Below are 67,772 nucleotides of genomic sequence, written 5' to 3' on the forward strand. Positions count from 1 at the left end.
ATGAGGATCCAGTTTCATTCTCCTACATGTGGCTAACCAATTATCCTAGCACCATTTGTTGAAAAGTGTGTCCTTTCCCCTCTTTATGTTTTTGTTTGCTTTGCTGAAGATCAGTTGGCTGTAAGTATTTGGGTTTATTTCTGGGTTCTCTATTCTGTTCCATTGGTCTATGTGCCTTTTTTTATACCAGTACCATGCTGTTTTGGTGACTATGGGCTTATAGTATAGTTTGAAATCAGGTAATGTGATGCCTCCAGATTTGTTCTTTTTGCTCAGTCTTGCTTTGGCTATGCAGGCTCTTTTTCAGTTCCATATGAATTTTAGAATTGTTTTTTCTAATTCTTTGAAGAATGATAGTAGTATTTTGATGAGAATTGCATTGAATTTGCAGATTGCTTTTGACACTATGGTTATTTTTCACAATGTCGATTCTACCTATCCATGAGCATGGGATATGTTTCCATTTGTTTGTGTTGTCTATGATTTCTTTCAGCAGTATTTTGTAGTTTTCCTTGCAGAGGTCTTTCACCTCCTTTATTAGGTATATTCCTAAGTATTTTATTTTATTTTTTGCAGCTCTTGTAGAAGGGGTTGAGTTCTTGATTTGATTCTCAGCTTGATCACTGTTGGTGTATAGAAGAGCTACTGATTTGTGTACATTAATTTTGCATCTGGAAAGTTTGCTGAATTCTTTTATCAGTTCTAGGAGCTTTCTGCAGTAGTCTTTAGGGTTTTCTTGGGAAATGATCATATCATCAGCAAACAGTGACAGTTTGACTTGCTCTTTACCAATTTGGATGCCCTTTATTTCTTTCTCTTGTCTGATTGCTCTGGCTAGGACTTCCAGTACTATGTTGAAGAGGAGTGGTGAGAGTGGAAATCCTTGTCTTTTTCCAGTTGTCAGAGGAAATCCTTTCAATTTTTCCCCATTCAGTATTACGTTGGCTGTGAGTTTGTCATAGATGGCTTTTATTATTTTGAGGTATGTCCCTTGTATGCCGATTTTGTTGAGAGTTTTAATCATAATGGGATGGGGATTTTGTTGAATGCTTTTTCTGCGTCTGTTGAGATCATCATGTGATTTTTGTTTTTAATTCTGTTTATGTGGTATATCACATTTATTGATTTGTGTATGTTAAACCGTCCTTCCATCCCTGGTATGAAACCCACTTAATCATGTTGTAATGTCTTTTTGATATGTTGTTGGATTCAGTTAGCTAGTATTTTGTGAAGGATTTTAGCATCTATGTTCACCAGGGTTATTGGTCTGTAGTTTTCTTTTTTGGTTATGTCCTTCTCTGGTTTTAATATTAGCATGATACTGGCTTCACATAATGATTTAGGCAGGGTTCACTCTTTCTCTATCTTTTGGAATAGTGTCAGTAGGATTGGTACCAATTCTTATTTGAATGTCTAGTAGAATTCTGTTGTGAATCCATCTGGCCCTGGACTTTTTTTGTTGATAATTTTTAATTTACCATTTCAATCTTGCTGCTTGTTATTGGCCTGTTCATGGTATCTAATTCTTCCTGATCTAATCTAGGAGGGCTGTATATTTCCAGCAATGTATCCCTCTCTTCTAGGTTTTCTAGTTTATGTACGTAAAGATGTTCATAGTTGCCTTGAATGATCTTTTGTATTTCTGTGGTGTCAGTTGTATATCTCCTATTTCGTTTCTTATTGAGCTTATTTGGATTTTCTCTCTTCTTTTCTTGGTTAATCTTGCTCATGGTCTATCAATTTTATTTATCTTTTCTAAGAACCAGATTTTTGTTTCATTTATCTTTTGTATTTTTTGTTTTAATTTCATTTAGTTCTGCTTCATCTTTGTTGTTTCCTTTATTCTGCTGGGTTTGGGTTTGGTTTGTTCTTGTTTCTCTAGTTCCTTGAGGTGTGACCTTAGATTGTCTGTTTGTGCTCTTTTAGACTTTTTGATGTAGGTGTTTCAGGTTATGAACTTTCCTTTTAGCACTACCTTTGCTGTATCCCAGAGGTTTAGATAGGTTGTGTCACTATTATTGTTCAATTCAAAAAAATTCTTAATTTTCATTTTGATTTCATTTTTTACCCAATTATTCAGCAGCAGGTTATTTAATTTCCAAGCATTTGCATGGTTTTGAAGGTTCTTTTTGGAGTTGATTTCTAGTTATATTCCACTGTGGTCTGACAGAGTGCTTGATCTAATTTCAATTTTCTTAAATTTATCAAGGTTTGTTTTGTGGCCTATCATATGTTCTTTCTTAGAGAAATCTCCATGTGCTGTTGAATAGAATGTATATTCTGCAGTTGTTGGATGGAATGTTCTGTATATATCTGTTAAGTCCATTTGTTCCAGGGTATAGTTTAAATCCATTGTTTCTTTGTTGACTTTCTCTCTTGATGACCTGTCTAGTGCTGTCAGTGGAGTATTGAAATCCCCCACTATTATTGTGTTGCTGTCTGTCTCATTTTTTAGGTCTATTAGTAATTGTTTTATAAATTTGGGAGCTCTAGTGTTAGGTGCATATATATTTAGAATTATGATATTTTCCTACTGGACTAGTCCTTTTATCATTATATAATGTCCCTCTTTGTTTTTTGTTTTAACTGCTGTTGCTTTAAAGTTTGTTTTGTCTGATATAAGAACAGCTACTTCTGCTTGCTTTTGGTATCTATTTGCCTGAAATGTCTTTTTCCACCCCTGTACCTTAAGTTTGTGTGAGTCCTTATGTGTTAGGTGTGTCTCTTGAAGGAAGCAGATAGTTGGTTGGTGAATTCTTATCCATTCTGCAATTCTGTATCCTTTTTCTTTTGAGATGGAGTCTCGCTCTGTCGCCCAGGCTGAAGTGCAGTGGCACGATCTTGGCTCACTGCAACCTCTTCCTCCCGGGTTCAAGCAATTCTCCTGCCTCCACCTCCCAAGTAGATGGGACTACAGGTGCATACCACCATGCCCAGCTAATTTTTGTATTTTTAGTAGAGACGGGATTTCACCACATTGGCAAGGATGGTCTTGATCTCCTGACCTAGTGATCCGCCTGCCTCGGCCTCCCAAAGTGCTGAGATTACAGGAGTGAGCCACCATGCCCAGCCAATTCTGTATCTTTTAAGTGGAGCATTTAGGCCCTTTACCTTTAATGTTAGTATTGAGATGTGAGGTACCATTCCATTCATCGTGCAATTTGTTGCCTGTGCACCTTGGTTTTTTGTTTTAGGTTTTTGTTCTTTGAATTGCATTTTTGTTTTAGAGGTCCTGTGAGGTTTACGCTTTAAAGAGGTTCTGTTTTGATGTGTTTCCAGGATTTCTTTCAAGTTTTAGAGCTCCTTTTAGCAGTTCTTCTAGTGGTAGCTTGGTAGTGGCAAATTCTCTTGGCATTTGCATGTCTGAAAAAGACTTTCCTTCATATATGAAGCTTAGTTCCGCTGGATACAAAATTCTTGGCTGATGATTGTTTCGTTTGAGGAGGCTGAAGATATCCCTTCTAGCTTGTAGGGTTTCTGCTGAGAAATCTGCTGTTAATCTGATAGGTTTTCCTTTATAGGTTACCCGGTGCTTTTGTCATCTCACAGCTCTTAAGATTCTTTCCTTCATCATAACTTTAGGTGACCTGATGACAATGTGCATAGGAGATGATCTTTTTGCAGTGAATTTCCCAGGTGTTCTTTGTGCTTCTTGTATTTGGATGTCTAGGTCTCTAGCAAGGCTGGGGACATTTTCCTCAATTATTCCCCCAAATATGTTTTCCAAACTTTTAGATTTCTCTTCTTCCTCAGGAACACTGATTATTCTTAGGTTTGATCATTTAACATAATCCCAGATTTCTCGGAGGCTTTGTTCCTATTTTCTTATTCTTTTTTCCTTGTCTTTGTTGGATTCAGTTAATTTGAAGACCTTGTCTTTGAGCTCTGGATTTCTTTCTTCTACTTGTTCAATTCTATTGCTGAGACTTTCCAGAGCATTTTGCCTTTCTATAAGTGTGCCCATTGTTTCCTGAAATTTTGATTGTTTTTTATTTATGCTATCTATTTCCTTGAATATTTCTCCCTTCATTTCTTGTATCATCTTTTGGATTTCCTTGCATTGGGCTTTGCCTTTCTCTGGTGCCTCCCTGATTAGCTTAATAACTAACCCCTGAATTCTTTTTCAGGTGAATCAGGGATTTCTTCTTGGTTTGGGTCCATTACTGGTGAGCTAGTATGATTTTTTGGGAGTGTTAAAGAGCCTTGTTTTGTCATATTACCAGAGTTGGTTTTCTGGTTCCTTCTCATTTGGGCAGGCTCTGTCAGAGGGAAGGTTTAGGGCTAAAGGCTGTTGTTCAGATTCTTTTGTCCCATGGGGTGTTCCCTTATTGTAGTAATCTCCCCCTTTTCCTATGGTTGTGGCTTTCTGAGAGCTGAGCTGTAGTGATTATTCTCTCTTTTCTGAGTCTAGCCACCCAGCAAGTCTACCAGGCTCTGGGCTGGTACTAAGGTTTGTCTGCACAGAGTCCTGTGATATGAACCATCTGTGGGTCTCTCAGCCATGGATACCAGCACCTGTTTCGGTGGAGGTGGCAGGGGTGTGAAATGGACTCTGTGAGGATTCTTAGCTTTGGTAGTTTAATGCACTGTTTTTGTGCTGGTTGACCTCCTGCTAGGAGGTTGTGCTTTCCAGAGAGCATCAGCTGTGGTAGTATGGGGAGGAACAGGTGGTGGGCGGGGCCCTATAACTCCCAAGAGTATATGTCCTTTGTCTTCAGTTACCAGGGTGGGTAGGGAAGGACCGCTGTGTTGGGGCAGTGCTAGGCGCTGTCTGAGCTCAGACTCTCCTTGGGCGGATCTTGCTGTGGCTGCTGTGGGGGATGGGGATGAGGTTCTCAGGTCAATGGAGTTATGTTTCTAGGAGGATTATGACTGTCTCTACTGTGTCATGCAGGTTGTCAGGGAAGTGGGGGAAAGCCAGTAGTCACAGGCCTCAACCAGCTCCCACACAATCCGAAGGGCTGGTCTCACTTCCACCGTGCCCACCCCCCGCCCAACAGCACCAAGTCTGTTTCCAGGTAGTGGGCAAGCAGGGCTGAGAACTTGCCCCAGGTTACCCTCCTCCCAACTGTGAAAGCAAATGTGTCTTTCCTTCTTCCTTGCTTGTGGAGTCTGCACACTAGATTCATGCCCTCCCCTGAGTTCTGGCCAGGAGGCTTCTCAAACAGTTCAAATTGTTACAGAGTTTAGCTGGGGATTTTCTTCTCCCTGTGGTCTTTTCCCGGTGCCTCTGGCCACCCTCTTGAAGGGCGCCTGTAAGGCCAGACAAAAACGGCTTGCTAGGGAACCCAGTGAGCTCCCAGGGCTCTTCCTGTTGCTTCCTCTACCTCTGGATTTCGCTCAGCTCTCTGAATTGACTCAGCTAAAGGTAAGATCAAAATCTTTTCTAGGTCAAAATCTAGGCCTTCAGTTTCCCCAGTAGGGATGTGTGTTCGGGGGCGGATGATCTCCCTTTCCCACCTCTTCAGTTTGGGCACTCACAGTATTTGGGTTGTCTCCCAGGTCTTGCAGGAGCAATCTGCTTCTTTCAGGGGGTCTATAGGTCCTCTCAGGTTTCCTGATTTGTTCCTGCAGTCGTTCTGAAGCAAAAACTCATGATGCGAGCCTCTACCTGCTGCTCTGTCCATCCGAATTGGAGCTGCAATCTAGTCCTGCATCCCATCCGCCATGATCCCCTGAGAGTCTCTAGGTACTTTAGCAGCCTGAAGCCTTTCTGCTGAGAAATGCAGTGTAGGCTTTCATTGAGTACTGTTCACTTATGACACTATCAAACTAAATTCATGCCTACCAGTTGTACTGGAGACTTGCTAATAATGTCTTCCTCTTTCATTTTTTTTTTAACTTGACTAGGCACCAGGGCTGATTAGATCAGTTTGTTTTTTTTCCTACAATAATGATGTTTATTTCAGCCCTGAAATCTTTTGGTCATTTAAAAATGGTTGTTGTATAGCATTTGCACTGGTAGATATAACAATTGTGCTTTGTTGTTTTCCATGTTGTGAAACTAGCTAAGAATTACCCTAACAGTGATGTTGCCAATTCTGTCTCTTGTCCGAAAAAATATGAACTACCCTTACTTGGAGATAGTAAATGCTGGATTATTTGTGTTTCTGAAAAGATTTGCCAGTCTAGGGATATTACTGTATTAGTTAGAGTAAATGCTAGGCATATCACTTCTTCAAATAATGATTCAGGGACTGAAACTCCTTTCGTCTTATGGCAATGCCATCTTTAACATGGCATTCTAGGCTCTGTTTTTATTCCAGTCAACTAGAAGGAAAAAAAGAACATGGAGAATATTATATAGGAGAGCAGGATTGGAGATGATACATATCACTTTGGTTCATAATCCATTGGGCAAAAATTAATCACATGAATATAACTAACTATAGGGGATACTGGCAAATATGGTCCAGATACATGGCCATTCTAAGGAAAAGGAAACAGGTTTTCATGAACAGATAGTATCTATAATAATTAACTTTGGAGCAACCACTAGAAAGCTAAACCATTCCTTCTACCTGTTTCCTTTTCACTGGTGCAACAGAGCCACTGGGGAACAGACACACTGCTTCCCACTCCTGTTGTCTTTTCTGATGTGTCCTTAACTTCTAGGTGGAAGGAGCTAGACACTAACCTTACTGATTGTGAAAGATGATTGATCCAGAGATCAAGAATCCTTTAGTGAATGCCATGTTAGGTAACGTATTAGTCCATTTACGTTGCTATAAAGGAATACCTGAGACTGGGTAATTTATAAAGAAAGAGGTTTATTTTGGTTCCCAGTTCTGTAGGCTGTACAGGAAGCATGGTGATGGCATTCATTTCTGGTGAGGGCCTCAGGAAGCTTACAGTCATGGCACAAGGCAAAGAAGGAGCAGGTATATCACATGGCAAGTGAGGGAGCAAGACAGAAAGGGGGTGGGTCACAGATTTTTTAAACAACCAGACCTCATGCTAACTACCTGAGAAAGAACTCACTCATCACCAAGAAGATGGTGCTAAGCCATTCATGAGAAACCTGTCCCCATGACCTAAACACCTCCCACCAGGCCCACCAACAACATTGGAGGTCACATATCAACATGAGATTTGGAGGGAACAAAACATTCAAACCATATCAGCTAATGATAAACTGCTAAAGAAAGTTGTATCACCTACATTTTTTCACTTTATCTTTTCCTCACAGGTTTGCTTAGAGGTAAGGAAACTGGGATCTCCCTCCGGTTCTTGCTGAAAGGAGACACTTAGTTGTGTTCTGAAGTATCAGCAGGCCAGAGCTGGTACCCACATGTGACATTATCAAAAGTAGAGATGAGCAAATATTTACCAAGCAATCAACATGTGCCAAATACTTGCTAGGAGCTGAGGACATAGAGGTTAATAAGATGGTTAAAAACAGTAATGAAATATCTCTTTTCTCTGATAATATTGGCAAAATTTAAAAGGCTGACAATAGCAAGTGTTGGTAAGGAGATAGGGAAATGAAACTCTTGAACAATGCTGATGGGAGTAAAAGTCAGTACAGCCACATTGTAGAACAATTTGTCAGTGTCTCTTAAAAAAATTCACATACCCTATAATCCAGCAGTTTTACTTCTAAGTCTTTTTACTAGAGTAACACACATGCATACACATAGGCATGTAGTAAAGCACTTCATCATAAATTTCATGATAAATTTTTCATAATAGCAAGATCTTGGAAACAATATAAATGTCCATCAATAGGGACAAAAATGGTTAAAATGGGGGTACATCCATATAATGGAAAGCAATTAAAGTGAATTACCGAGATATATCTATCATCATGGATATATTTCATAAACACTTTTGAGTGAAAGAAGCAAGTGGCAGAATGATGTACACAGCCACATGATATTTGGGAAAATGTGCAAACCAATACTGTATATTTTATATGGATATAGGTTATGTCTGTAGATGTATACAAAAAGATTGGAAGGCTACACATCAAACTCATATTACTGTTTGGTTACCTTTGGAAAAGCAGTGAAGGGATAGAGCATGGGGGTGGAGGTCAAGGGGGCTTTTGGCTTTAACTATAATATTCTATTCTGAAATAATAAACGGTATTTTTATAAGTTATTTTTAAGTGAAATAAATTGGAAAAACTGGAAGTAAAAGTGCCAAAAGGTTAATAGTGGTTACTTGTGAAAGTTAAAAAACTGGGTGATTGTTTTATTATTCTCTGTACTCTTCTGAATGTTTTAAAATTACTGGCAACAAAAAGGGCATATAGGGAAAAAACCGAAAATACCCATCGTCCATGACTTTAAAGAGCTTGCTCTCTAATAGGGGAAAGATAGGCATAAAGAGGTAAAGAGTGCTGAGAGAACAAAGAAAAGAGTCTCCTAACTTAGGCTCAGGGGTCTAATAAATGCTTCCTAGAGAATATGCCAATGATTTAGGCCTTGAAGATCAAGTATGAGCTTTCTAAGTCAAGGAGCTGCATCCAGGCAAAAGAAGGGGCATAAGCAACAGTGTGGAGATAAAAAGTAGCATATTGTGGCTGGGCGCGGTGGCTCACATCTGTAATCCCAGCACTTTGGGAGGTCGAGGCGGGTGGATAACAAGGTCAGGAAATGGAGACCATCTTGGCTAACACTGTGAAAACCCATCTCTACTAAAAATACACACAAAAAATTAGCCAGGCATGGTGGCGGGTGCCTGTATTCCCAGCTACTCAGGAGGCTGAGGCAGGAGAATGGCGTGAACCCGGGAGGCAGAGGTAGCAGTGAGCCGAGATCGTGACACTGCACTCCAGCCTGGGCGACAGAGCGAGACTCCTTCTCAAAAAAAAAAAAAAAAAAAAAAAAAAAAAAAGTAGCGTAGTGTATGAGGAAACTCCAATTGGTTTTGTTTGTCTGGAGTATACATTCTTAGGTAGGAGGTTGAGGCAGGAAATGAAACAATGTGGGTACATACAAACTGGAAAGGTTTCACTAAGGAATTTGAATATTTTCTTATTAGAATTACTAAGATGTATTGAATGATTTATCATGTGCTAGGCAGTGTGTGAAGCTTTGTACATGTACATCATTTAATTTTCTCCACAGCCTGTAAGAGGTAGGTGCTATTATTATCTTTGTTTTAGAGAAAGGAAACCGAGGTTCACTGAGAGAATCATGTATGTATTTGGGCAGTGAAATACTTTTTAGTTGATTGATTGAGATCTGGAGGTCCCACTGAGGAGATTCCATGCTAGAATGCTGTGCACACTTACGAGTTGTTTCCTAGCTGTGGGGATGAGTTTGCACTAAGCTAGTGATTCCTGAATGTTGGTGAGCATCAAAGTCACTTGGTGGAGCTTATTATCATTCAGCTCCCTGGGCTCCAATCTATAGGTTCTGATTCAGCAGGTCTGGGGTGGAACCCAGGAATCTGTAGGTTTAATACTCACCTCTGATTGTGATTGTGATGCAGATGGGCCTGGGATCACACTGTGAACAATCCCAACACTATTTCCTTTTCTTTCTTAACATCTTTGGACCACTGGTGTTCATTTTAAGCATGGCTGCCCAGGAGCAGGTCAAAACTCTAACTATATATTACAAAAATTAGCTCTACTACCTTGGAACTGCATTTTGCTTAGATAATCAGTCACAGACCTAAATAGAAAAAGCCCATTGGCAAAAACTGTAGAGTGAACAGGGGCCTTCAGTTTCTCACCTGAGCTCTTCCAGCTTCTAGAGCTCATTAGGCCCAGGGCTAAGTGTTTGATAAATGTATAGGATACACTGCTGGGTGGTCAGTTGATTAGGCTGAGCATGACCATAAAGAAGAGTGATAAATTGTAGGTAAGTCATCAAGTTTGTATTTTACAAGCAAATACATTACACATATAAATTACTTAGAAACCAGCTGGATTTGTGGGCGAGAAATTCTACAAATGGGATGCAGAGGACACAGTCTAATATTGCCATCACACATCACAGAAAACAGAGGCTCAGGGACTATCCAATAGCCTTGATTCAGAGATATCTCATTCATATTCCTGTCACAGTGTAAACTCTAACCTTTCCCCACTCCATTCTATTGGCATGGGTGAGTTTCTTCTGGGTCTCCTGGAAGAATGTTTATTTCTGTCTCCTGTGTCACTGGGAGCAATAGGTAGAAGCAGAAAATTCATGTTCAAAACTCTCCATTTCCTTCTCCTTAAAGCCTAGATAGATGGTTAGGAGATTAATGGAGCCTTTTGAAGTTGGAGATGAAAGTCCTATTGAATCACAGCAGCATGGTCTCTTTGCTTCCCGTGATAGTCCTGTATTCTTGCCTTTCTTTTGAAGTGATATCAATTTGACGAATTGGTCGAGGCTGTCATGTTTTACAATGATGTGGCTCCACCTGTTTGCCTTTTTAGGGCCACACTCAAGATTATGGTAATATAGTACAGCTTTAAGAAAGGAAATGGTTATTTTTTGGCTTAAATGTGTCCAGAATGTGGGCAAAGGATAAAAACATAACATAATGCATTGGTTTTTTATGTGCTCATTCACCTTTGTACTTAGCATTGAAAATTCTGACTAAAAAGTATTCTTTCCCCACAACCCCTTTAATAATTATTTTGTTGAAATTTTATCTTCCTCCTGATACTGTGGTTATATCTCTTCACACTTTCTGGTCTTTTGTAAGTTCTGTGTCCTTTTCTGACCAAAACACATTTATATGCTGCACTCACATAATGTCCATGTGACTAAAAGTGAAAGATCCAGTTAAACAAACTCGTTTGTGTGTGTGTGTGTGTTTCTTCCCTGTGGATTCAACTATTTTTCCCCCAGATTTTCTGTGATATATACACACCCCATGTGCATTAGGAGGAAACTATTAAAATGGGCATTAGAAATGATGGAGTCATGAGGCTGACAGAATCTGAAGATATTTTCTGACACAGCTCCTGCATACAGGCAGGTAAATAGTCTCTTTAAGATAAGTAGTCATCTTATCTCTTCTTCAAGGGCTTTACACACTATTTTGATCATTTAGTCCAGTGTTTTGTCTCCACAGTCAAGATATTCTTCCTCATGATTAGTGATGTTGAGCATTTCTTTCATATATTTGTTGGCTATTTATATGTCTTCTTTTGAGGAATGTATATTCAGATCCTTTGCCCATTTTTAATTGGGTTATTTGTTTTCTTGCTATTGTTTTGAGTTTCTTATGTATCCTTACCAGATGTATGGCTTTGAAATATTTCTTGTCCAGTCTTTAGGTGACCTCTTCACTCTGTTAATTGTTTCCTTTGTTGTGCAGAAGCTTTTTTAATTTGATGTAATCCTATTTGTTTACTTTTGGTTTTCATTGCAAATTAAACTACAAGGAGATAACACTTCACACCTATCAGAATAGCAATTATCAAAAAGATAAAAGATAAGTGTTGGATTAACATGGCAGATAGGAGGCAGGACTAGCTTGCAGCTCCCGCTTGGACAGAGAGAGCAGCATGTGGAGACTCACATTGTGAACTTTTGCTCCAATAACTACCACAGGAACATACCAGCAAAGGAGAGAGAATCCACAGACCATTTGAAGGAGCTGGATCAACGCTGCAGGCTCCCTGAGATGCTGAAAAACTGTAAGTCTGCTTGCCTTCTCAATGAGGAGGCTTGTGGTCCAGGGCAAGTACTCAGTCCTGGTCACTGGCTGCCTGAAAATAGGCTCAGTGTTGTTGGGGAGGAACAGTGGGAGTGAGACTGGCCTTTAGGACTGTGGGCTATGAGGGAGTAGGATGAGGCCTGTGACTTTCCTCCACTTCCTTGGTGACCTGTATGACTCAGCAGAGGCAGCCATAATCCTCCTAGGAATATAACTCCACTGGACTGTGAACTAAACTCAACTCCCATCCCCCACAGCAGCCTCAGCAAGCCCTGCCCAAGGAGAGGCTGAGCTCAGACACGTCAATCCCTGACCCCACCTGGTGGTCATTCTCTACCTGTCCTGGTAGCCAAAGACAAAAGTCATAATCTCTTGGGAGCTCTGTGGCCCTGCCCAGCACCTGAGAAACCTGAATACTTAACCAGGTGTCCCTAGGGCAAGTTTGCATCCTCCTTGTAGGACCGCAACTGATGCACTCTTGAAAGCGCCACCTCCTGGCTAAAGGCTAGCCAACACAAAACCAGTGCATGAAACAAAAACACAACCAAGGAACCTCACAGAGTCTACTTCACTCCCCTGCTGCCTCCACTGGAGCAGGTGCTGGTATCCATGGCTGCAAGACCTGAAGATGGATAACATCACAGGACTCTTTCTAGACACTCCTCAGTACCAGCTGAGAGCCTGGTAGGTCCACTGGATGGCTAGACCCAGAAAAAGAAAGACAATCACTACAGTTCAGCTCTCAGGAATCCCCATTCCTATGGGAAGAGTGAGACCACCACATCAAGGGAGCATCTTGTGGGATAAAAGAATCTGAACAGCAGCCCTTGAATACCAGATCTTCCATCTGACACAGTCTACCCAAATGAGAAGGAACCAGAAAAACAATTCTGGTAATATGACAAAACAAGGTTCTTTAACTCCCTGAAAAGATCATACTCAGCTCACTAGCAATGGATCCAAACCAAGATGAAATCTCTGAATTGCCAGAAAAAGAATTCAGAAGGTCAATTATTAAGCTAATCAAGGAGGCACCAGAGAAGGGTGAACTCCACCTTAAATAAATCAAAAACTTGATACAGGATATGAAAGGAAAATTCTTCAGTGAAATAGAGAGCATAAATAAGAAACAGTCACAATTTCTGGAAATGAAGGACACACTTAGAGAAATGCAAAAGGCACTGGAAAGTCTCAGCAATAGAATCAAACAAGCAGAAGAAAGAACTTCAGAACTCGAAGACAAGGCTTTTGAATTAACCCAAACTGTCTAAGACAAAGAAAAAAGAATTTTAAAAAATGAACAAAGCCTCCAAGAACTTTGGGACTACGTTAAACATCCAAACCTAAGAATAATTGGTATTTCTGAGGAAGAAGAAAAATCCAAAGGTTTGGAAAACATATTTGAGGATATAATTGAGGAAAACTTTCCTGGCTCATACGGTTCGGCTATGTCCCCATCGAAATCTCATCTTGAATTCCCAGGTGTTGTGGGAGGGACCTGGTGCTAGGTAACTGAATCATGGGGGCAAGTCTTTCTCATGCTGTTCTTGTGCTAATGAATGAGTCTCATGAGATCTGATGGTTTTATAAAGAAGAGTTACCCTGCACAAGTTCTCTCTCTATGCCTGCTGCCATCCATGTATGACATGGCTTGCTCTGCCTAGCCTTCCACCATGATTGTGAAGCTTCCCCCCACATGGAACTGTAAGTCCATTAACCCCCCCCCACCTTTTTTTTAATTGCCCAGTCTCGGGTATGTCTTTATCAGCAGCATGAAAATGAACTAACACTGGCCTTGCTAGAGATCTAGACATCCAAATACAAGAAGCTCAAAGCACACCTGGGAAATTCATGGTAAAAATATCATTGCCTAGGCACATAGTCATCAGGTTATCTAAAGTCAAGATGAAGGAAAGAACCTTAAAAGCTGTGAGGCAAAAGCATCAGGTAACATATAAAGGAAAACCTATCAGATTAACAGCAGATTTCTCAGCAGAAACCCTATAACCTAGAAGTGATTGGGGTTCTATATTCAGCTTCCTTAAACAAAACAATTATCAGTGAAGAATTTTGTATCCAGTGAAAGTAAGCCTCATAAATGAAGGAAAGATGCAGTCTTTTCCAGACAAGCAAATGCTGAGAGAATTCACCAGTACCAAGCCAGCACTACAAGAACTGCTAAAAGGGGCTCTAAATCTTGAAATAAATCCTCAAGATACACCAAAATAGAACCTCCTTAAAGCATAAACCTCACAGGACTTATATAACAAAAACACAATTTAAAAAACCAATGTGTTCAGGCAACAAATAGCATGATGAATAGAATAGTACGTCACATCTCAATACTAACATTGAATGTAAATGGACTAAATACTCCACTTAAAAGATACAGAATAACAGAATGGATAAGAATTCGCCAACCAAGTTGCTGCCTTTTTCAGGAGACTCACCTAACACATAAGGACTCACATAAACTTAAGGTGGGAAAAGATATTCCATGCAAATGGATATCAAAAGCGAGCAGGAGTAGCTATTCTTGTACCAGACAAAACAAACATTAAAGCAACAGCAGTTAAAAAGAAACAAAGAGGGACATTATATAATGATAAAAGGACTAGTCAACAGGAAAATATCACAATTCTAAATATATATGCACCTAACACTGGAGCTCCCAAATTTATAAAACAATTACTACTAGACCTAAGAAATGAGATAGCAAAACAATAATATTGTGGGACTTCAATACTCCAACGACAGCACTAGACAGGTCATCAAGACAGAAAGTCAACAAAGAAACAGTGAACTTACACTATACCCTAAAGCAAATGGGCTTAACAGCTACCTATAGAACATTATGCCCAACAACTGCAGAATATACATTCTGTTCATCAGCACATGGAACATTCTCCAAGATAGACCATATGATAGCCTACAAAACAAGTCTCAGTAAATTTAAGAAAATCAAAATTACGTCAAGTACTTTCTCAGACCACAGTGGAATAAAACTGGAAATCAACTCCAAAAGAAACGCTGCAAACCATACAAATACATAGAAATTAAATAACCTGCTCCTGAATGATCATTGGGTCAACAATGAAATCAAGATGGAAATTTAAAGATTATTTGAACTGAACGATAATTGTGACACAACCTATCCAAACCTCTGGGATACAGAAAAAGCAGTGCTAAGAGGAAAGTTCATAGAATTAAATGCCTACATAAAAAAAAGTCTGAAAGAGCACAAATAGACAATCTAAGGTCACACCTCAAGGAACTAGAGAAACAAGAACAAACCAAACCCAAACCCAGCAGCAGAAAAGATATAACAAAGATCAGAGCAGAACTAAGTGAAATGGAAACACAAACATACAAAAGATAAATGAAACAAAAAGCTGGTTCTTTGAAAAGATAAACAAAATTGATAGAACATTAGCGAGACTAACCAAGAAATGAAGAGAGAAAATCCAAATAAACTCAATTAGAAACATAACTTTTTATTTTTATTTTTATTTATTTTTCAATTTTTAAGTTCAAGGGTACATGTGCAGGTTTATTAATATAGGCAAACCCATGTCATGGGGTTTTATTGTACAGATTATTTCATCGCCCATGTATTAAGCCTAGTACGCTTTGTTATTTTTCCTGATCCTCTTCCTCTTCCCAGCCTCCACCCTCTTAGGCTCCAGTGTCTGTTGTTCCGCTCTATGTGTCCATGTGTTCTCATCACTTAGCTCCCCTGTATAAGTGAGAACATAAAGTATTTGGTTTTCTGTTCCTACGTTAGTTTGCTAAGTATAGTGGCCTCCAACTTCATCCATTTTCCTGCAAAGGACATGATCTCATTCTTTTTATGGCTGCATTGTATTCCACGGTGTATATGTACCACATTTTCTCTACCTAGTCTTCCAGTGAAGGGTATTTAGGTTGATTCCATGTCTTTGCTATTGTGAATAATGCTGCAATGAATACACATGTGCATGTGTCTCTATAATAGAATGATTTATATTTCTTTTGGTGAATACTCAGTAAAGGGATTGCTGGGTGAAATGGTAGTTCTGTTTTCAGCTCTTTGAGGAATTGCCACACTGCTTTTCACAATAGTTGAACTAATTTACACTCCCACCAACAGAATATAAGCATTTTCTTTTCTCCCCAACCTTGTCAGCATCTATTTTTTTGACTTTTTAGCAATGGCCATTCTGACAGGTATGAGATGGTATCTCATTGTGGTTTTGATTTGCATTTCTTTAATGATCAGTGATGTTGGCCTTTTTCCTGTGTTTTTTGGCCACGTGTATGTCTTCCTTTGAAAAGTGTCTGTTCCTATCTTTTGCCCACTTTTTAATGTGGTTGTTTCTTTCTTGTAAATTTGTTTAAGTTATTTATAGATGCTGGATGTTAGACCTTTGTCAGATACACAGTCTGCAAAATTTTTTTCCCATTCTGTAGATTGTCTGTGTATTCTGTTGATAGTTTCTTTTGCTGTGCAGAGCAGAAGTTCTTTAGTTTAGTTAGATCTCATTTGCCAATTTTTGCTTTTGTTGCAATTGCTTTTGGCATCTGCGTCATGAAATGTTTGCCTGTTCTGATACCCATAATGGTATTGCCTGGGTTGTCTTCCAGGGTTTTTATAGTTTGGGATTTTACATTTAAGTATTTATTTAGTCTATCTTGAGTTTATTTTTGTATACAGTGTAAGAAAGGGGTCTAGTTTCTTTTTTTTTTTTTTTTTGAGATGGAGTCTTGCTCTGTCGCCCAGCCTGGAGTGCAGTGGTGTGATCTCCGCTCACTGTAGCTCTGCCTCCCGGGTTCACACCATTCTCCTGCCTCAGCCTCCCGAGTAGCTGGGACTACAGGCACCAGCCACCACACCCAGCTAATTTTTTGTATTTTTAGTAGAGATGGGTTTCACCATGTTAGCCAGGATGGTCTCGATCTCCTGTCTTTGTGATCCACCCGCCTTGGCCTCCCAAAGTGCTGGGATTACATGCATGAGTCACCACACCCAGCCAGAAAGGGGTCTAGTTTCAATCTTCTGCATATGGCTAGCCAGTTCTCCCAGCACTATTTATTGAATAGGAAATGCTTTCCCCGTTGCTTATTTTTTGTCAGTTTTGTCGAAAATCTGATAGTCGTAGATGTGCAGCCTTATTTCTGGGCTCTCTATTCTGTTCCATTGGTCTATGTGTCTGTTTTTGTATCAGTACCATGCTGTTTTGGTTACCGTAGCCCTGTGGTATAGTTTGAAGTTGGAGAGCATGATGCCTCCAGCTCTGTTCTTTTTGCTTAGGATTGCTTTGGCTATTTAGGCTTTTTTGGTTCCAAATGAATTTTAAAATAGTTTTTTGTTGTTCTGTGAAGAATGTCAGTGGTAGTTTGGTAGAAATAGCATTGAATCTATACATTGCTTTGGGCAGTATGGCCATTATAACAATATTGATTTTTCCTATCCATAAGCATGGCATGTTTTTCTGTTTGTGTCATCTCTGATTTCTGTGAGCAGTGTTTTGTAGTTCTCCTTGTACAGATTTCACCTTCCTGGTTAGCTGTATTCCTAGGTATAATATTTTATTCTCTTTGTGTCAGTTGTGAATGGGATTGCATTCCTGATTTGGCTCTCAGCTTCACTGCTGTTGGTGTATAGGAATTCTAGTGATTTTTGTACATTAATTTTGTATCCTGAGACTTTGCTGAAGTTTTTATCAACTGAAGGGGCTTTTGGGCTGAGACTGTGGGGTTTCCTAGATAAAAGATCATATTGTCTGAAAACAGGGATAGTTTCACTTTCTCGCTTCCTATTTTGGATACCATTTCTTTCTTTTTTTTTAAATTTATTATACTTCAAGTTCTAGGGTACATGTGCACAACGTGCAGGTTTGTTACACATGTATACATGTGCCATGTTGGTGTGCTGCACCCATTAACTTGTCATTTACATTAGGTATATCTCCGAATGCTTTCCTTCCCCGCTCCCCCCACCCCTTGACAGGCCCCAGTGTGTGATGTTCCCCTTCCTGTGTCCAAGTGTTCTCATTGTTCAATTCCCACCTATGAGTGAGAACATGTGGTGTTCAGTTTTCTGTCCTTGCGATAGTTTGCTGAGAATGATGGTTTCCAGCTTCATCCATGTCCCTACAAAGGACATGAGCTCATCCTTTTTTATGGCTGCATAGTATTCCATGGTGTATATGTGCCACATTTGCTTAATCCAGTCTATCATTGATGGACATTTGGGTTGGTTCCAAGTCTTTGCTATTGTGAATAGTGCTGCAATAAACATACGTGTGCATGTGTCTTTATAGCAGCATGATTTATAATCCTTTGGGTATATACCCAGTAATGGGATTGCTGGGTCAAATGGTATTTCTAGTTCTAGATCCTTGAGGAATCGCCACAGTGTCTTCCTTTCTCTTGCTTGATTGCTCTGACCAGAATTTCTAATACTATGTTGAATAGGAGTGGTGAGAGAGGGAGGGCATCCTTGTCTTGTGCTGATTTTCAAGGAGAATACACCAGCTTTTGCCCATTCAGTCTGATATTGGCTGTAGATTTGAGATATATGGCTCTTATTATTTTGATGTATCTTCCTTCAAGATGTATTTTATTGAGAGTTTTTAACATGAAGGGGTATTGAATTTAGTTGAAAGCCATTTCTGCATCTATTGAGATAATCATGTGGTTCTTGTCTTTAGTTCTGTTTATGTGATGAATCACATTTATTGATTTGTGTGTGTTAAACCAAGCTTGCATCCAGGCACAAAGCCTACTCAATCATGGTGGATATGGTTTTTGATGTGCTGCTGGGTTCAGTTTGCCATTATTTTGTTGATGTTCATCAAGAATATTGGCCTGAAGTTTTCTTGTTTTGTTGTGTCTGCTAGGTTTTTAGTATCAGAATGATGCTGGCCTCATAGAATGAGTTAGGGAGGAGTCTCTTCTCCTCAAATTTTGGAAATAGTTTCAGTAGCTCTTCTTTGTACATCTGGTAGAATTAAGTTGTGAATCAGTCTGGTCCTGGGTTTTTTTGGGGGTCGGTAGGCTACTTATTACTGATTCAATGTTGGAGCTCATTATTGTTCTATTCAAGGATTCAATTTCTTCCTGGTTCAGTCTGTGGAGGGTGTATGTGTCCAATAAGTTATCCATTTCTTCTAGATTTTCTAGTTTGTGTGTATAGAGGTGTTCATAATATTCTCCGATGGTTGTATTTCTTTGGGGCCAGGGGTAGTATACCCTTTGTCATTTCTAATTGTGTTTAATTGGTTCTATTTTCTTCCTTATTAGTCTAGATGGTGGGCTATGTATTTTATTAATTTTTTCAAAAAACCAACTCTCGGATTTGTTGATCTTTTGAATTTTTTTTCATCTCAATCCCCTTCAGTTCATCTTTGATTTTGGTTATTGCTTGTCTTCTGCTAGCTTTGGGATTGGTTCACTCTTGGTTCTCTAGTTCTTTTAGTTGTATATTCACTACTTTAAACATTTATTATTTCTTTGCAGTGATAACATTAAAAATCTCTTCTAGCAATATTGAAATATGCACTACATTGTTATTTGCTCTAGTTACCCTACTGTGTATTAAAATAACAGAACTTATTCTTCCTATGATATGGTTAGGCTTTGTGTTCTCGCCCAAATCTCATCTTGAATTGTAATCCCCATAATCCCCACATGTCAAGGGGAGACCAGGTGAAGGTAATTGAATCATGGGGGCGGTTTCCCCCATGCTGTTCTTGTGATAGTGAGTTCTCATGAGATCTAATGGTTTTATATGGGGCTCTTCGCCCTTCGCTCAGTACTTCTCCTTCCTGCACCTTGTGAAGAAGGTGCCTTGCTTCCCCTTCACCTTCCACCATGATTGTAAGTTTCCTGAGGCCTCCCCAGCCATGCTGAACTGTGATTCAATTAAATCTCTTCCTTTATAAATTATAAATTACCCAGTCTCAGGCAGTTCTTCATAGCAGTATAAAAATGGACTAATACATCCTAACTGTAATTTTGTACCTGTAGTTTTTTCATTGAGTTGTTAGTAGTTTTCTTATTGCTCAGTTTTAGGAGTTCTTTGTATATTTTGAATAACAGTCTTTTATCAGTTATCTTTTGCAAACATTTTTTCCCAGTCTGAGGCTTGTCTTTTTATTTCTCTGACAGTTTCTTACACAAAGCAGGAATTTTTAATTTTAATGAAGTCCAGCTTATCAATTATTTCTTTCATAGATTATGCCTTTGGTCTTGTATGTAAAAAGCCATGTCCAAACCCAAGGTCATCTAGATCTTCTCCTGAGTTATCTTCTAGTATTTATATAGTTTTGTGTTTCACATTTAGGTCTATGATCCATTTTAAATTAATTTCTGTGAAGGGTGTAAGGTCTGTGGCTAAATTCATTTCTTTTACATGGGAATATTGTCCATTCATTTTTGCTCCACTGCTTGCAACTGGACCATTACTATTCATTTTAGATGACCTAAGATATTACAAAACACACACACACACACACACACACACACACACACTCCACCCCACACCACACCACACAAGTGTCTTCTCAAGTTGTGAAGAGCTGAGCTGCCCACTTGAAGCTGCAGGAGAGACACTTCAGACCCTGGCCATTCAGTCATTTATTCAGCATGTATTGAGCACCTACTATATGTTTGATGTTATGTTAGAAGCTGAATACTCATGGTGCCTAAGGAACATGCCTTGATCTATCTAGTTCATGGTCTAGAGGGGAAGATAGATGTTTGTACAAGGATGACATAAGATGTCAAGTTCCAAAACAGGGATAAGCATAAAGTGCTATGGATTTCAGGAGAAAGAATGATTAGTTAGGAGGAAGAGAGGAGGAAGGTTTGTTGGTGCTTGGGAAGGTGCTCAAGAGGAAGAATTTCACTTCCTGAAAGATCACGAGGAGTAAAGGGGTGGGGAAAGCAGAGAGATCACTGCAAGTAAAGGAAACAGTATGAACAGTGGTAGAGGTGTGTGTGTGTGTGTGTGTGTGTGTGTGTGTGTGTGTGTTTAAGGAAAGGGCTAGATCATTGGGCAGAGTAGCAAATGGGCCTGAAAATCACATTGGGGTCATGAATACAATGCTAGGGAGTTTGTTCTTTACCCTGAAAAGTAGATCTGACTCCCAGGACAAACAGATACTACTTTCTGCCACCATTCTCGTCCTCTTTCCTGATCAGTGCCCTCCTTTGTCTTTACTTTTTATGTGAACTGGTTAACTTCATTTATTAAATCATGGATTTATGTTTACCACATTTATTGGGTATTTTCTAATGTACCAATGCTGAGTCTTTTGGAACTGTCATTTGTAGCTGGTGATTGACATGCAGAACCCAAAGAGAGCAGAACTCTCCATGGTCCCCATCCTAGTGCCTCCCCCCCATCATTCCTGTGCCCCTCTAGGGGATTTGGCCAAGACTTCTGGAAGCCAATGCCTTCCAGCTATATACAGTGTTGATATTCTGATATATTTGCCAAGACTCTAGTTTATATGCAATCATTTCTTCTCCAGTTGCCTCCTGGACTTATCAGTGGGACTGAAACACAATATAAAGACTACTGCCAATATTAAAGTTTTTGGCAAAGAAGCGTGCACCTGAATCTTCTTCTTTGTGCAGGGAGGTAGGATTGGGCACTGGGCTTGTCATAAAGCAAGCTGTTGTAAAGAAGTGAAGTGGATCCTGGAGATGGTTCTGTTGCAGTGGCAGTACACTATCTCACCAGGTGCTTGGAATTGGCTCCAAGTCTCTGGGAGGGGAACTGGTTGGCACCAGCAAACAAAGGAGGAAAAAAACTGAGCAGGTGTATTTTCAAGAAATACCTGAAGCAAAACTGAGAAAGAGTCTCTTCCTAGTTCCCACATTAGGGCTCTCTTCATGGGAAGTATATGATTCAGAATTCCATGGAACAGTCTCCATATCCTTGGTTATCTGCCTGAGCCTGCTGCCTGTAGATGCAAACCCAACCAGGATGTCACATTCCCTATCTCTGGTGTATAGTTGGTGCCTATCTTTATCCCTAGATATCCCACCCACGATACCTGATCTTCTCCAAACCAGGAAGTTGGCACAATCCAGAATTTCAGATTTGCTTAGGGAAATGTGTTTTCTTTCTCCACCAGACTTCCTCTGTCAGTCAAGAAAAGTGCAAACTCATCACAAGGGACAGGGTGGGATAGGGGAGGGACCCAAGGCCATACAACCTGAAGAGATTACCATTTAATTTTGGGAGTAGCAGAGAACACCCCTGAAAAAAATGTCTAAAATTCTCCTTTACAGTCTGGCTCAAAACTCATCACCTCCAAGAAGCCTTCTTTTCTATATCTCCCCCCATCACTACCCTCACTAGAGGCTATCTTGAATTTACAGGGATATGTGTAGACATTGTTTAGCTCCACCAAAAGCATAGGCCCCTTAAGGGGAATGTCTAGGCCTTCCTCAAGTTTCTAACACCCATGGTGTCTGTCACAAGGCAGGTATTTGGTAAATGTTTGTTAAATAAATCCCATGGGTTTTGGAATAACTGTTACCATTAATGTTTTTTTTTTTTCTACGTGCCTAGGTCTTGACTGTCTACATAGGGCCTTCACATCCCTTTTTTCCTTGAATCCTCATCATGGTCTATGAGGTTTCTGCTCTCATGTAAGGGCCATCCATGATGCTGGATACACTGCTGTAGACATAAAAAATCTTTATGTTTGGACAATGTGCTTTTTTTTTTTTTTTTTTTTTTTTTGAGATGGAGTCTCACTCTGTCACCCAGGCTGGAGTGCAGTGGGGTGATCTCGGTTCACTGTAACCTTCGCCTCCCAGATTCAAGCGATTCTCCTGCCTCAGCCTTCTGAGTAGCTGGGATTACAGTTGTGCCGCACAGTGCCCAGCTAATTAAAATCTTTTTTTTTTTTTGTAGAGACAGGGGTCTCACTATAATCCCCAGGCTGGATTTGAACTCCTGGACTCAAGGGATCTTCCCTTATTGGCCTCCCAAAGTGCTGAGATTACAGGTGTGAGCCACTGCACCCAGCCCTAAAACATCTATTTTTTTCTGATATGATATCTGCCTTTTTGATAATGCTAGGTTTTCAATTGACTGGATTTGATTTGCTTTGCATTCCCAGAGCAAACAGTTCATGTAGGTAGATGCCCTTTATCCAGGTAATCCTTGTGGCTATTTCACTCCTTCCTCCCTTTTCTCACAGTGGATCTCATTAGGTAATTATCAGTTTTAGAAATCTCCATTAAGAATTTCTTTTCCACAGTTAACAACAAAGCTCTGTTTTTATTTTATTTTAGTTTTTGACTCCTGATTTTATTATTCAGTTTCTTTTTTTTCATTTAGTCTCCTGTGATCGGGAAGCCTTGCCTCCCAAGACCAGAGTCAGCTGGAGCTGGTTGTTGGAAGGGAGTGGGTTGGGGAACTGGGATGGGGGCAGGGAGACCCCGCTCTGCTGGTGGTCCTAGGTGGAGAAGAAGAATTATACTTCACAGAGCCTGCGGTGTGGTGGGAAGGGGATGAGGCAGGAGCAGCAAGCTGGGGAGATGGGACCCACCTCAGTCCCCAGCTTCATTTTCTTCTAATGTTTCCCCACTGGTGGCTTTCTCTGCAGTCTTGTAGGCCTTCTTCTTTTTTTTTTTTTTTTCTTTTTCTGGGTTTTTTGACTTGCAGAACTCTGGAGGACAGCCTTTAGCTCTGCATCCTGGACTTCCATCTCAGACTTGTAGAGGTCAGGCTCGAAGGGACCACTGGTTATCTGCATAAGGCCATCGGGCATTAGCAGAACTATACATTTAAACTGGGCAACAAATTCACCTTCCTTCTCATAGAGAACATTAAATAGTTTGCACCAGTTCATGTTTGGTGCACTTCACCACACCAATCTGAGCCTTCTTCTCATCTTCAAATGCTCTTAAAGTAAACGGCATGGCATCAAAACACTTTTCCACCTCACTGAAGAAGGCATGTGAAGTTTTCATCTTCAGTCCGTGCTGTTTAGAGGGGTCTCATTTGTAAATAGTGGTTCTCTGTCCTGCATCCTTGCTCTTGCCCTCTCCTGAGCTGACGAGAACATCCACAGCATATACTTCATGTACCGCCAATTCCGCTTTTTCATGGTCCTTCTTCTTCTGGTCTGTGAGATTCTGGATAATGGTTTTTTCTCCATCGATGACATGCTGCTTCAACTGATGTGACAGCATACCTTCTATTGGCGTGCAGTTAAGTGAGTGGGCAGCTTTGTTCAGGGCTTCTGTCACTTGTGTGTTCTGGTTTCCAGGTTTGACCAGGCGTAGGACAGCTTCATCACAAAGGTGAATTGCCTTAATGACATCTGCTTTCCTCCCTGTTACTTGGGTCCCCTGAGCTACATCAACCACAAAAGTATGAGCTACATTAGCGATGAAGCCATCCACATGGACCCCAAGGTCAATTTTTACCAAGTCACCTTCCTTGAGAATATAATCCTGGTTGCTCTTCAAAGGGGAGAAGTGACATATACAGTTATTTACTGAAATGCTGGTGGGAAAAGCAATACCTTTTTTCATTTCTATTTTTTTCTTGAAGATTTTCCCTATTTCTTCCGTAATCATGGCATCATCTTTCTCACACAGGCTCAGTACCAACACACCTGAGCTAGATGCTTCTACCAAGGACCGAAGTACCTGGTTAGCGATGTCGCCCCCCCCATCTTATACTTGGTCACGACCAGGTCCTTGGCGATAGTTTGCTCCTGCTGCTTGTCCTTGCCCGACATCTTCCTACCACCATCACTGCAGCCTCATTTTCTCTGAGCCGCCGCCTGTCTCCCTTCCCAGCCGCAGGCTGTGGTCAGAACCCCCTCGATCCTCGAGGAGAGGGCGAGCAAAATCGCGAGCAAGAAAGGGAGCGGGCAGGCAGGCGAGAGCAAAGCTCTGTTTTTAAATGAAGAAGTTTTCTTATTTCATTTTTAAATACCCAGAGGCTCATTCTGACAAGTTTTCAGATTCTTTGTAGCTTCCTTGATCTTTGCAACATGACAAATACAATGGAACCTGTTCTGTAGTCCTTCCCTGTCTGTAACAGGGGGAAGGAAATCAAATGGAGAGACAACTCAGAGCTGAAGGTTGTCAGAGAAATAAAATGTTCTTAAGAGGTGGTGCTGCGAATAAAGGGCGTCCACGCAGGTGTGCCTGACCAAGCTGATGGCTTTCAGGTGCGCATTGATATTTGGTATGAGGGAGAAGGGCCATTGAAGAGGTTTTGCGTTTGAACACCTGGAGAGCAAAGAGAGGGGTGTGGTTGGGGGGCAAGCAGAAGAGACAAGGTGATTGGTGGTTGCACTCTAGCCTGGGTCAGGGATGAAGTCCAAGTCCCATAGCAAGATGGGCTACTGCAACAAGCGCTTTTCAGAAGCAAGGGGCGCCACTATGCTCAGGTAACAAAGTGGCATGGAGGGAGGAAGGGAAACGGGTTATAGGTCAGATATTGAGCCTGGCTCACCTGTAACATTTTCGGGGTTTAGAACAAGAGTTCAACTTGGGATCTACATACCATATGCCTAAATATTTAAATGTTTAAATCAACAAATACAGCATGTTTTATTTAATGGTTTATCTCCTTCCATGACAAATGTACCTTCATAATGACCTCAAAGTCCAGGTTGGGTTCTAGAATTCTCAGACTCCTCTAAGTCCTGTCCAGTGGTGTGGGAAGAACTGCTACCCTTCCCCCTCCCGCTTTAGAAATATTTCAGACCTACACAAAATTGTAGAAAACATTACTATAAACATCCATGTATCCACTATTCAGCTTAAGAAATATAACATTACAAATACAGTTGATGTCTGCTGTGGTGCCTTCTCTACTAGAATGCCCCTCCCTTTCTTTCTGAGAGGTAACCACCATCTCAAATGTTCTTGTCTTTTTTTTTTTTTTTTTTGAGACGGAGTCTCACTCTGTCACCCAGGCTGGAGTGCAGTGGCGCGATCTTGGCTCACTGCCGCCTCTGCCTCCCAGGTTCAAGCGATTCTCCTGCCTCAGCCTCCTGAGCAGCTGGGATTGTAGGTGTGCATCACCACACCTGGCTATTTTTTGTATTTTTAGTAGAGACGGGGTTTCACCATGTTGGCCAGGCCTGTCTCGAACTCCTGACCTCAGATGATCCACCTGCCTGAGGGTGGGATTACAGGGGTGACCCACTGCGCCCAGCCGCAAATATGCTTGTCTTTCGAATGCACACTTTTCTGTATGCTACATTTGCGTGCATCTCTTACATGCACACCTTTTAGTCTCTACTTACCCACAATCAATTTATGGTGGTCATTTTTATGTTTTCCTAGAAGTCATATACATGGTACTATGTTTGTATCCTTTTGGACCTGACTTTTTCCTTTATGCATTTTTCCCCTCTAGGCCTCAGCCCCTGTGAGTTCTACTTTCCTCCCCAGCCCAGCCCTTGCTGTCCCTTTCAGTTTACCTGAAACAAACCCAAGCTAGTGAATTAAGGCTGGTCTGACAGGAGGTGAAGCTCAACTTCTTCCTCTGTTGCTTGAAACCAGTGGTTCTCAAACTTTAGTGTTCATCAAAAGCTCTTAGAGGGCGTGTTAAAACACAGATTGCTGCTCCCACCCCCAGAGTTCCGATTCTGTAGTTCTTGGGTGGAGTCTGAGAATTCCCAGGTAATGCTGATGATGCTGTTTGGGAACCAAACTTTGAGAACCACTGCTTTAGATCAAAGGCTGGGCCCAAGCTCAGCAATACCATGTGGACTCCAGGCAACCTGGGCCATCCATGAAGTTTTCTTCAAAACCATGCTCTAGAGCAGTATTGTCCAATAGACATATAATGTGATCTACATTGGGTAATTTTAAATGTTCTAGTAGCCTCATTAAAAAAATACAAAGAAACCAACAAAAACTTTAATATTTTAATTCAAGTATTATTTCAATGTGTAATCAGTATAAAAAACATGAGTAAGGCTGGGCGTGGTGGCTCAACCTGTAATCCCAGCACTTTGAGAGACCGAGGTGGGTGGATCACGAGGTCAGGAGATTGAGCCCATCCTGGCTAACACGGTGAAACCCCGTCTCTACTGAAGATACAAAAAATTAGCTGGGCATGGTGGCAGGCGCTTATAATCACAGATACTCGGGAGGCTGAGGCAGGAGAATTGCTAGAAGCTGGGAGGCGGAGGTTGCAGTGAGTTGAGACCACGCCACTGCACTCCAGCCTGGGTGACAGAGTGAGACTCAGTCTCAAAAAAAAAAATTAGTAAGATATGCAATATTATTTTCACACTTACAGCACATATTAAATCAGACTAGCCATATGACAAGTGCTCAGTAGCCACAACACACAGCTCTAAAGATGAGCCCCATCTCTCTCTTTTCAAAAATTGTTTTAAACTTGTCATTTTACTTGATTTTTGGCAACAGTAAAAGAATTTCAAACAGTCTTACCAAGTGGTGGAAAGTAACACCTTTCAGTGAAGGTATGGTGGGCCAAAACAAAGACGTAAAGGAGAGATTTGACTTAGGATTATTTATTGACAAATCTTCCAACGTTTCAGTTTATTCATTTAAAACAAACTTTTATTTTTAACTTGAACAAACATCGTAACATACATCCATGAAAGTTAGATGTCACTGGGTATCACTTTTGATGTAACGAACTTTGTAATGATATGTGTTAAAATTCCCACAGGCATCTGAAAAAAAAATAAAAACAATGAACAACAGAGTCTTCTTTTCCTCCCAACTGTGGGATGAAATGAGAGAAAATAAACAATAGTACAACATTAACCAGCACCAATGACTTTCCAGCTCTGTGGATATCTGCAACATTTGTGTGCTATATCTTAAACAAGTAGAGAAGCCCATCTTTTCCTTGTGTAACTCACGAGCTTGGATATCAGGGTGCTTGTGGAACTGAAGGTTTCAGTCAAATGATCACACCAACCTTGTCTGCCTAGCACTAGAAAAGCTTGTTGCTTTTGTTTTTACAGGAGGGGCCATTCTGGGATTTAAATAAATCTCTCAAGCTTCAAAAGCCTGTGCTGGTTCCACAGATAATACTCCCTTACCCTCCCAGACCCTTGGTTTCCGTATCTACCATGTGGGAAAGAAGCCGTTACAAAATATACGGCTGTGAAAATGCAAAATAAATAAATAAATAAGAAAGAAAAATGTTAACCATTTAAATACACTCAAAGACAGATATACCTTAAGACTTCATTACCAATTCAGTGATAAACACACATTCTTTTCATCTGACTGTGACATAAAATACCAAAATATATAGCTAAATAAATATTTAGGTATTAGTCATTCATTGTGGTCCTACGTAAAATTCTTAGCTTTTTGCTATTTTTAAGTAGTCACTTTGCAAAAGGCGTTGAGTTGTCTCCTAGTTACTATGGGAGCCTGCATTTCTGTGGTCAAGTAATGAAGGCCCAACTAATGCGTGGCCCAGCCAAGTTAGCGGCTGTGTCTGGCAACTGTTTTCTACACAAATATTGGTCCTGGTAGTAGGTCTGATACATTTGCCACTTGTTAGTAGTCTTGCAGCTGGAGGACAAAAGACCTCAACACGAGCAAATGAGTAGCCAAGAAGTATATTTCAGAACACACCGCAGTTCATATTACTAGGTACATGAATATTCTCGTAACATTTTAAGTAAGTTAAATTGAATTTTTAAACTAATTTTAAACTTTTTCTTACTTAACTTACTGAGAATTTTTGTTGTTGTTCAATAAAACTGTCAGCAACAGGTAAATGCCAGGAATAGTTGAGTGATTCTCAAAGCTATACACAGATACCTGGATTTTCTTGGCTTCTCCTCTGCTGCGTCTAGGTCCCTTTGGAGTTCTCTGCCTTGTTTTCCGCATCCTTCTCTTTTTCTTGTTCTTTCTCTTCCTCGCCTGCAGCATCTTGGGCCTCTTCATCCCACTTTTCGGGCTGAGATTTAGTGACTTCTTTAGGGAACAATAATACACACATGGGGACCAGACATTCACAGAAAATGTAGCCCAATTTATAACTAGCAGTGGCATTCAGCTACTCCACCCTCAGGAGAAGCAGGATAGAGTTAAGTAAGAAAGGAATAGCTGGGCACCTTCCTACTGGTTTTCACAACAGTTCCATGGCCCTCACGTTGCTGCTGCTTGATCATTTCCACAGGGACACTGTATGTCCCTTTTTTCCAGTAAATCTCCCACCCAAAGCTGCTGATTATTTCTAGTTCTTTGGAGAAGAAGAGATCTGAATCATCGGGTCTGATCTCATTCTACGGTGTTTTGGTCAGAACTTTGTTGGGAAAATATTTGTTTACCTCAAAAGACAAATTCTATGGTGAAGCTCATTGGTTCCTCACCCCCCTGAATGCTTCATTTTTACCAAGTGCTCCTGTATCACTTCATCATTTGGGGGACAACTTTCTACGAATCTTTACACTTTGAAAAGCCATGAACTAAAAGGGATGCCTGCCATTTGCCTGTTCTTTTCCTTGGCGCATCCCTTCTGTTTCCTGCGGAGCTCCCTCCTGAACCCCTATCTACCCGGCCATTCATCTGCGGGCTCACAGATGGCACCGATGATCTCAGATCTCCTATCAAATATAGGTTGGTAGAGGGCGACAAGTTTTCTCAAAACCACAGATGTCGTTAGAGAATTGGGCTTCGACTCATTGGGACACATTCTGCCTTAAGTTTCAGGAGGGCCCCGACTCCTGCTTCACCACCCGAGGCCCCGACCCCCCTTCACCACCCGCTTCACCAGCTGTGCCCGCACCGCGGCCCTGCCTAGAACCCTGGGACACACGGGTCCCCGCCTCCCAGCTGCTGCCGCTAGCCCGTTCCTTACCCTCTGGGGCCGTGGCCTCCTGTGCGGTCGGTTCTTCTGTGGCCGGTTCCTCTGCGTCTGGTTCCTCTGTGGCCTCCTCTGAGAGCTTCTCCTCTGCGGCCTCCTCCGCGGGCTCCTCTGCGGCCTCCTCCTCGGGCTCCCTGGCCATCTCGGCCAGGTCAGCTGGCACTGCAGGCTCTGGGACCGATGCGGCCTCCTGGATCAGGCCCAGGCCCTCGCCCGCCCGGGCTGCGGCCCCTGCACCCAGCCTCTGGGGCAGCAGCAGCAGGGGGAGGTTGCCCCAGAGGTTGGGCGCAGCAGCGTGGGGCCCCACCATCAGGCGGCTGAGGTGACGGTTCTCTATGAGGATGTGGTCGTTGTGATAGAGGCGGTGGAGAAGGGAGTGGACCATGTCCAGGAGCACGAAGTGAATGCCCGCCGCCGGGTAGCGACGGGCGACCACCGCCAAGTCGAAGTTGGCCGCCTCGTTCCCCTCTTCCTCCTCCTCTTCCTCCGTCGCGGGCCCGATGTCCGAGTCCTCCTCGGCGCTCCCGCCCCGGGGGACTGCGGCCAGGCCTGCCGCCTGCTCACCCTCCTCCTCCCCGAGGCCTTCCACGGGCCCTGCGACTCCGACCACCTCGGCCGCAGGCACCATGTCGCTGCTGTCGGGGCCGGAGTCGCCGCCCTCCTGGTTACCAGCTCCGGCCGCCTCGGCCTGTGCTCCCTCCTGGCTTACCGGGGCCTCCTGGTCCCCTTGGGTCGGGTGTCGGTCCCCTGTGGCAGACATGACACCAGCAGCGCCTCAACTGGGGTGGCGAGCGGGCTGAGGCGACCACGGTGAAGACGGTGACCACTGAGGTGGCTACGGCTGAGGGGAGGCGAGGAGCTGGCTGCTGAGGTAATAAGAGGAGTCTCTCTCCTTATTGAGGGAATAAGAGTCTGTCTCAGACGACACCCTAAGATGGGAAGGGCAGGGAGCGAATCCTAGAAACCTCCCACCAAGGCTGGCCTGAGAGGACTTAGACAAGGTGGGAAAGATTCTGGTTGGCAGGCGAAAGGGGGCGGGACCGGAAGGGTCAACGAGGGGCTCTCAGCGAGCCCTAAGCTCATTTGCTGAAAACTTCAGATTGACATGTTCTATGTCCAATGAATGATCAAGGCCCTTAAGCTCTGGAATTGAGAATCCAGAATCCAGAGCTTTTTCTTTTCTTTTCACAGTCTTTCTCTGTTGCCCAGGCTGGAGTGCAGTGGCAAGATCTTGGCTCACTGCAATTCCTGCCTCTTGGGTTCCAGTGATTCTCCTGCCTCAGCCTCCTGAGTAGCTGGGACTACAGGTGCATGCCACCATGTCTCGCTAGGTTTTGTATTTTTAGTAGAGACAGAGTTTCACCATGTTGGCCAGGATGGTCTTGATCTCCTGACCTTGTGATCCACCTGCCTCGACCTCCCAAAGTGCTGGGATTACAGGCTTGAGACACCGTGGCAGGCCGAGCTCTACCTTTTCTATGAGGCCTTAGTGTCCAAGGCTACCCCTTTAGGTCCACACAAGTCCTGCCCTTTTAATTTTATGATTATTAGCAACACTATAGTAGTCCCATGTGGAGGCACGCTGGAGCGTGGGAACTGCAAGGTGGTCACAGAGTTCACTTATTTCCACCTAGCAATGGCTCATGCCAGTAGAGATAGTGTCATAAAAATGTTATATAGTTCATAGCTAAGCAGTTGTGTAAACCTCCCAAGAAGAGACGTAAGAACTTCAGTGATTTAACGTAGTTAAAGCTACTTAGAAAAGAATGTGCAGAGTTGAAGTGGATGCAGTCATCACTGAGTGTTGAGGTGGTAAATGACAGACACTGGAAGGTGTTTAATGAATCCTGCCAAATTCACTTCAAACCTCCAAATAATGGGGAAAAAAAAGAGATACTTTTTTAAAAGGACCAGGTCATCTCATAAGAGCTAAGCATCAAAAACACCAAAAGTGCCTGGGGGTGGTGGCTCACGCCTGTAATCCAGCACTTTGGGAGGCCGCACTTTGGGAGGCCGAGGCAGGCAGATCACCTGAGGTCAGTAGTTCGAGACCAGGATGACCAATATGGTAAAACCCTGTCTCTACTAAAAATACAAAAACTTAGCTGGACATGGTGGTGCGCGCCTGTAGTCCCAGCTACTCGGAAGGGTGAGGCAGGAAATTTGCTGGAACCTGGGAGGTGGAGGTTGCAGTGAGCCAAGATGGCACCACTGCACTCCAGCCTGGGTGACAGAGCGAGACTCAGTCTCAAAAAAAAAAAATTAGTAATATATGCAATATTATTTTCACACTTACAGCACATATTAAATCAGACTAGCCATATTACAAGTGCTCAGTAGTCACAACACACAGCTCTAAAGATGAGCCCCATCTCTCTCTTTTCAAAAATTGTTTTAAACTTGTCATTTTACTTGATTTTTGGCTGCAGTGAAAGAATTTCAAACAGTCTTACCAAATGGCGGAAAGTAATCTCTTTCAATGAAGGTATGGTGGGCCAAAACAAAGACGTAAAGGAGAGATTTGAGTTAAGATTACTTATTGAAAAATCTTCCCACGTTTCAGTTTATTCATTTAAAACAAACTTTTATTTTTAACTTGAACACTGTCACATACATCCATGAAAGTTAGATGTCACTGGGTATCACTTTTGATGTAACGAACTTTGTAATGATATGTGTTACAATTCCCACAGGCATCTGGAGAAAAAGATAAAAACAATGAACAACAGAGTCTTCTTTCTTTTCCTCCCAACTGTGGGATGAAATGAGAGATGATAAACAATAGTACAACATTAACCAGCACCAGTGACTTTCTAAATAGAAGAAAATGGCCAGCTCTGTGGATATCTGCAACATTTGTGTGCTATATCTTAAACAAGTAGAGAAGCCCATCTTTTCCTTGAGTAACTCACGAGCTTGGATATCAGGGTGCTTGTGGAACTGAAGGTTTCAGTCAAATGATCACACCAACCTTGTCTGCCTAGCACTAGAAAAGCTTGTTGCTTTTGTTTTTACAGGAGGGGCCATTCTGGGATTTAAATAAATCTCTCAAGCTTCAAAAGCCTGTGCTGGTTCCACAGATAATACTCCCTTACCCTCCCAGACCCTTGGTTTCCGTATCTACCATGTGGGAAAGAAGCCGTTACAAAATATACGGCTGTGAAAATGCAAAATAAATAAATAAATAAGAAAGAAAAATGTTAACCATTTAAATACACTCAAAGACAGATATACCTTAAGACTTCATTACCAATTCAGTGATAAACACACATTCTTTTCATCTGACTGTGACATAAAATACCAAAATATATAGCTAAATAAATATTTAGGTATTAGTCATTCATTGTGGTCCTACGTAAAATTCTTAGCTTTTTGCTATTTTTAAGTAGTCACTTTGCAAAAGGCGTTGAGTTGTCTCCTAGTTACTATGGGAGCCTGCATTTCTGTGGTCAAGTAATGAAGGCCCAACTAATGCGTGGCCCAGCCAAGTTAGCGGCTGTGTCTGGCAACTGTTTTCTACACAAATATTGGTCCTGGTAGTAGGTCTGATACATTTGCCACTTGTTAGTAGTCTTGCAGCTAGAGGACAAAAGACCTCAACACGAGCAAATGAGTAGCCAAGAAGTATATTTCAGAACACACCGCAGTTCATATTACTAGGTACATGAATATTCTCGTAACATTTTAAGTAAGTTAAATTGAATTTTTAAACTAATTTTAAACTTTTTCTTACTTAACTTACTGAGAATTTTTGTTGTTGTTCAATAAAACTGTCAGCAACAGGTAAATGCCAGGAATAGTTGAGTGATTCTCAAAGCTATACACAGATACCTGGATTTTCTTGGCTTCTCCTCTGCTGCGTCTAGGTCCCTTTGGAGTTCTCTGCCTTGTTTTCCGCATCCTTCTCTTTTTCTTGTTCTTTCTCTTCCTCGCCTGCAGCATCTTGGGCCTCTTCATCCCACTTTTCGGGCTGAGATTTAGTGACTTCTTTAGGGAACAATAATACACACATGGGGACCAGACATTCACCGAAAATGTAGCCCAATTTATAACTAGCAGTGGCATTCAGCTACTCCACCCTCAGGAGAAGCAGGATAGAGTTAAGTAAGAAAGGAATAGCTGGGCACCTTCCTACTGGTTTTCACAACAGTTCCATGGCCCTCACGTTGCTGCTGCTTGATCATTTCCACAGGGACACTGTATGTCCCTTTTTTCCAGTAAATCTCCCACCCAAAGCTGCTGATTATTTCTAGTTCTTTGGAGAAGAAGAGATCTGAATCATCGGGTCTGATCTCATTCTACGGTGTTTTGGTCAGAACTTTGTTGGGAAAATATTTGTTTACCTCAAAAGACAAATTCTATGGTGAAGCTCATTGGTTCCTCACCCCCCTGAATGCTTCAATTTTACCAAGTGCTCCTGTATCACTTCATCATTTGGGGCATCAACTTTCTACGAATCTTTACACTTTGAAAAGCCATGAACTAAAAGGGATGCCTGCCATTTGCCTGTTCTTTTCCTTGGCGCATCCCTTCTGTTTCCTGCGGAGCTCCCTCCTGAACCCCTATCTACCCGGCCATTCATCTGCGGGCTCACAGATGGCACCGATGATCTCAGATCTCCTATCAAATATAGGTTGGTAGGGGGCGACAAGTTTTCTCAAAACCACAGATGTCGTTAGAGAATTGGGCTTCGACTCATTGGGACACATTCTGCCTTAAGTTTCAGGAGGGCCCCGACTCCTGCTTCACCACCCGAGGCCCCGACCCCCCTTCACCACCCGCTTCACCAGCTGTGCCCGCACCGCGGCCCTGCCTAGAACCCTGGGACACACGGGTCCCCGCCTCCCAGCTGCTGCCGCTAGCCCGTTCCTTACCCTCTGGGGCCGTGGCCTCCTGTGCGGTCGGTTCTTCTGTGGCCGGTTCCTCTGCGTCTGGTTCCTCTGTGGCCTCCTCTGAGAGCTTCTCCTCTGCGGCCTCCTCCGCGGGCTCCTCTGCGGCCTCCTCCTCGGGCTCCCTGGCCATCTCGGCCAGGTCAGCTGGCACTGCAGGCTCTGGGACCGATGCGGCCTCCTGGATCAGGCCCAGGCCCTCGCCCGCCCGGGCTGCGGCCCCTGCACCCAGCCTCTGGGGCAGCAGCAGCAGGGGGAGGTTGCCCCAGAGGTTGGGCGCAGCAGCGTGGGGCCCCACCATCAGGCGGCTGAGGTGACGGTTCTCTATGAGGATGTGGTCGTTGTGATAGAGGCGGTGGAGAAGGGAGTGGACCATGTCCAGGAGCACGAAGTGAATGCCCGCCGCCGGGTAGCGACGGGCGACCACCGCCAAGTCGAAGTTGGCCGCCTCGTTCCCCTCTTCCTCCTCCTCTTCCTCCGTCGCGGGCCCGATGTCCGAGTCCTCCTCGGCGCTCCCGCCCCGGGGGACTGCGGCCAGGCCTGCCGCCTGCTCACCCTCCTCCTCCCCGAGGCCTTCCACGGGCCCTGCGACTCCGACCACCTCGGCCGCAGGCACCATGTCGCTGCTGTCGGGGCCGGAGTCGCCGCCCTCCTGGTTACCAGCTCCGGCCGCCTCGGCCTGTGCTCCCTCCTGGCTTACCGGGGCCTCCTGGTCCCCTTGGGTCGGGTGTCGGTCCCCTGTGGCAGACATGACACCAGCAGCGCCTCAACTGGGGTGGCGAGCGGGCTGAGGCGACCACGGTGAAGACGGTGACCACTGAGGTGGCTACGGCTGAGGGGAGGCGAGGAGCTGGCTGCTGAGGTAATAAGAGGAGTCTCTCTCCTTATTGAGGGAATAAGAGTCTGTCTCAGACGACACCCTAAGATGGGAAGGGCAGGGAGCGAATCCTAGAAACCTCCCACCAAGGCTGGCCTGAGAGGACTTAGACAAGGTGGGAAAGATTCTGGTTGGCAGGCGAAAGGGGGCGGGACCGGAAGGGTCAACGAGGGGCTCTCAGCGAGCCCTAAGCTCATTTGCTGAAAACTTCAGATTGACATGTTCTATGTCCAATGAATGATCAAGGCCCTTAAGCTCTGGAATTGAGAATCCAGAATCCAGAGCTTTTTCTTTTCTTTTCACAGTCTTTCTCTGTTACCCAGGCTGGAGTGCAGTGGCAAGATCTTGGCTCACTGCAATTCCTGCCTCTTGGGTTCCAGTGATTCTCCTGCCTCAGCCTCCTGAGTAGCTGGGACTACAGGTGCATGCCACCATGTCTCGCTAGGTTTTGTATTTTTAGTAGAGACAGAGTTTCACCATGTTGGCCAGGATGGTCTCGATCTCCTGACCTTGTGATCCACCTGCCTCGACCTCCCAAAGTGCTGGGATTACAGGCTTGAGACACCGTGGCAGGCCGAGCTCTACCTTTTCTATGAGGCCTTAGTGTCCAAGGCTACCCCTTTAGGTCCACACAAGTCCTGCCCTTTTAATTTTATGATTATTAGCAACACTCTAGTAGTCCCATGTGGAGGCACGCTGGAGCGTGGGAACTGCAAGGTGGTCACAGAGTTCACTTATTTCCACCTAGCAATGGCTCATGCCAGTAGAGATAGTGTCATAAAAATGTTATATAGTTCATAGCTAAGCAGTTGTGTAAACCTCCCAAGAAGAGACGTAAGAACTTCAGTGATTTAACGTAGTTAAAGCTACTTAGAAAAGAATGTGCAGAGTTGAAGTGGATGCAGTCATCACTGAGTGTTGAGGTGGTAAATGACAGACACTGGAAGGTGTTTAATGAATCCTGCCAAATTCACTTCAAACCTCCAAATAATGGGGAAAAAAAAGAGATACTTTTTTAAAAGGACCAGGTCATCTCATAAGAGCTAAGCATCAAAAACACCAAAAGTGCCTGGGGGTGGTGGCTCACGCCTGTAATCCAGCACTTTGGGAGGCCGCACTTTGGGAGGCCGAGGCAGGCAGATCACCTGAGGTCAGTAGTTCGAGACCAGGATGACCAATATGGTAAAACCCTGTCTCTACTAAAAATACAAAAACTTAGCTGGACATGGTGGTGCGCGCCTGTAGTCCCAGCTACTCGGAAGGGTGAGGCAGGAAATTTGCTGGAACCTGGGAGGTGGAGGTTGCAGTGAGCCAAGATGGCACCACTGCACTCCAGCCTGGGTGACAGAGTGAGACTCAGTCTCAAAAAAAAAAAAATTAGTAATATATGCAATATTATTTTCACACTTACAGCACATATTAAATCAGACTAGCCATATTACAAGTGCTCAGTAGTCACAACACACAGCTCTAAAGATGAGCCCCATCTCTCTCTTTTCAAAAATTGTTTTAAACTTGTCATTTTACTTGATTTTTGGCTGCAGTGAAAGAATTTCAAACAGTCTTACCAAATGGCGGAAAGTAATCTCTTTCAATGAAGGTATGGTGGGCCAAAACAAAGACGTAAAGGAGAGATTTGAGTTAAGATTACTTATTGAAAAATCTTCCCACGTTTCAGTTTATTCATTTAAAACAAACTTTTATTTTTAACTTGAACACTGTCACATACATCCATGAAAGTTAGATGTCACTGGGTATCACTTTTGATGTAACGAACTTTGTAATGATATGTGTTACAATTCCCACAGGCATCTGGAGAAAAAGATAAAAACAATGAACAACAGAGTCTTCTTTCTTTTCCTCCCAACTGTGGGATGAAATGAGAGATGATAAACAATAGTACAACATTAACCAGCACCAGTGACTTTCTAAATAGAAGAAAATGGCCAGCTCTGTGGATATCTGCAACATTTGTGTGCTATATCTTAAACAAGTAGAGAAGCCCATCTTTTCCTTGAGTAACTCACGAGCTTGGATATCAGGGTGCTTGTGGAACTGAAGGTTTCAGTCAAATGATCACACCAACCTTGTCTGCCTAGCACTAGAAAAGCTTGTTGCTTTTGTTTTTACAGGAGGGGCCATTCTGGGATTTAAATAAATCTCTCAAGCTTCAAAAGCCTGTGCTGGTTCCACAGATAATACTCCCTTACCCTCCCAGACCCTTGGTTTCCGTATCTACCATGTGGGAAAGAAGCCGTTACAAAATATACGGCTGTGAAAATGCAAAATAAATAAATAAATAAGAAAGAAAAATGTTAACCATTTAAATACACTCAAAGACAGATATACCTTAAGACTTCATTACCAATTCAGTGATAAACACACATTCTTTTCATCTGACTGTGACATAAAATACCAAAATATATAGCTAAATAAATATTTAGGTATTAGTCATTCATTGTGGTCCTACGTAAAATTCTTAGCTTTTTGCTATTTTTAAGTAGTCACTTTGCAAAAGGCGTTGAGTTGTCTCCTAGTTACTATGGGAGCCTGCATTTCTGTGGTCAAGTAATGAAGGCCCAACTAATGCGTGGCCCAGCCAAGTTAGCGGCTGTGTCTGGCAACTGTTTTCTACACAAATATTGGTCCTGGTAGTAGGTCTGATACATTTGCCACTTGTTAGTAGTCTTGCAGCTAGAGGACAAAAGACCTCAACACGAGCAAATGAGTAGCCAAGAAGTATATTTCAGAACACACCGCAGTTCATATTACTAGGTACATGAATATTCTCGTAACATTTTAAGTAAGTTAAATTGAATTTTTAAACTAATTTTAAACTTTTTCTTACTTAACTTACTGAGAATTTTTGTTGTTGTTCAATAAAACTGTCAGCAACAGGTAAATGCCAGGAATAGTTGAGTGATTCTCAAAGCTATACACAGATACCTGGATTTTCTTGGCTTCTCCTCTGCTGCGTCTAGGTCCCTTTGGAGTTCTCTGCCTTGTTTTCCGCATCCTTCTCTTTTTCTTGTTCTTTCTCTTCCTCGCCTGCAGCATCTTGGGCCTCTTCATCCCACTTTTCGGGCTGAGATTTAGTGACTTCTTTAGGGAACAATAATACACACATGGGGACCAGACATTCACAGAAAATGTAGCCCAATTTATAACTAGCAGTGGCATTCAGCTACTCCACCCTCAGGAGAAGCAGGATAGAGTTAAGTAAGAAAGGAATAGCTGGGCACCTTCCTACTGGTTTTCACAACAGTTCCATGGCCCTCACGTTGCTGCTGCTTGATCATTTCCACAGGGACACTGTATGTCCCTTTTTTCCAGTAAATCTCCCACCCAAAGCTGCTGATTATTTCTAGTTCTTTGGAGAAGAAGAGATCTGAATCATCGGGTCTGATCTCATTCTACGGTGTTTTGGTCAGAACTTTGTTGGGAAAATATTTGTTTACCTCAAAAGACAAATTCTATGGTGAAGCTCATTGGTTCCTCACCCCCCTGAATGCTTCAATTTTACCAAGTGCTCCTGTATCACTTCATCATTTGGGGCATCAACTTTCTACGAATCTTTACACTTTGAAAAGCCATGAACTAAAAGGGATGCCTGCCATTTGCCTGTTCTTTTCCTTGGCGCATCCCTTCTGTTTCCTGCGGAGCTCCCTCCTGAACCCCTATCTACCCGGCCATTCATCTGCGGGCTCACAGATGGCACCGATGATCTCAGATCTCCTATCAAATATAGGTTGGTAGGGGGCGACAAGTTTTCTCAAAACCACAGATGTCGTTAGAGAATTGGGCTTCGACTCATTGGGACACATTCTGCCTTAAGTTTCAGGAGGGCCCCGACTCCTGCTTCACCACCCGAGGCCCCGACCCCCCTTCACCACCCGCTTCACCAGCTGTGCCCGCACCGCGGCCCTGCCTAGAACCCTGGGACACACGGGTCCCCGCCTCCCAGCTGCTGCCGCTAGCCCGTTCCTTACCCTCTGGGGCCGTGGCCTCCTGTGCGGTCGGTTCTTCTGTGGCCGGTTCCTCTGCGTCTGGTTCCTCTGTGGCCTCCTCTGAGAGCTTCTCCTCTGCGGCCTCCTCCGCGGGCTCCTCTGCGGCCTCCTCCTCGGGCTCCCTGGCCATCTCGGCCAGGTCAGCTGGCACTGCAGGCTCTGGGACCGATGCGGCCTCCTGGATCAGGCCCAGGCCCTCGCCCGCCCGGGCTGCGGCCCCTGCACCCAGCCTCTGGGGCAGCAGCAGCAGGGGGAGGTTGCCCCAGAGGTTGGGCGCAGCAGCGTGGGGCCCCACCATCAGGCGGCTGAGGTGACGGTTCTCTATGAGGATGTGGTCGTTGTGATAGAGGCGGTGGAGAAGGGAGTGGACCATGTCCAGGAGCACGAAGTGAATGCCCGCCGCCGGGTAGCGACGGGCGACCACCGCCAAGTCGAAGTTGGCCGCCTCGTTCCCCTCTTCCTCCTCCTCTTCCTCCGTCGCGGGCCCGATGTCCGAGTCCTCCTCGGCGCTCCCGCCCCGGGGGACTGCGGCCAGGCCTGCCGCCTGCTCACCCTCCTCCTCCCCGAGGCCTTCCACGGGCCCTGCGACTCCGACCACCTCGGCCGCAGGCACCATGTCGCTGCTGTCGGGGCCGGAGTCGCCGCCCTCCTGGTTACCAGCTCCGGCCGCCTCGGCCTGTGCTCCCTCCTGGCTTACCGGGGCCTCCTGGTCCCCTTGGGTCGGGTGTCGGTCCCCTGTGGCAGACATGACACCAGCAGCGCCTCAACTGGGGTGGCGAGCGGGCTGAGGCGACCACGGTGAAGACGGTGACCACTGAGGTGGCTACGGCTGAGGGGAGGCGAGGAGCTGGCTGCTGAGGTAATAAGAGGAGTCTCTCTCCTTATTGAGGGAATAAGAGTCTGTCTCAGACGACACCCTAAGATGGGAAGGGCAGGGAGCGAATCCTAGAAACCTCCCACCAAGGCTGGCCTGAGAGGACTTAGACAAGGTGGGAAAGATTCTGGTTGGCAGGCGAAAGGGGGCGGGACCGGAAGGGTCAACGAGGGGCTCTCAGCGAGCCCTAAGCTCATTTGCTGAAAACTTCAGATTGACATGTTCTATGTCCAATGAATGATCAAGGCCCTTAAGCTCTGGAATTGAGAATCCAGAATCCAGAGCTTTTTCTTTTCTTTTCACAGTCTTTCTCTGTTGCCCAGGCTGGAGTGCAGTGGCAAGATCTTGGCTCACTGCAATTCCTGCCTCTTGGGTTCCAGTGATTCTCCTGCCTCAGCCTCCTGAGTAGCTGGGACTACAGGTGCATGCCACCATGTCTCGCTAGGTTTTGTATTTTTAGTAGAGACAGAGTTTCACCATGTTGGCCAGGATGGTCTCGATCTCCTGACCTTGTGATCCACCTGCCTCGACCTCCCAAAGTGCTGGGATTACAGGCTTGAGACACCGTGGCAGGCCGAGCTCTACCTTTTCTATGAGGCCTTAGTGTCCAAGGCTACCCCTTTAGGTCCACACAAGTCCTGCCCTTTTAATTTTATGATTATTAGCAACACTCTAGTAGTCCCATGTGGAGGCACGCTGGAGCGTGGGAACTGCAAGGTGGTCACAGAGTTCACTTATTTCCACCTAGCAATGGCTCATGCCAGTAGAGATAGTGTCATAAAAATGTTATATAGTTCATAGCTAAGCAGTTGTGTAAACCTCCCAAGAAGAGACGTAAGAACTTCAGTGATTTAACGTAGTTAAAGCTACTTAGAAAAGAATGTGCAGAGTTGAAGTGGATGCAGTCATCACTGAGTGTTGAGGTGGTAAATGACAGACACTGGAAGGTGTTTAATGAATCCTGCCAAATTCACTTCAAACCTCCAAATAATGGGGAAAAAAAAGAGATACTTTTTTAAAAGGACCAGGTCATCTCATAAGAGCTAAGCATCAAAAACACCAAAAGTGCCTGGGGGTGGTGGCTCACGCCTGTAATCCAGCACTTTGGGAGGCCGCACTTTGGGAGGCCGAGGCAGGCAGATCACCTGAGGTCAGTAGTTCGAGACCAGGATGACCAATATGGTAAAACCCTGTCTCTACTAAAAATACAAAAACTTAGCTGGACATGGTGGTGCGCGCCTGTAGTCCCAGCTACTCGGAAGGGTGAGGCAGGAAATTTGCTGGAACCTGGGAGGTGGAGGTTGCAGTGAGCCAAGATGGCACCACTGCACTCCAGCCTGGGTGACAGAGCGAGACTCAGTCTCAAAAAAAAAAAAATTAGTAATATATGCAATATTATTTTCACACTTACAGCACATATTAAATCAGACTAGCCATATTACAAGTGCTCAGTAGTCACAACACACAGCTCTAAAGATGAGCCCCATCTCTCTCTTTTCAAAAATTGTTTTAAACTTGTCATTTTACTTGATTTTTGGCTGCAGTGAAAGAATTTCAAACAGTCTTACCAAATGGCGGAAAGTAATCTCTTTCAATGAAGGTATGGTGGGCCAAAACAAAGACGTAAAGGAGAGATTTGAGTTAAGATTACTTATTGAAAAATCTTCCCACGTTTCAGTTTATTCATTTAAAACAAACTTTTATTTTTAACTTGAACACTGTCACATACATCCATGAAAGTTAGATGTCACTGGGTATCACTTTTGATGTAACGAACTTTGTAATGATATGTGTTACAATTCCCACAGGCATCTGGAGAAAAAGATAAAAACAATGAACAACAGAGTCTTCTTTCTTTTCCTCCCAACTGTGGGATGAAATGAGAGATGATAAACAATAGTACAACATTAACCAGCACCAGTGACTTTCTAAATAGAAGAAAATGGCCAGCTCTGTGGATATCTGCAACATTTGTGTGCTATATCTTAAACAAGTAGAGAAGCCCATCTTTTCCTTGAGTAACTCACGAGCTTGGATATCAGGGTGCTTGTGGAACTGAAGGTTTCAGTCAAATGATCACACCAACCTTGTCTGCCTAGCACTAGAAAAGCTTGTTGCTTTTGTTTTTACAGGAGGGGCCATTCTGGGATTTAAATAAATCTCTCAAGCTTCAAAAGCCTGTGCTGGTTCCACAGATAATACTCCCTTACCCTCCCAGACCCTTGGTTTCCGTATCTACCATGTGGGAAAGAAGCCGTTACAAAATATACGGCTGTGAAAATGCAAAATAAATAAATAAATAAGAAAGAAAAATGTTAACCATTTAAATACACTCAAAGACAGATATACCTTAAGACTTCATTACCAATTCAGTGATAAACACACATTCTTTTCATCTGACTGTGACATAAAATACCAAAATATATAGCTAAATAAATATTTAGGTATTAGTCATTCATTGTGGTCCTACGTAAAATTCTTAGCTTTTTGCTATTTTTAAGTAGTCACTTTGCAAAAGGCGTTGAGTTGTCTCCTAGTTACTATGGGAGCCTGCATTTCTGTGGTCAAGTAATGAAGGCCCAACTAATGCGTGGCCCAGCCAAGTTAGCGGCTGTGTCTGGCAACTGTTTTCTACACAAATATTGGTCCTGGTAGTAGGTCTGATACATTTGCCACTTGTTAGTAGTCTTGCAGCTAGAGGACAAAAGACCTCAACACGAGCAAATGAGTAGCCAAGAAGTATATTTCAGAACACACCGCAGTTCATATTACTAGGTACATGAATATTCTCGTAACATTTTAAGTAAGTTAAATTGAATTTTTAAACTAATTTTAAACTTTTTCTTACTTAACTTACTGAGAATTTTTGTTGTTGTTCAATAAAACTGTCAGCAACAGGTAAATGCCAGGAATAGTTGAGTGATTCTCAAAGCTATACACAGATACCTGGATTTTCTTGGCTTCTCCTCTGCTGCGTCTAGGTCCCTTTGGAGTTCTCTGCCTTGTTTTCCGCATCCTTCTCTTTTTCTTGTTCTTTCTCTTCCTCGCCTGCAGCATCTTGGGCCTCTTCATCCCACTTTTCGGGCTGAGATTTAGTGACTTCTTTAGGGAACAATAATACACACATGGGGACCAGACATTCACAGAAAATGTAGCCCAATTTATAACTAGCAGTGGCATTCAGCTACTCCACCCTCAGGAGAAGCAGGATAGAGTTAAGTAAGAAAGGAATAGCTGGGCACCTTCCTACTGGTTTTCACAACAGTTCCATGGCCCTCACGTTGCTGCTGCTTGATCATTTCCACAGGGACACTGTATGTCCCTTTTTTCCAGTAAATCTCCCACCCAAAGCTGCTGATTATTTCTAGTTCTTTGGAGAAGAAGAGATCTGAATCATCGGGTCTGATCTCATTCTACGGTGTTTTGGTCAGAACTTTGTTGGGAAAATATTTGTTTACCTCAAAAGACAAATTCTATGGTGAAGCTCATTGGTTCCTCACCCCCCTGAATGCTTCAATTTTACCAAGTGCTCCTGTATCACTTCATCATTTGGGGCATCAACTTTCTACGAATCTTTACACTTTGAAAAGCCATGAACTAAAAGGGATGCCTGCCATTTGCCTGTTCTTTTCCTTGGCGCATCCCTTCTGTTTCCTGCGGAGCTCCCTCCTGAACCCCTATCTACCCGGCCATTCATCTGCGGGCTCACAGATGGCACCGATGATCTCAGATCTCCTATCAAATATAGGTTGGTAGGGGGCGACAAGTTTTCTCAAAACCACAGATGTCGTTAGAGAATTGGGCTTCGACTCATTGGGACACATTCTGCCTTAAGTTTCAGGAGGGCCCCGACTCCTGCTTCACCACCCGAGGCCCCGACCCCCCTTCACCACCCGCTTCACCAGCTGTGCCCGCACCGCGGCCCTGCCTAGAACCCTGGGACACACGGGTCCCCGCCTCCCAGCTGCTGCCGCTAGCCCGTTCCTTACCCTCTGGGGCCGTGGCCTCCTGTGCGGTCGGTTCTTCTGTGGCCGGTTCCTCTGCGTCTGGTTCCTCTGTGGCCTCCTCTGAGAGCTTCTCCTCTGCGGCCTCCTCCGCGGGCTCCTCTGCGGCCTCCTCCTCGGGCTCCCTGGCCATCTCGGCCAGGTCAGCTGGCACTGCAGGCTCTGGGACCGATGCGGCCTCCTGGATCAGGCCCAGGCCCTCGCCCGCCCGGGCTGCGGCCCCTGCACCCAGCCTCTGGGGCAGCAGCAGCAGGGGGAGGTTGCCCCAGAGGTTGGGCGCAGCAGCGTGGGGCCCCACCATCAGGCGGCTGAGGTGACGGTTCTCTATGAGGATGTGGTCGTTGTGATAGAGGCGGTGGAGAAGGGAGTGGACCATGTCCAGGAGCACGAAGTGAATGCCCGCCGCCGGGTAGCGACGGGCGACCACCGCCAAGTCGAAGTTGGCCGCCTCGTTCCCCTCTTCCTCCTCCTCTTCCTCCGTCGCGGGCCCGATGTCCGAGTCCTCCTCGGCGCTCCCGCCCCGGGGGACTGCGGCCAGGCCTGCCGCCTGCTCACCCTCCTCCTCCCCGAGGCCTTCCACGGGCCCTGCGACTCCGACCACCTCGGCCGCAGGCACCATGTCGCTGCTGTCGGGGCCGGAGTCGCCGCCCTCCTGGTTACCAGCTCCGGCCGCCTCGGCCTGTGCTCCCTCCTGGCTTACCGGGGCCTCCTGGTCCCCTTGGGTCGGGTGTCGGTCCCCTGTGGCAGACATGACACCAGCAGCGCCTCAACTGGGGTGGCGAGCGGGCTGAGGCGACCACGGTGAAGACGGTGACCACTGAGGTGGCTACGGCTGAGGGGAGGCGAGGAGCTGGCTGCTGAGGTAATAAGAGGAGTCTCTCTCCTTATTGAGGGAATAAGAGTCTGTCTCAGACGACACCCTAAGATGGGAAGGGCAGGGAGCGAATCCTAGAAACCTCCCACCAAGGCTGGCCTGAGAGGACTTAGACAAGGTGGGAAAGATTCTGGTTGGCAGGCGAAAGGGGGCGGGACCGGAAGGGTCAACGAGGGGCTCTCAGCGAGCCCTAAGCTCATTTGCTGAAAACTTCAGATTGACATGTTCTATGTCCAATGAATGATCAAGGCCCTTAAGCTCTGGAATTGAGAATCCAGAATCCAGAGCTTTTTCTTTTCTTTTCACAGTCTTTCTCTGTTACCCAGGCTGGAGTGCAGTGGCAAGATCTTGGCTCACTGCAATTCCTGCCTCTTGGGTTCCAGTGATTCTCCTGCCTCAGCCTCCTGAGTAGCTGGGACTACAGGTGCATGCCACCATGTCTCGCTAGGTTTTGTATTTTTAGTAGAGACAGAGTTTCACCATGTTGGCCAGGATGGTCTCGATCTCCTGACCTTGTGATCCACCTGCCTCGACCTCCCAAAGTGCTGGGATTACAGGCTTGAGACACCGTGGCAGGCCGAGCTCTACCTTTTCTATGAGGCCTTAGTGTCCAAGGCTACCCCTTTAGGTCCACACAAGTCCTGCCCTTTTAATTTTATGATTATTAGCAACACTCTAGTAGTCCCATGTGGAGGCACGCTGGAGCGTGGGAACTGCAAGGTGGTCACAGAGTTCACTTATTTCCACCTAGCAATGGCTCATGCCAGTAGAGATAGTGTCATAAAAATGTTATATAGTTCATAGCTAAGCAGTTGTGTAAACCTCCCAAGAAGAGACGTAAGAACTTCAGTGATTTAACGTAGTTAAAGCTACTTAGAAAAGAATGTGCAGAGTTGAAGTGGATGCAGTCATCACTGAGTGTTGAGGTGGTAAATGACAGACACTGGAAGGTGTTTAATGAATCCTGCCAAATTCACTTCAAACCTCCAAATAATGGGGGAAAAAAAGAGATACTTTTTTAAAAGGACCAGGTCATCTCATAAGAGCTAAGCATCAAAAACACCAAAAGTGCCTGGGGGTGGTGGCTCACGCCTGTAATCCAGCACTTTGGGAGGCCGCACTTTGGGAGGCCGAGGCAGGCAGATCACCTGAGGTCAGTAGTTCGAGACCAGGATGACCAATATGGTAAAACCCTGTCTCTACTAAAAATACAAAAACTTAGCTGGACATGGTGGTGCGCGCCTGTAGTCCCAGCTACTCGGAAGGGTGAGGCAGGAAATTTGCTGGAACCTGGGAGGTGGAGGTTGCAGTGAGCCAAGATGGCACCACTGCACTCCAGCCTGGGTGACAGAGCGAGACTCAGTCTCAAAAAAAAAAAAATTAGTAATATATGCAATATTATTTTCACACTTACAGCACATATTAAATCAGACTAGCCATATTACAAGTGCTCAGTAGTCACAACACACAGCTCTAAAGATGAGCCCCATCTCTCTCTTTTCAAAAATTGTTTTAAACTTGTCATTTTACTTGATTTTTGGCTGCAGTGAAAGAATTTCAAACAGTCTTACCAAATGGCGGAAAGTAATCTCTTTCAATGAAGGTATGGTGGGCCAAAACAAAGACGTAAAGGAGAGATTTGAGTTAAGATTACTTATTGAAAAATCTTCCCACGTTTCAGTTTATTCATTTAAAACAAACTTTTATTTTTAACTTGAACACTGTCACATACATCCATGAAAGTTAGATGTCACTGGGTATCACTTTTGATGTAACGAACTTTGTAATGATATGTGTTACAATTCCCACAGGCATCTGGAGAAAAAGATAAAAACAATGAACAACAGAGTCTTCTTTCTTTTCCTCCCAACTGTGGGATGAAATGAGAGATGATAAACAATAGTACAACATTAACCAGCACCAGTGACTTTCTAAATAGAAGAAAATGGCCAGCTCTGTGGATATCTGCAACATTTGTGTGCTATATCTTAAACAAGTAGAGAAGCCCATCTTTTCCTTGAGTAACTCACGAGCTTGGATATCAGGGTGCTTGTGGAACTGAAGGTTTCAGTCAAATGATCACACCAACCTTGTCTGCCTAGCACTAGAAAAGCTTGTTGCTTTTGTTTTTACAGGAGGGGCCATTCTGGGATTTAAATAAATCTCTCAAGCTTCAAAAGCCTGTGCTGGTTCCACAGATAATACTCCCTTACCCTCCCAGACCCTTGGTTTCCGTATCTACCATGTGGGAAAGAAGCCGTTACAAAATATACGGCTGTGAAAATGCAAAATAAATAAATAAATAAGAAAGAAAAATGTTAACCATTTAAATACACTCAAAGACAGATATACCTTAAGACTTCATTACCAATTCAGTGATAAACACACATTCTTTTCATCTGACTGTGACATAAAATACCAAAATATATAGCTAAATAAATATTTAGGTATTAGTCATTCATTGTGGTCCTACGTAAAATTCTTAGCTTTTTGCTATTTTTAAGTAGTCACTTTGCAAAAGGCGTTGAGTTGTCTCCTAGTTACTATGGGAGCCTGCATTTCTGTGGTCAAGTAATGAAGGCCCAACTAATGCGTGGCCCAGCCAAGTTAGCGGCTGTGTCTGGCAACTGTTTTCTACACAAATATTGGTCCTGGTAGTAGGTCTGATACATTTGCCACTTGTTAGTAGTCTTGCAGCTAGAGGACAAAAGACCTCAACACGAGCAAATGAGTAGCCAAGAAGTATATTTCAGAACACACCGCAGTTCATATTACTAGGTACATGAATATTCTCGTAACATTTTAAGTAAGTTAAATTGAATTTTTAAACTAATTTTAAACTTTTTCTTACTTAACTTACTGAGAATTTTTGTTGTTGTTCAATAAAACTGTCAGCAACAGGTAAATGCCAGGAATAGTTGAGTGATTCTCAAAGCTATACACAGATACCTGGATTTTCTTGGCTTCTCCTCTGCTGCGTCTAGGTCCCTTTGGAGTTCTCTGCCTTGTTTTCCGCATCCTTCTCTTTTTCTTGTTCTTTCTCTTCCTCGCCTGCAGCATCTTGGGCCTCTTCATCCCACTTTTCGGGCTGAGATTTAGTGACTTCTTTAGGGAACAATAATACACACATGGGGACCAGACATTCACAGAAAATGTAGCCCAATTTATAACTAGCAGTGGCATTCAGCTACTCCACCCTCAGGAGAAGCAGGATAGAGTTAAGTAAGAAAGGAATAGCTGGGCACCTTCCTACTGGTTTTCACAACAGTTCCATGGCCCTCACGTTGCTGCTGCTTGATCATTTCCACAGGGACACTGTATGTCCCTTTTTTCCAGTAAATCTCCCACCCAAAGCTGCTGATTATTTCTAGTTCTTTGGAGAAGAAGAGATCTGAATCATCGGGTCTGATCTCATTCTACGGTGTTTTGGTCAGAACTTTGTTGGGAAAATATTTGTTTACCTCAAAAGACAAATTCTATGGTGAAGCTCATTGGTTCCTCACCCCCCTGAATGCTTCAATTTTACCAAGTGCTCCTGTATCACTTCATCATTTGGGGCATCAACTTTCTACGAATCTTTACACTTTGAAAAGCCATGAACTAAAAGGGATGCCTGCCATTTGCCTGTTCTTTTCCTTGGCGCATCCCTTCTGTTTCCTGCGGAGCTCCCTCCTGAACCCCTATCTACCCGGCCATTCATCTGCGGGCTCACAGATGGCACCGATGATCTCAGATCTCCTATCAAATATAGGTTGGTAGGGGGCGACAAGTTTTCTCAAAACCACAGATGTCGTTAGAGAATTGGGCTTCGACTCATTGGGACACATTCTGCCTTAAGTTTCAGGAGGGCCCCGACTCCTGCTTCACCACCCGAGGCCCCGACCCCCCTTCACCACCCGCTTCACCAGCTGTGCCCGCACCGCGGCCCTGCCTAGAACCCTGGGACACACGGGTCCCCGCCTCCCAGCTGCTGCCGCTAGCCCGTTCCTTACCCTCTGGGGCCGTGGCCTCCTGTGCGGTCGGTTCTTCTGTGGCCGGTTCCTCTGCGTCTGGTTCCTCTGTGGCCTCCTCTGAGAGCTTCTCCTCTGCGGTCTCCTCCGCGGGCTCCTCTGCGGCCTCCTCCTCGGGCTCCCTGGCCATCTCGGCCAGGTCAGCTGGCACTGCAGGCTCTGGGACCGATGCGGCCTCCTGGATCAGGCCCAGGCCCTCGCCCGCCCGGGCTGCGGCCCCTGCACCCAGCCTCTGGGGCAGCAGCAGCAGGGGGAGGTTGCCCCAGAGGTTGGGCGCAGCAGCGTGGGGCCCCACCATCAGGCGGCTGAGGTGACGGTTCTCTATGAGGATGTGGTCGTTGTGATAGAGGCGGTGGAGAAGGGAGTGGACCATGTCCAGGAGCACGAAGTGAATGCCCGCCGCCGGGTAGCGACGGGCGACCACCGCCAAGTCGAAGTTGGCCGCCTCGTTCCCCTCTTCCTCCTCCTCTTCCTCCGTCGCGGGCCCGATGTCCGAGTCCTCCTCGGCGCTCCCGCCCCGGGGGACTGCGGCCAGGCCTGCCGCCTGCTCACCCTCCTCCTCCCCGAGGCCTTCCACGGGCCCTGCGACTCCGACCACCTCGGCCGCAGGCACCATGTCGCTGCTGTCGGGGCCGGAGTCGCCGCCCTCCTGGTTACCAGCTCCGGCCGCCTCGGCCTGTGCTCCCTCCTGGCTTACCGGGGCCTCCTGGTCCCCTTGGGTCGGGTGTCGGTCCCCTGTGGCAGACATGACACCAGCAGCGCCTCAACTGGGGTGGCGAGCGGGCTGAGGCGACCACGGCGAAGACGGTGACCACTGAGGTGGCTACGGCTGAGGGGAGGCGAGGAGCTGGCCGCTGAGGGAATAAGAGTCTCTCTCTTTATTGAGGGAATAAGAGTCTGTCTCAGACGACACCCTAAGATGGGAAGGGCAGGGAGCGAATCCTAGGAGCCTCCCACCAAGGCTGGCCCGAGAGGACTTAGACAAGGTGGGAAAGATTCTGGTTGGCAGGTGAAAGGGGGCGGGACCAGAAGGGTCAACGAGGGGCTCTCAGCGAGCTCTAAACTCATTTGCGGAAAACTTCAGATTGATGTGTTCTGTGTCCAATGAATGATCAAGGCCCTCAAGCTCTAGAACTGAGAATCCAGAATCCAGAGCTTTTTCTTTTCTTTTCACAGTCTTGCTCTGTTGCCCAGGCTGGAGTGCAGTGGCAAGATCTCGGCTCACTGCAATCCCCGCCTCCTGGGTTCCAGTGATTCTCCTGCCTCAGCCTCCTGAGTAGCTGGGACTACAGGTACATGCCACCACGCCTGGCTAGGTTTTGTATTTTTAGTAGAGACAGGGTTTCACCATGTTGGCCAGGATGGTCTCGATCTCCTGACCTTGTGATCCACCTGCCTCGGCCTCCCAAAGTGCTGGGATTACAGGCGTGAGCCACCGTGCCAGGCCGAGCTCTACCTTTTCTATGAGGCCTTAGTGTCCAAGGCTACCCCTTTAGGTCCACACAAGTCCTGCCCTTTTAATTTTATGATTATTAGCAACACTCTAGTAGTCCCATGTGGAGGCACCCTGGAGCGTGGGAACTGCAAGGTGGTCACAGAGTTCACTTATTTCCACCTAGCAATGGCTCATGCCAGTAGAGATAGTGTCATAAAAATGTTATATAGTTCATAGCTAAGCAGTTGTGTAAACCTCCCAAGAAGAGACGTAAGAACTTCAGTGATTTAACGTAGTTAAAGCTACTTAGAAAAGAATGTGCAGAGTTGAAGTGGATGCAGTCATCACTGAGTGTTGAGGTGGTAAATGACAGACACTGGAAGGTGTTTAATGAATCCTGCCAAATTCACTTCAAACCTCCAAATAATGGGGGAAAAAAAGAGATACTTTTTTAAAAGGACCAGGTCATCTCATAAGAGCTAAGCATCAAAAACACCAAAAGTGCCTGGGGGTGGTGGCTCACGCCTGTAATCCAGCACTTTGGGAGGCCGCACTTTGGGAGGCCGAGGCAGGCAGATCACCTGAGGTCAGTAGTTCGAGACCAGGATGACCAATATGGTAAAACCCTGTCTCTACTAAAAATACAAAAACTTAGCTGGACATGGTGGTGCGCGCCTGTAGTCCCAGCTACTCGGAAGGGTGAGGCAGGAAATTTGCTGGAACCTGGGAGGTGGAGGTTGCAGTGAGCCAAGATGGCACCACTGCACTCCAGCCTGGGTGACAGAGCGAGACTCAGTCTCAAAAAAAAAAAAATTAGTAATATATGCAATATTATTTTCACACTTACAGCACATATTAAATCAGACTAGCCATATTACAAGTGCTCAGTAGTCACAACACACAGCTCTAAAGATGAGCCCCATCTCTCTCTTTTCAAAAATTGTTTTAAACTTGTCATTTTACTTGATTTTTGGCTGCAGTGAAAGAATTTCAAACAGTCTTACCAAATGGCGGAAAGTAATCTCTTTCAATGAAGGTATGGTGGGCCAAAACAAAGACGTAAAGGAGAGATTTGAGTTAAGATTACTTATTGAAAAATCTTCCCACGTTTCAGTTTATTCATTTAAAACAAACTTTTATTTTTAACTTGAACACTGTCACATACATCCATGAAAGTTAGATGTCACTGGGTATCACTTTTGATGTAACGAACTTTGTAATGATATGTGTTACAATTCCCACAGGCATCTGGAGAAAAAGATAAAAACAATGAACAACAGAGTCTTCTTTCTTTTCCTCCCAACTGTGGGATGAAATGAGAGATGATAAACAATAGTACAACATTAACCAGCACCAGTGACTTTCTAAATAGAAGAAAATGGCCAGCTCTGTGGATATCTGCAACATTTGTGTGCTATATCTTAAACAAGTAGAGAAGCCCATCTTTTCCTTTTGTAACTCACGAGCTTGGATATCAGGGTGCTTGTGGAACTGAAGGTTTCAGTCAAATGATCACACCAACCTTGTCTGCCTAGCACTAGAAAAGCTTGTTGCTTTTGTTTTTACAGGAGGGGCCATTCTGGGATTTAAATAAATCTCTCAAGCTTCAAAAGCCTGTGCTGGTTCCACAGATAATACTCCCTTACCCTCCCAGACCCTTGGTTTCCGTATCTACCATGTGGGAAAGAAGCCGTTACAAAATATACGGCTGTGAAAATGCAAAATAAATAAATAAATAAGAAAGAAAGAAAGAAAGAAAAATGTTAACCATTTAAATACACTCAAAGACAGATATACCTTAAGACTTCATTACCAATTCAGTGATAAACACACATTCTTTTCATCTGACTGTGACATAAAATACCAAAATATATAGCTAAATAAATATTTAGGTATTAGTCATTCATTGTGGTCCTACGTAAAATTCTTAGCTTTTTGCTATTTTTAAGTAGTCACTTTGCAAAAGGCGTTGAGTTGTCTCCTAGTTACTATGGGAGCCTGCATTTCTGTGGTCAAGTAATGAAGGCCCAACTAATGCGTGGCCCAGCCAAGTTAGCGGCTGTGTCTGGCAACTGTTTTCTACACAAATATTGGTCCTGGTAGTAGGTCTGATACATTTGCCACTTGTTAGTAGTCTTGCAGCTAGAGGACAAAAGACCTCAACACGAGCAAATGAGTAGCCAAGAAGTATATTTCAGAACACACCGCAGTTCATATTACTAGGTACATGAATATTCTCGTAACATTTTAAGTAAGTTAAATTGAATTTTTAAACTAATTTTAAACTTTTTCTTACTTAACTTACTGAGAATTTTTGTTGTTGTTCAATAAAACTGTCAGCAACAGGTAAATGCCAGGAATAGTTGAGTGATTCTCAAAGCTATACACAGATACCTGGATTTTCTTGGCTTCTCCTCTGCTGCGTCTAGGTCCCTTTGGAGTTCTCTGCCTTGTTTTCCGCATCCTTCTCTTTTTCTTGTTCTTTCTCTTCCTCGCCTGCAGCATCTTGGGCCTCTTCATCCCACTTTTCGGGCTGAGATTTAGTGACTTCTTTAGGGAACAATAATACACACATGGGGACCAGACATTCACAGAAAATGTAGCCCAATTTATAACTAGCAGTGGCATTCAGCTACTCCACCCTCAGGAGAAGCAGGATAGAGTTAAGTAAGAAAGGAATAGCTGGGCACCTTCCTACTGGTTTTCACAACAGTTCCATGGCCCTCACGTTGCTGCTGCTTGATCATTTCCACAGGGACACTGTATGTCCCTTTTTTCCAGTAAATCTCCCACCCAAAGCTGCTGATTATTTCTAGTTCTTTGGAGAAGAAGAGATCTGAATCATCGGGTCTGATCTCATTCTACGGTGTTTTGGTCAGAACTTTGTTGGGAAAATATTTGTTTACCTCAAAAGACAAATTCTATGGTGAAGCTCATTGGTTCCTCACCCCCCTGAATGCTTCAATTTTACCAAGTGCTCCTGTATCACTTCATCATTTGGGGCATCAACTTTCTACGAATCTTTACACTTTGAAAAGCCATGAACTAAAAGGGATGCCTGCCATTTGCCTGTTCTTTTCCTTGGCGCATCCCTTCTGTTTCCTGCGGAGCTCCCTCCTGAACCCCTATCTACCCGGCCATTCATCTGCGGGCTCACAGATGGCACCGATGATCTCAGATCTCCTATCAAATATAGGTTGGTAGGGGGCGACAAGTTTTCTCAAAACCACAGATGTCGTTAGAGAATTGGGCTTCGACTCATTGGGACACATTCTGCCTTAAGTTTCAGGAGGGCCCCGACTCCTGCTTCACCACCCGAGGCCCCGACCCCCCTTCACCACCCGCTTCACCAGCTGTGCCCGCACCGCGGCCCTGCCTAGAACCCTGGGACACACGGGTCCCCGCCTCCCAGCTGCTGCCGCTAGCCCGTTCCTTACCCTCTGGGGCCGTGGCCTCCTGTGCGGTCGGTTCTTCTGTGGCCGGTTCCTCTGCGTCTGGTTCCTCTGTGGCCTCCTCTGAGAGCTTCTCCTCTGCGGTCTCCTCCGCGGGCTCCTCTGCGGCCTCCTCCTCGGGCTCCCTGGCCATCTCGGCCAGGTCAGCTGGCACTGCAGGCTCTGGGACCGATGCGGCCTCCTGGATCAGGCCCAGGCCCTCGCCCGCCCGGGCTGCGGCCCCTGCACCCAGCCTCTGGGGCAGCAGCAGCAGGGGGAGGTTGCCCCAGAGGTTGGGCGCAGCAGCGTGGGGCCCCACCATCAGGCGGCTGAGGTGACGGTTCTCTATGAGGATGTGGTCGTTGTGATAGAGGCGGTGGAGAAGGGAGTGGACCATGTCCAGGAGCACGAAGTGAATGCCCGCCGCCGGGTAGCGACGGGCGACCACCGCCAAGTCGAAGTTGGCCGCCTCGTTCCCCTCTTCCTCCTCCTCTTCCTCCGTCGCGGGCCCGATGTCCGAGTCCTCCTCGGCGCTCCCGCCCCGGGGGACTGCGGCCAGGCCTGCCGCCTGCTCACCCTCCTCCTCCCCGAGGCCTTCCACGGGCCCTGCGACTCCGACCACCTCGGCCGCAGGCACCATGTCGCTGCTGTCGGGGCCGGAGTCGCCGCCCTCCTGGTTACCAGCTCCGGCCGCCTCGGCCTGTGCTCCCTCCTGGCTTACCGGGGCCTCCTGGTCCCCTTGGGTCGGGTGTCGGTCCCCTGTGGCAGACATGACACCAGCAGCGCCTCAACTGGGGTGGCGAGCGGGCTGAGGCGACCACGGCGAAGACGGTGACCACTGAGGTGGCTACGGCTGAGGGGAGGCGAGGAGCTGGCCGCTGAGGGAATAAGAGTCTCTCTCTTTATTGAGGGAATAAGAGTCTGTCTCAGACGACACCCTAAGATGGGAAGGGCAGGGAGCGAATCCTAGGAGCCTCCCACCAAGGCTGGCCCGAGAGGACTTAGACAAGGTGGGAAAGATTCTGGTTGGCAGGTGAAAGGGGGCGGGACCAGAAGGGTCAACGAGGGGCTCTCAGCGAGCTCTAAACTCATTTGCGGAAAACTTCAGATTGATGTGTTCTGTGTCCAATGAATGATCAAGGCCCTCAAGCTCTAGAACTGAGAATCCAGAATCCAGAGCTTTTTCTTTTCTTTTCACAGTCTTGCTCTGTTGCCCAGGCTGGAGTGCAGTGGCAAGATCTCGGCTCACTGCAATCCCCGCCTCCTGGGTTCCAGTGATTCTCCTGCCTCAGCCTCCTGAGTAGCTGGGACTACAGGTACATGCCACCACGCCTGGCTAGGTTTTGTATTTTTAGTAGAGACAGGGTTTCACCATGTTGGCCAGGATGGTCTCGATCTCCTGACCTTGTGATCCACCTGCCTCGGCCTCCCAAAGTGCTGGGATTACAGGCGTGAGCCACCGTGCCAGGCCGAGCTCTACCTTTTCTATGAGGCCTTAGTGTCCAAGGCTACCCCTTTAGGTCCACACAAGTCCTGCCCTTTTAATTTTATGATTATTAGCAACACTCTAGTAGTCCCATGTGGAGGCACCCTGGAGCGTGGGAACTGCAAGGTGGTCACAGAGTTCACTTATTTCCACCTAGCAATGGCTCATGCCAGTAGAGATAGTGTCATAAAAATGTTATATAGTTCATAGCTAAGCAGTTGTGTAAACCTCCCAAGAAGAGACGTAAGAACTTCAGTGATTTAACGTAGTTAAAGCTACTTAGAAAAGAATGTGCAGAGTTGAAGTGGATGCAGTCATCACTGAGTGTTGAGGTGGTAAATGACAGACACTGGAAGGTGTTTAATGAATCCTGCCAAATTCACTTCAAACCTCCAAATAATGGGGGAAAAAAAGAGATACTTTTTTAAAAGGACCAGGTCATCTCATAAGAGCTAAGCATCAAAAACACCAAAAGTGCCTGGGGGTGGTGGCTCACGCCTGTAATCCAGCACTTTGGGAGGCCGCACTTTGGGAGGCCGAGGCAGGCAGATCACCTGAGGTCAGTAGTTCGAGACCAGGATGACCAATATGGTAAAACCCTGTCTCTACTAAAAATACAAAAACTTAGCTGGACATGGTGGTGCGCGCCTGTAGTCCCAGCTACTCGGAAGGGTGAGGCAGGAAATTTGCTGGAACCTGGGAGGTGGAGGTTGCAGTGAGCCAAGATGGCACCACTGCACTCCAGCCTGGGTGACAGAGCGAGACTCAGTCTCAAAAAAAAAAAAATTAGTAATATATGCAATATTATTTTCACACTTACAGCACATATTAAATCAGACTAGCCATATTACAAGTGCTCAGTAGTCACAACACACAGCTCTAAAGATGAGCCCCATCTCTCTCTTTTCAAAAATTGTTTTAAACTTGTCATTTTACTTGATTTTTGGCTGCAGTGAAAGAATTTCAAACAGTCTTACCAAATGGCGGAAAGTAATCTCTTTCAATGAAGGTATGGTGGGCCAAAACAAAGACGTAAAGGAGAGATTTGAGTTAAGATTACTTATTGAAAAATCTTCCCACGTTTCAGTTTATTCATTTAAAACAAACTTTTATTTTTAACTTGAACACTGTCACATACATCCATGAAAGTTAGATGTCACTGGGTATCACTTTTGATGTAACGAACTTTGTAATGATATGTGTTACAATTCCCACAGGCATCTGGAGAAAAAGATAAAAACAATGAACAACAGAGTCTTCTTTCTTTTCCTCCCAACTGTGGGATGAAATGAGAGATGATAAACAATAGTACAACATTAACCAGCACCAGTGACTTTCTAAATAGAAGAAAATGGCCAGCTCTGTGGATATCTGCAACATTTGTGTGCTATATCTTAAACAAGTAGAGAAGCCCATCTTTTCCTTTTGTAACTCACGAGCTTGGATATCAGGGTGCTTGTGGAACTGAAGGTTTCAGTCAAATGATCACACCAACCTTGTCTGCCTAGCACTAGAAAAGCTTGTTGCTTTTGTTTTTACAGGAGGGGCCATTCTGGGATTTAAATAAATCTCTCAAGCTTCAAAAGCCTGTGCTGGTTCCACAGATAATACTCCCTTACCCTCCCAGACCCTTGGTTTCCGTATCTACCATGTGGGAAAGAAGCCGTTACAAAATATACGGCTGTGAAAATGCAAAATAAATAAATAAATAAGAAAGAAAGAAAGAAAGAAAAATGTTAACCATTTAAATACACTCAAAGACAGATATACCTTAAGACTTCATTACCAATTCAGTGATAAACACACATTCTTTTCATCTGACTGTGACATAAAATACCAAAATATATAGCTAAATAAATATTTAGGTATTAGTCATTCATTGTGGTCCTACGTAAAATTCTTAGCTTTTTGCTATTTTTAAGTAGTCACTTTGCAAAAGGCGTTGAGTTGTCTCCTAGTTACTATGGGAGCCTGCATTTCTGTGGTCAAGTAATGAAGGCCCAACTAATGCGTGGCCCAGCCAAGTTAGCGGCTGTGTCTGGCAACTGTTTTCTACACAAATATTGGTCCTGGTAGTAGGTCTGATACATTTGCCACTTGTTAGTAGTCTTGCAGCTAGAGGACAAAAGACCTCAACACGAGCAAATGAGTAGCCAAGAAGTATATTTCAGAACACACCGCAGTTCATATTACTAGGTACATGAATATTCTCGTAACATTTTAAGTAAGTTAAATTGAATTTTTAAACTAATTTTAAACTTTTTCTTACTTAACTTACTGAGAATTTTTGTTGTTGTTCAATAAAACTGTCAGCAACAGGTAAATGCCAGGAATAGTTGAGTGATTCTCAAAGCTATACACAGATACCTGGATTTTCTTGGCTTCTCCTCTGCTGCGTCTAGGTCCCTTTGGAGTTCTCTGCCTTGTTTTCCGCATCCTTCTCTTTTTCTTGTTCTTTCTCTTCCTCGCCTGCAGCATCTTGGGCCTCTTCATCCCACTTTTCGGGCTGAGATTTAGTGACTTCTTTAGGGAACAATAATACACACATGGGGACCAGACATTCACAGAAAATGTAGCCCAATTTATAACTAGCAGTGGCATTCAGCTACTCCACCCTCAGGAGAAGCAGGATAGAGTTAAGTAAGAAAGGAATAGCTGGGCACCTTCCTACTGGTTTTCACAACAGTTCCATGGCCCTCACGTTGCTGCTGCTTGATCATTTCCACAGGGACACTGTATGTCCCTTTTTTCCAGTAAATCTCCCACCCAAAGCTGCTGATTATTTCTAGTTCTTTGGAGAAGAAGAGATCTGAATCATCGGGTCTGATCTCATTCTACGGTGTTTTGGTCAGAACTTTGTTGGGAAAATATTTGTTTACCTCAAAAGACAAATTCTATGGTGAAGCTCATTGGTTCCTCACCCCCCTGAATGCTTCAATTTTACCAAGTGCTCCTGTATCACTTCATCATTTGGGGCATCAACTTTCTACGAATCTTTACACTTTGAAAAGCCATGAACTAAAAGGGATGCCTGCCATTTGCCTGTTCTTTTCCTTGGCGCATCCCTTCTGTTTCCTGCGGAGCTCCCTCCTGAACCCCTATCTACCCGGCCATTCATCTGCGGGCTCACAGATGGCACCGATGATCTCAGATCTCCTATCAAATATAGGTTGGTAGGGGGCGACAAGTTTTCTCAAAACCACAGATGTCGTTAGAGAATTGGGCTTCGACTCATTGGGACACATTCTGCCTTAAGTTTCAGGAGGGCCCCGACTCCTGCTTCACCACCCGAGGCCCCGACCCCCCTTCACCACCCGCTTCACCAGCTGTGCCCGCACCGCGGCCCTGCCTAGAACCCTGGGACACACGGGTCCCCGCCTCCCAGCTGCTGCCGCTAGCCCGTTCCTTACCCTCTGGGGCCGTGGCCTCCTGTGCGGTCGGTTCTTCTGTGGCCGGTTCCTCTGCGTCTGGTTCCTCTGTGGCCTCCTCTGAGAGCTTCTCCTCTGCGGCCTCCTCCGCGGGCTCCTCTGCGGCCTCCTCCTCGGGCTCCCTGGCCATCTCGGCCAGGTCAGCTGGCACTGCAGGCTCTGGGACCGATGCGGCCTCCTGGATCAGGCCCAGGCCCTCGCCCGCCCGGGCTGCGGCCCCTGCACCCAGCCTCTGGGGCAGCAGCAGCAGGGGGAGGTTGCCCCAGAGGTTGGGCGCAGCAGCGTGGGGCCCCACCATCAGGCGGCTGAGGTGACGGTTCTCTATGAGGATGTGGTCGTTGTGATAGAGGCGGTGGAGAAGGGAGTGGACCATGTCCAGGAGCACGAAGTGAATGCCCGCCGCCGGGTAGCGACGGGCGACCACCGCCAAGTCGAAGTTGGCCGCCTCGTTCCCCTCTTCCTCCTCCTCTTCCTCCGTCGCGGGCCCGATGTCCGAGTCCTCCTCGGCGCTCCCGCCCCGGGGGACTGCGGCCAGGCCTGCCGCCTGCTCACCCTCCTCCTCCCCGAGGCCTTCCACGGGCCCTGCGACTCCGACCACCTCGGCCGCAGGCACCATGTCGCTGCTGTCGGGGCCGGAGTCGCCGCCCTCCTGGTTACCAGCTCCGGCCGCCTCGGCCTGTGCTCCCTCCTGGCTTACCGGGGCCTCCTGGTCCCCTTGGGTCGGGTGTCGGTCCCCTGTGGCAGACATGACACCAGCAGCGCCTCAACTGGGGTGGCGAGCGGGCTGAGGCGACCACGGTGAAGACGGTGACCACTGAGGTGGCTACGGCTGAGGGGAGGCGAGGAGCTGGCTGCTGAGGTAATAAGAGGAGTCTCTCTCCTTATTGAGGGAATAAGAGTCTGTCTCAGACGACACCCTAAGATGGGAAGGGCAGGGAGCGAATCCTAGAAACCTCCCACCAAGGCTGGCCTGAGAGGACTTAGACAAGGTGGGAAAGATTCTGGTTGGCAGGCGAAAGGGGGCGGGACCGGAAGGGTCAACGAGGGGCTCTCAGCGAGCCCTAAGCTCATTTGCTGAAAACTTCAGATTGACATGTTCTATGTCCAATGAATGATCAAGGCCCTTAAGCTCTGGAATTGAGAATCCAGAATCCAGAGCTTTTTCTTTTCTTTTCACAGTCTTTCTCTGTTACCCAGGCTGGAGTGCAGTGGCAAGATCTTGGCTCACTGCAATTCCTGCCTCTTGGGTTCCAGTGATTCTCCTGCCTCAGCCTCCTGAGTAGCTGGGACTACAGGTGCATGCCACCATGTCTCGCTAGGTTTTGTATTTTTAGTAGAGACAGAGTTTCACCATGTTGGCCAGGATGGTCTCGATCTCCTGACCTTGTGATCCACCTGCCTCGACCTCCCAAAGTGCTGGGATTACAGGCTTGAGACACCGTGGCAGGCCGAGCTCTACCTTTTCTATGAGGCCTTAGTGTCCAAGGCTACCCCTTTAGGTCCACACAAGTCCTGCCCTTTTAATTTTATGATTATTAGCAACACTCTAGTAGTCCCATGTGGAGGCACGCTGGAGCGTGGGAACTGCAAGGTGGTCACAGAGTTCACTTATTTCCACCTAGCAATGGCTCATGCCAGTAGAGATAGTGTCATAAAAATGTTATATAGTTCATAGCTAAGCAGTTGTGTAAACCTCCCAAGAAGAGACGTAAGAACTTCAGTGATTTAACGTAGTTAAAGCTACTTAGAAAAGAATGTGCAGAGTTGAAGTGGATGCAGTCATCACTGAGTGTTGAGGTGGTAAATGACAGACACTGGAAGGTGTTTAATGAATCCTGCCAAATTCACTTCAAACCTCCAAATAATGGGGAAAAAAAAGAGATACTTTTTTAAAAGGACCAGGTCATCTCATAAGAGCTAAGCATCAAAAACACCAAAAGTGCCTGGGGGTGGTGGCTCACGCCTGTAATCCAGCACTTTGGGAGGCCGCACTTTGGGAGGCCGAGGCAGGCAGATCACCTGAGGTCAGTAGTTCGAGACCAGGATGACCAATATGGTAAAACCCTGTCTCTACTAAAAATACAAAAACTTAGCTGGACATGGTGGTGCGCGCCTGTAGTCCCAGCTACTCGGAAGGGTGAGGCAGGAAATTTGCTGGAACCTGGGAGGTGGAGGTTGCAGTGAGCCAAGATGGCACCACTGCACTCCAGCCTGGGTGACAGAGTGAGACTCAGTCTCAAAAAAAAAAAAATTAGTAATATATGCAATATTATTTTCACACTTACAGCACATATTAAATCAGACTAGCCATATTACAAGTGCTCAGTAGTCACAACACACAGCTCTAAAGATGAGCCCCATCTCTCTCTTTTCAAAAATTGTTTTAAACTTGTCATTTTACTTGATTTTTGGCTGCAGTGAAAGAATTTCAAACAGTCTTACCAAATGGCGGAAAGTAATCTCTTTCAATGAAGGTATGGTGGGCCAAAACAAAGACGTAAAGGAGAGATTTGAGTTAAGATTACTTATTGAAAAATCTTCCCACGTTTCAGTTTATTCATTTAAAACAAACTTTTATTTTTAACTTGAACACTGTCACATACATCCATGAAAGTTAGATGTCACTGGGTATCACTTTTGATGTAACGAACTTTGTAATGATATGTGTTACAATTCCCACAGGCATCTGGAGAAAAAGATAAAAACAATGAACAACAGAGTCTTCTTTCTTTTCCTCCCAACTGTGGGATGAAATGAGAGATGATAAACAATAGTACAACATTAACCAGCACCAGTGACTTTCTAAATAGAAGAAAATGGCCAGCTCTGTGGATATCTGCAACATTTGTGTGCTATATCTTAAACAAGTAGAGAAGCCCATCTTTTCCTTGAGTAACTCACGAGCTTGGATATCAGGGTGCTTGTGGAACTGAAGGTTTCAGTCAAATGATCACACCAACCTTGTCTGCCTAGCACTAGAAAAGCTTGTTGCTTTTGTTTTTACAGGAGGGGCCATTCTGGGATTTAAATAAATCTCTCAAGCTTCAAAAGCCTGTGCTGGTTCCACAGATAATACTCCCTTACCCTCCCAGACCCTTGGTTTCCGTATCTACCATGTGGGAAAGAAGCCGTTACAAAATATACGGCTGTGAAAATGCAAAATAAATAAATAAATAAGAAAGAAAAATGTTAACCATTTAAATACACTCAAAGACAGATATACCTTAAGACTTCATTACCAATTCAGTGATAAACACACATTCTTTTCATCTGACTGTGACATAAAATACCAAAATATATAGCTAAATAAATATTTAGGTATTAGTCATTCATTGTGGTCCTACGTAAAATTCTTAGCTTTTTGCTATTTTTAAGTAGTCACTTTGCAAAAGGCGTTGAGTTGTCTCCTAGTTACTATGGGAGCCTGCATTTCTGTGGTCAAGTAATGAAGGCCCAACTAATGCGTGGCCCAGCCAAGTTAGCGGCTGTGTCTGGCAACTGTTTTCTACACAAATATTGGTCCTGGTAGTAGGTCTGATACATTTGCCACTTGTTAGTAGTCTTGCAGCTAGAGGACAAAAGACCTCAACACGAGCAAATGAGTAGCCAAGAAGTATATTTCAGAACACACCGCAGTTCATATTACTAGGTACATGAATATTCTCGTAACATTTTAAGTAAGTTAAATTGAATTTTTAAACTAATTTTAAACTTTTTCTTACTTAACTTACTGAGAATTTTTGTTGTTGTTCAATAAAACTGTCAGCAACAGGTAAATGCCAGGAATAGTTGAGTGATTCTCAAAGCTATACACAGATACCTGGATTTTCTTGGCTTCTCCTCTGCTGCGTCTAGGTCCCTTTGGAGTTCTCTGCCTTGTTTTCCGCATCCTTCTCTTTTTCTTGTTCTTTCTCTTCCTCGCCTGCAGCATCTTGGGCCTCTTCATCCCACTTTTCGGGCTGAGATTTAGTGACTTCTTTAGGGAACAATAATACACACATGGGGACCAGACATTCACAGAAAATGTAGCCCAATTTATAACTAGCAGTGGCATTCAGCTACTCCACCCTCAGGAGAAGCAGGATAGAGTTAAGTAAGAAAGGAATAGCTGGGCACCTTCCTACTGGTTTTCACAACAGTTCCATGGCCCTCACGTTGCTGCTGCTTGATCATTTCCACAGGGACACTGTATGTCCCTTTTTTCCAGTAAATCTCCCACCCAAAGCTGCTGATTATTTCTAGTTCTTTGGAGAAGAAGAGATCTGAATCATCGGGTCTGATCTCATTCTACGGTGTTTTGGTCAGAACTTTGTTGGGAAAATATTTGTTTACCTCAAAAGACAAATTCTATGGTGAAGCTCATTGGTTCCTCACCCCCCTGAATGCTTCAATTTTACCAAGTGCTCCTGTATCACTTCATCATTTGGGGGATCAACTTTCTACGAATCTTTACACTTTGAAAAGCCATGAACCAAAAAGCCCGCCTGCCTCCCATTTGCCTGTTCTTTTCCTTCTGTTTCCTGCGGAGCTCCCTCCTGAACCCCTATCTACCCGGCCATTCATCTGCGGGCTCGCAGATGGCATTGATGATCTCAGATGTCCTATCAAGTATAGGTTGGTAGAGGGCGGCAAGTTTTCTCAAAACCATAGATGTCGTTAGAGAATTGGGCTTCGACTCATTGGGACACATTCTGCCTTAAGTTTCAGGAGGGCCCGGACACCTGCTTCACCACCCGAGGCCCCGACCCCCCTTCACCACCCGCTTCACCAGCTGTGCCCGCACCGCGGCCCTGCCCAGAGCCCTCGGACACATGGATCCCCGCTTCCCCGCTGCTGCCGCTAGCCCCCTTACCCTCGGGGGCCACGGCCTCCTCTGAGGTCGGTTCCTCTGCGTCTGGTTCCTCTGTGAGCTTCTCCTCTGCGGCCTCCTCTGGGGGTTTCTCCTCTGCGGCCTCCTCCGCGGGCTCCCTGGCCATCTCGGCCTGGTCAGCTGGCACTGCAGGCTCTGGGACCGACGCGGCCTCCTGGACCGACGCAGCCTCCTGGATCAGGCCCAGGACCTCGCCTTCCCGGGCTGCGGCCCCTGCACCCAGCCTCTGGGACAGCAGCAGCAGGGGAGGGTTGTCCCAGAGGTTGGGCACAGCAGCGTGGCGCCCCACCATCAGGCGGCTGAGGTGACGGTTCGCTATCTGGATGTGGTCGTTGTGATAGAGGCGGCGGAGAAGGGAGTGGACCAGGTACAGGAACACGAAGCCCATGCCCGCCGCCGGGTACCGACGGGTGGCCACCGCCAAGTCGAAGTTGGCTGCCTCGTTCCCCTCTTCCTCCTCCTCCTCTTCCTCCGTCGCGGGCTGGATGTCTGAGTCCTCCTCAGCGCTCCCGCCCCGGGGGACTGCGGCCAGGCCTGCCGCCTGCTCACCCTCCTCCTCCCCGAGGCCTTCCACGGGCCCTGCGACTCCGACCACCTCGGCCGCAGGCACCATGTCGCTGCTGTCGGGGCCGGAGTCGCCGCCCTCCTGGTTACCAGCTCCGGCCGCCTCGGCCTGTGCTCCCTCCTGGCTTACCGGGGCCTCCTGGTCCCCTTGGGTCGGGTGTCGGTCCCCTGTGGCAGACATGACACCAGCAGCGCCTCAACTGGGGTGGCGAGCGGGCTGAGGCGACCACGGTGAAGACGGTGACCACTGAGGTGGCTACGGCTGAGGGGAGGCGAGGAGCTGGCCGCTGAGGGAATAAGAGGAGTCTCTCTCTTTCTTGAGGGAATAAGAGTCTGTCTCAGACGACACCCTAAGGTGGGAAGGGCAGGGAGCGAATCCTAGGAGCCTCCCACCAAGGCTGGCCTGAGAGGACTTAGATAAGGCGGGAAGCATTCTGGTTGGCAGGAGACAGGGGGCGGGACCGGAAGGGTCAACAAGGGGCTCTCAGCGAGCTCTAAACTCATTTGCTGAAAACTTCAGATTGACATGCTCTTTGTCCAATGAATGATTAAGGCCCTTAAGCTCTAGGACAACTCAGAATCCAGAATCCAGAGCTTTTCCTTTTCTTTTTTTTATTTTTATTTTTTCAGACGGAGCCTTGCTCTGTTGCCCAGGCTGGAGTACAGTGGCATGATCTCAGCTCACTGCAATCCCCGCCTCCTGGGTTCCAGTGATTCTCCTGCCTCAGCCTCCTGAGAAGCTGGGACTATAGGTGCACGCCACCACGCCCAGCTAGTTTTTGTATTTTTAGTAGAGACAGGGTTTCACCTTGTTGGCCAGGATGGTCTCGATCTCCTGACCTTGTGATCCACCTGCCTCGGCCTCCCAAAGTGCTGGGATTACAGGCTTGAGCCCGTGTGCCCGGCCGAGCTCCACCTCTTCTTTGAGGCCTTAGTGTCCAGGGCTACCCTTTAGGTTCACAAAAGTCCTGCCCTTTTAATTTTATGATTATTAGCAACACTCTAGTAGTCCCATGTGGAGGCAGCCTGGAGATGGGAACTGCAAGGTGGTCACAGAGTTCACGTACTTCCACCTTGTAATGGCTCATGCCAGTAGAGATAGTGTCATAAAAATGTTATATAGTTCATAGCTAAGCAGTAGTGAAAACCTCCCAAGAGACATAAGAATTTCACTGAGTTAACGTAGTTAAAGCTACTTAGAAAAGAATGTGCAGAGTTGAAATGGATGCAGTCATCACTGAGTGTTGAGGTGGTAAATGACAGACACTGGAAGGTGTTTAATGAATCCTGCCAAATTCCTTCAAACCTCGAAATAATGAAAAAAAAAAAAGGAGATACTCTTTTGAAAGGACCAGGTCATCTCATAAGAGCTAAGCATAAAAAACACCAAAAGTGCCTGGGGGTGGTGGCTCACACCTGTAATTCAGTACTTTGGGAGGCTGAGGCACGCAGATCTCCTGAGGTCAGTAGTTCCAGATCAGCCTGACCTACATGGTAAAACCCTGTCTCTACTAAAATTACAAAAAATTAGCTGGGTGTGGTGGTGCGTGCCTGTGGTCTCAGCTACCCGGGAGGGTTAGGCAGGAGAATTGCTGGAACCTGGAAGGTGGAGGATGCAGTGAGCCGAGATGGCACCACTGCACTCCAGCCTGGGTGACAGAGCGAGACTCAGTCTCAAAAAAAAAAAATTAGTAATATATGCAATATTATTTTCACACTTACAGCACATATTAAATCAGACTAGCCATATTACAAGTGCTCAGTAGTCACAACACACAGCTCTAAAGATGAGCCCCATCTCTCTCTTTTCAAAAATTGTTTTAAACTTGTCATTTTACTTGATTTTTGGCTGCAGTGAAAGAATTTCAAACAGTCTTACCAAATGGCGGAAAGTAATCTCTTTCAATGAAGGTATGGTGGGCCAAAACAAAGACGTAAAGGAGAGATTTGAGTTAGGATTATTTATTGAAAAATCTTCCCACGTTTCAGTTTATTCATTTAAAACAAACTTTTATTTTTAACTTGAACACTGTCACATACATCCATGAAAGTTAGATGTCACTGGGTATCACTTTTGATGTAACGAACTTTGTAATGATATGTGTTACAATTCCCACAGGCATCTGGAGAAAAAGATAAAAACAATGAACAACAGAGTCTTCTTTCTTTTCCTCCCAACTGTGGGATGAAATGAGAGATGATAAACAATAGTACAACATTAACCAGCACCAGTGACTTTCTAAATAGAAGAAAATGGCCAGCTCTGTGGATATCTGCAACATTTGTGTGCTATATCTTAAACAAGTAGAGAAGCCCATCTTTTCCTTGAGTAACTCACGAGCTTGGATATCAGGGTGCTTGTGGAACTGAAGGTTTCAGTCAAATGATCACACCAACCTTGTCTGCCTAGCACTAGAAAAGCTTGTTGCTTTTGTTTTTACAGGAGGGGCCATTCTGGGATTTAAATAAATCTCTCAAGCTTCAAAAGCCTGTGCTGGTTCCACAGATAATACTCCCTTACCCTCCCAGACCCTTGGTTTCCGTATCTACCATGTGGGAAAGAAGCCGTTACAAAATATACGGCTGTGAAAATGCAAAATAAATAAATAAATAAGAAAGAAAGAAAGAAAGAAAGAAAAATGTTAACCATTTAAATACACTCAAAGACAGATATACCTTAAGACTTCATTACCAATTCAGTGATAAACACACATTCTTTTCATCTGACTGTGACATAAAATACCAAAATATATAGCTAAATAAATATTTAGGTATTAGTCATTCATTGTGGTCCTACTTAAAATTCTTAGCTTTTTCCTATTTATAAGTAGTCACTTTGTAGAAAGCATTGAGTTGTCTCCTAGTTACTATGGGAGCCTGCATTTCTGTGGTCAAGTAATGAAGGCCCAACTAATGCGTGGCCCAGCCAAGTTAGCGGCTGTGTCTGGCAACTGTTTTCTACACAAATATTGGTCCTGGTAGTAGGTCTGATACATTTGCCACTTGTTAGTAGTCTTGCAGCTAGAGGACAAAAGACCTCAACACGAGCAAATGAGTAGCCAAGAAGTATATTTCAGAACACACTGCAGTTCATATTACTAGGTACATGAATATTCTCGTAACATTTTAAGTAAGTTAAATTGAATTTTTAAACTAATTTTAAACTTCTTCTTACTTAATTTACCGAGAATTTTTGTTGTTGTTCAATAAAACTGTCAGCAACAGGTAAATGCCAGGAATAGTTGAGTGATTCTCAAAGCTATACACAGATACCTGGATTTTCTCGGCTTCACCTCTGCTGCGTCTAGGTCCCTTTGGAGTTCTCTGCCTTGTTTTCCGCATCCTTCTCTTTTTCTTGTTCTTTCTCTTCCTCGCCTGCAGCATCTTGGGCCTCTTCATCCCACTTTTCGGGCTGAGATTTAGTGACTTCTTTAGGGAACAATAATACACACATTGGGACCAGACATTCACAGAAAATATAGCCCAATTTATAACTAGCAGTGGCATTCAGTTACTCCACCCTCAGGAGAAGCAGGATAGAGTTAAGTAAGAAAGGAATAGCTGGGCA

General features: G+C 45.0%; 9 protein-coding genes and 1 pseudogene across 9 annotated transcripts in view; all 10 read right to left on the reverse strand.

Moving 5' to 3' along the window:
* Positions 1-23,089: 23,089 nt before the first annotated feature.
* On the reverse strand, positions 23,090-24,365 carry LOC101124020 (proliferation-associated protein 2G4-like; annotated as a pseudogene).
* Positions 24,366-27,115: 2,750 nt separating this feature from the next.
* Positions 27,116-30,496, reverse strand: LOC115932251 (cancer/testis antigen 47A-like). Its single transcript, XM_055375474.2, has 3 exons — positions 29,450-30,496; positions 28,408-28,563; positions 27,116-27,296 (listed from the first exon to the last, which is right to left on the reverse strand). Exons 1-2 carry the CDS (start codon positions 30,213-30,215, stop codon positions 28,439-28,441), a joined length of 891 nt encoding a protein of 296 aa, XP_055231449.1. The 5' UTR covers positions 30,216-30,496; the 3' UTR covers positions 27,116-27,296; positions 28,408-28,438.
* A 1,513-nt stretch (positions 30,497-32,009) lies between these two features.
* On the reverse strand, positions 32,010-35,376 carry LOC101125118 (cancer/testis antigen 47A). The gene is made up of 3 exons (XM_004064817.4): positions 34,330-35,376; positions 33,287-33,442; positions 32,010-32,152 (listed from the first exon to the last, which is right to left on the reverse strand). Exons 1-2 carry the CDS (start codon positions 35,093-35,095, stop codon positions 33,318-33,320), a joined length of 891 nt encoding a protein of 296 aa, XP_004064865.2. The 5' UTR covers positions 35,096-35,376; the 3' UTR covers positions 32,010-32,152; positions 33,287-33,317.
* Positions 35,377-36,890: 1,514 nt separating this feature from the next.
* LOC115932294 (cancer/testis antigen 47A-like) lies at positions 36,891-40,257 on the reverse strand. Its single transcript, XM_055375475.2, has 3 exons — positions 39,211-40,257; positions 38,168-38,323; positions 36,891-37,033 (listed from the first exon to the last, which is right to left on the reverse strand). Exons 1-2 carry the CDS (start codon positions 39,974-39,976, stop codon positions 38,199-38,201), a joined length of 891 nt encoding a protein of 296 aa, XP_055231450.1. The 5' UTR covers positions 39,977-40,257; the 3' UTR covers positions 36,891-37,033; positions 38,168-38,198.
* A 1,514-nt stretch (positions 40,258-41,771) lies between these two features.
* Positions 41,772-45,137, reverse strand: LOC115932289 (cancer/testis antigen 47A-like). The gene is made up of 3 exons (XM_055375476.2): positions 44,092-45,137; positions 43,049-43,204; positions 41,772-41,914 (listed from the first exon to the last, which is right to left on the reverse strand). Exons 1-2 carry the CDS (start codon positions 44,855-44,857, stop codon positions 43,080-43,082), a joined length of 891 nt encoding a protein of 296 aa, XP_055231451.1. The 5' UTR covers positions 44,858-45,137; the 3' UTR covers positions 41,772-41,914; positions 43,049-43,079.
* A 1,515-nt stretch (positions 45,138-46,652) lies between these two features.
* On the reverse strand, positions 46,653-49,976 carry LOC115932301 (cancer/testis antigen 47A-like). Its single transcript, XM_055375477.2, has 3 exons — positions 48,973-49,976; positions 47,930-48,085; positions 46,653-46,795 (listed from the first exon to the last, which is right to left on the reverse strand). The coding sequence occupies exons 1-2, from the start codon at positions 49,736-49,738 to the stop codon at positions 47,961-47,963; spliced, it is 891 nt and encodes a 296-aa protein (XP_055231452.1). The 5' UTR covers positions 49,739-49,976; the 3' UTR covers positions 46,653-46,795; positions 47,930-47,960.
* A 1,554-nt stretch (positions 49,977-51,530) lies between these two features.
* LOC129529693 (cancer/testis antigen 47A-like) lies at positions 51,531-54,866 on the reverse strand. Its single transcript, XM_055375479.2, has 3 exons — positions 53,863-54,866; positions 52,820-52,975; positions 51,531-51,673 (listed from the first exon to the last, which is right to left on the reverse strand). The coding sequence occupies exons 1-2, from the start codon at positions 54,626-54,628 to the stop codon at positions 52,851-52,853; spliced, it is 891 nt and encodes a 296-aa protein (XP_055231454.1). The 5' UTR covers positions 54,629-54,866; the 3' UTR covers positions 51,531-51,673; positions 52,820-52,850.
* A 1,554-nt stretch (positions 54,867-56,420) lies between these two features.
* Positions 56,421-59,799, reverse strand: LOC129529694 (cancer/testis antigen 47A-like). Its single transcript, XM_055375481.2, has 3 exons — positions 58,753-59,799; positions 57,710-57,865; positions 56,421-56,563 (listed from the first exon to the last, which is right to left on the reverse strand). Exons 1-2 carry the CDS (start codon positions 59,516-59,518, stop codon positions 57,741-57,743), a joined length of 891 nt encoding a protein of 296 aa, XP_055231456.1. The 5' UTR covers positions 59,519-59,799; the 3' UTR covers positions 56,421-56,563; positions 57,710-57,740.
* A 1,514-nt stretch (positions 59,800-61,313) lies between these two features.
* On the reverse strand, positions 61,314-64,625 carry LOC101124756 (cancer/testis antigen family 47 member B1). Its single transcript, XM_004064816.5, has 3 exons — positions 63,623-64,625; positions 62,591-62,746; positions 61,314-61,456 (listed from the first exon to the last, which is right to left on the reverse strand). The coding sequence occupies exons 1-2, from the start codon at positions 64,383-64,385 to the stop codon at positions 62,622-62,624; spliced, it is 888 nt and encodes a 295-aa protein (XP_004064864.1). The 5' UTR covers positions 64,386-64,625; the 3' UTR covers positions 61,314-61,456; positions 62,591-62,621.
* Positions 64,626-66,150: 1,525 nt separating this feature from the next.
* LOC129529695 (cancer/testis antigen family 47 member B1) overlaps positions 66,151-67,772 on the reverse strand; it is a 3,361-nt gene continuing 1,739 nt past the window's right edge. The window contains exons 2-3 of the mRNA XM_055375482.2: positions 67,478-67,633; positions 66,151-66,327 (exon numbers count right to left, since the gene is read on the reverse strand). Of these exons, the coding sequence (XP_055231457.1) occupies positions 67,509-67,633 (125 nt within the window). The 3' untranslated portion in view covers positions 66,151-66,327; positions 67,478-67,508. The remainder of the gene's footprint in view (positions 66,328-67,477; positions 67,634-67,772) is intronic.

This window comes from Gorilla gorilla, chromosome X (genome assembly GCF_029281585.2).
Source record: "Gorilla gorilla gorilla isolate KB3781 chromosome X, NHGRI_mGorGor1-v2.1_pri, whole genome shotgun sequence".
Lineage (NCBI taxonomy): Eukaryota > Metazoa > Chordata > Mammalia > Primates > Hominidae > Gorilla > Gorilla gorilla.

Coding starts and splice junctions, on each gene's coding strand:
- LOC129529693 (XM_055375479.2), bottom strand. CDS start 54,628: ATGTCTGCCACAGGGGACCGACACCCGACCCAAGGGGACCAGGAGGCC. Junction 52,976..53,862: donor GGAGGCCACGGCCCCAGAGG/GTAAGGAACGGG, acceptor TGTTCCCTAAAG/AAGTCACTAAATCTCAGCCC.
- LOC115932301 (XM_055375477.2), bottom strand. CDS start 49,738: ATGTCTGCCACAGGGGACCGACACCCGACCCAAGGGGACCAGGAGGCC. Junction 48,086..48,972: donor GGAGGCCACGGCCCCAGAGG/GTAAGGAACGGG, acceptor TGTTCCCTAAAG/AAGTCACTAAATCTCAGCCC.
- LOC115932251 (XM_055375474.2), bottom strand. CDS start 30,215: ATGTCTGCCACAGGGGACCGACACCCGACCCAAGGGGACCAGGAGGCC. Junction 28,564..29,449: donor GGAGGCCACGGCCCCAGAGG/GTAAGGAACGGG, acceptor TGTTCCCTAAAG/AAGTCACTAAATCTCAGCCC.
- LOC101125118 (XM_004064817.4), bottom strand. CDS start 35,095: ATGTCTGCCACAGGGGACCGACACCCGACCCAAGGGGACCAGGAGGCC. Junction 33,443..34,329: donor GGAGGCCACGGCCCCAGAGG/GTAAGGAACGGG, acceptor TGTTCCCTAAAG/AAGTCACTAAATCTCAGCCC.
- LOC101124756 (XM_004064816.5), bottom strand. CDS start 64,385: ATGTCTGCCACAGGGGACCGACACCCGACCCAAGGGGACCAGGAGGCC. Junction 62,747..63,622: donor GGAGGCCGTGGCCCCCGAGG/GTAAGGGGGCTA, acceptor TGTTCCCTAAAG/AAGTCACTAAATCTCAGCCC.
- LOC115932294 (XM_055375475.2), bottom strand. CDS start 39,976: ATGTCTGCCACAGGGGACCGACACCCGACCCAAGGGGACCAGGAGGCC. Junction 38,324..39,210: donor GGAGGCCACGGCCCCAGAGG/GTAAGGAACGGG, acceptor TGTTCCCTAAAG/AAGTCACTAAATCTCAGCCC.
- LOC129529694 (XM_055375481.2), bottom strand. CDS start 59,518: ATGTCTGCCACAGGGGACCGACACCCGACCCAAGGGGACCAGGAGGCC. Junction 57,866..58,752: donor GGAGGCCACGGCCCCAGAGG/GTAAGGAACGGG, acceptor TGTTCCCTAAAG/AAGTCACTAAATCTCAGCCC.
- LOC115932289 (XM_055375476.2), bottom strand. CDS start 44,857: ATGTCTGCCACAGGGGACCGACACCCGACCCAAGGGGACCAGGAGGCC. Junction 43,205..44,091: donor GGAGGCCACGGCCCCAGAGG/GTAAGGAACGGG, acceptor TGTTCCCTAAAG/AAGTCACTAAATCTCAGCCC.